Raw genomic sequence first — 72,089 nt, forward strand, 5'->3', positions numbered from 1 at the left:
GACATAAAGAAACTGTGAAGTTGTACGTAGTAATTAAACGAGGACATGGACCCAAAATACAGCTAACTCCTTTGAAAATCCGAAGAACAAGGGACTTACGGACGTACCCTTAACCATATCATAGAGAACTAAGGGACCATCTATAAATGTAGTCTTTTCTTTCTACAGTAAAGGGAGGGGGTTTAATTTGCTATCAAATCAATAGCTCATCTAGTTGTCGGGTCGTAATTAAATATTTATATATATATATATATATATAATAAATTTTTAACTAATACAAATACTGAATTTAAACAAAAGCGATAGAGTTCGTTCGAACCCGTAGCCAATGCTCTGATCAAAAGCTCACCTCATTTCCACTAAGCACAATTGTCATCGGCTTAAAGCCTTAAACTATATTATTGGTTGCGTCTCAATATCGAACAAGTGGGAATTTATGTATATACAATACGATCCGTTCATTGTAATATGTCCTTGAAGACAAATTAGTTATCCCTACTAAGGATGTGCATATTATTAAGAATAATTTGCTTTAACTGTTAATTTAAAATTTAAGATTAGTCACATCCGATTAATCGTTGCCATTGGTACGAAAAGTATTAGCGAAGACTTTAGGGGATGAAGCACCGGACATTTGATCTTACGTTGCAAAGAAACAAGAAGGGACATGGCCTAAACAAAAGGGGTCCAAAGCCAGCTGGGATTGACACATTATGCCTCATTTTTGTTTTCGTCATTTATTCAAAAATAACAAGACAACTAGCATCCCCGTGAAAAAGCCACCAAATTAGTTGATCTAAAAGTTTATTTTGCAGATGGTTAATGAACGTGTCCATTAAAATAGTAAAATTATAAAATTAATTTTTCTCATATTAAATAACTGAAATAATCCACTGTAACAATAAAATCACTCAAACTTTAGTCATTTTAACATTAAAGTTACAAAACTATGTTTCGTCACATTATCTAATATAATGTTAGACTAAAACAATCCAATGATACACTCTTAACATGGTATGATATTGTCCACTTTGGATCAAGCCCACACATCATTTTTTCAAAAGGTCTCACACCATTAAGAGATGCATATAACTTATATGTAGGCTCTCAATCTTTTCAGCTATCAATATGAGACTTTGTTCGCACATCCAACAATCTCCCCCTCGAACTAAGTTTCACGTGGCTCACTGCCACGATTCACGGGTCTATTTTCGAGAATCACTGTGTGTCACCCACATTGTTATAGTATTATGGCAACATACGCCCGCAACTAGCTTCTTGTGTGCGCCGGCCACTTTGCCATCTCCATACTCGTCCCGCCGTACTTGGGCTCTAATACCAGTTATTGGATTAAAACAACCCCATAATATACTCTTAACATGGTGAGATATTGTCCGTTTTAGGCCAAGCCCGCACGGTTTTTTCCAAAGGGCTTCACACCATTAAGAGATGCATACACCTTATATGTAGGCTCTCAATCTTTTCCACTAATGTGGGACTTTGTTCTCACACCCAACAATCTCCCCTAAAACTAAGTTCCATGTGCCTCACTACCACGATTCACGGGTCTAATTTCGAGAATCATTGTGTGTCACCCATATTGTTAGAGTATTATGGCAACAGACACCCGCAACTACCTTCTTCTTGTGTATGCGCCGGCCACTTTGCCATCTCCATACTCGTCCCGGCGTACCTGGGTTCTAATACTAGTTATTGAACTAAAACAGCCCAATAATACACTTTTAACATGGTGTGATATTGTCCGTTTTAGGCCAAGCCTGCACGATTTTTTTCCAAAGGGCTTCACACCCTTAAGAGATGCATACACCTTATATGTAGGCTCCCAATCTTTTCAACTACTAATGTGGGACTTTGTTCTCACATCCAACAGTCTCCCCCTCAAACAAGTTCCACGTGGCTCGCGACCATAATTCGCGGGTCTATTTTCGAGAATCATTGTGTAACATCCACATTGTTAGAGTATTATGGCAACAGACACCCACAACTAGCTTTTTCTTGTGTGTGCGCCGGCCACTTTGCCATCTCCATACTCGTCCCGCCCTACCTGAGCTCTAATACCAATTGTTGGACTATAAATAGCTCAATGATACACTCTTAACATGGTATGATATTGTCTACTTTGGGCCAAGCCCGCATGTTTTTTCAAAAGGTCTCACACCATTAAGAGATGTATACACCTTATATGTAGGCTCCCAATCTTTTCATCTACCAATGTGGGACTTTGTTCGTATACCGAACAATCTTTCCCTCGAACTATGTTCCACGTGGCTCACTATCACGATTCATGACTCTATTTTCGAGAATCACTGTATGACACCCACATTGTTAGAGTATTATGGAAACCGAAGCCCGCAACTAGCTTCTTCTTATGTGTTCACCGACCACTTTTCCATCTACATACTTGTCCCGCCGAACTTGGGCTCTGATACCAGTTGTTTGGACTAAATCAGCCCAATGATACACTTTTAACATGGTGTGATATTATCCGCTTAGTCTAAGCCCGCACGTTTTTTTCAAAAGACTCACACCATTAAGAGATACATACACTTTATATATAGGCTCCCAATCTTTTCAACTACCAATGTGGGACTTTGTTCGCACTCCCAACAATCTCCTTCTCGAACTAAGTTCCATGTGGCTCTCTACCACGATTCACGCATCTATTTTCGAGAATCACTGTGTGCCACCCATGCCACCCACATTGTTAGTATATTATGGAAATTGTACCCCTTAACTAGCTTCTTCTTATGTGTGCACCGGCTACTTTGTCATCTCCATACTCGTCCCGCCGAACTTGGGCTCTGATATCAATTATTGTACTAAAATAACCCAATGATACACTCTTAATATGGTGTGATATTGTCAACTTTGGGTCAAGTCTGCACGCTTTTTTTCATAAGGTCTCACATTATTAAGAGATGCATACACCTTATATGTAGGCTCCCAATCTTTTTAGCTACCAATGTGGAACTTTGTTCATACACCCTGTTAGGCCACTAAATTTTACTTATTATAACTATAAGATCTAGCAAGATGATTTTGATACTATAGTGGGTGAAGTTTTGTGACTTTGCTGTTGTAATAGAAAAAACTATGTGACTTTACTATTATGATGGGTAAAATTTAATTAATTTAATATAAAAAATAGGTTTATAGCTTTAATGTCATAGTTAGTAAAGTTCAGCCTTTTGATGTAACAAAAAAAATAGTTTTAGCAATTTATTTTGATTAAAGGAGAAAGTTCAGTTCCCGACTTATTGCCTTAGAAGGAAAATAAGTGTAGTATTTTCATTCCACATATAATAGCTAGAAATTCAAAATAGTCAGATTTACAAGTGGTCATTCAAAAATAGCCACAATTTCAAAAGTAATCGAAACTTAGCCACTTTTCATGTAAAGATAAATCCGAATGAAAATACTGTTCAAAATCCATAAATACTCCAGTATAATATACTGGAGTTCCAGTATACTTATGTTGGAACTCTAGTATAATATACCGGTCCAGCATAATATATTGGAACTTTCTGTGTGTTGGAGTTCCAGCATAATATGCTGGAAGTTCATATACAAGTGCACCGATCTCCAGTATATTATACTGAAACTTTCCGTGTTCCAGCAAAATAGTGGCTATTTTTTAATGACTTTGCAAATGCTGGCTATTTTTGAATGACCAGTCCGAAAGCTGGCTAGCCCTACTATTTTTACCATATAATATCACAGCTGGGCCTTTTCGTTTTTAGTTTCGAATCAAAAGAGGGCCCAAAAAAGAAAAGAAAGAAAAGAGAAGATGATTGAACAAAGTAGAAATTGCACTGGCGTCCTATTTGATCGCCCCCATTTAATTTGTATTCATTTTTTAATATTTTTTAATTTGTTTCACTTTTTAAACAAGTTCAAGCCCTCTTTCTTCTTCTTCTTTGGGTGCAATGATTTTATATGGTGTATGTGAACATAGTTTAAGATAGTTTATGATCTTTTACAATGGTGAACTATTGTGGCTCTTTATTTTTTTTACTATTACTTAGGGTTTCTTCTTTTTTTTTCTTAATTGCAAAATGCGTTCGTTAGATTTATTGTTGTTTTGACAAATTGATGATTGAGGTTGTTATTAATGATATTTGGAGGTCATGTTTCAAATTTGAGCTCACTTGGAGTAGATTTAGATATTAAATCGTCTATAGATTGTTAAAATTCGACTAACAAATTTTGTTTCTAGGCAATTTGCACTTCAGGCCTATTTGGCTTTAATTGCATGAAAACATTGGTTGCACTTCAGACCTTTTGGCCTTAAATGTATCTAAAGTGCAATTTTTCACTTCAAGACTTATTAGCCTAAAATGTAGGTAAACTTTTGTTGCACTTCAGACCTTTTATCCTTAAGTGCATCTGAAGTGTAATTTTTTACTTCAGACTTATTGGCCTTAAGTGTATGAAATCATTGGTTGCACATCAGACATATTTGTTGCAATTTTTTCACTTCAAACTTATTGGCCTTATGTGCATGAAACCATGGTTGCACTTCAGACCTATTTGGCATTTCACTGCAGACTTATTGACCTTAAGTGAATGAAACCATTGGTTGCATTTTAGACCTATTTCGTGCAATTTTTCAGTTCAGACTTATTGGTCTTATGTGCATAAAAACATTGGTTGCACTTCAGATCTATTTGGGTTTAAGTGCATCTGAAGTGTAATTTTTTCGCTTCAGACTAATTTTTTTAACTTCAAACCTGATTAGTCAAAAGTTGATCGTAAAGTGGGTAGACTTGCAAACCTTTTTTACAAAATAGATATAAATTCAATTGTAATCCCAAAATCGGGTATAATTACAAAAGCCCCCTGAACAAACTCCAATAAAAATGAAACCACATAATAACTTATTACCCTAAATGTGCATAGTTTGTTAATTACCCGTCCAGTCCATACTTTAACTACAATTTATATACCATTTGACTATTAGGCATTAAAAGGGCAGAATATTCCCTAAAAACGCGTTAAAATTAAGGAGAGAATCTTGGTGTTAATTGATTCTACATTAAATTCAATTTTTAAAAAGGGAAAGGAGATTTCTCATCTGCGTATTTTTCTCCAGAACTACAATTCAAATTCTCGAAAAAAAAGAACGAACAATTCAAATTTTCGAGTTTCAACAACTCAAAGTTGAAAAAATCTGTTCTTCCATATATTTTCCACCATTGATAGCCATTAAAAAGCTTGAAAGCTTTGAATTCAAATTTGGGTTTTCAAAAATCATTATTTGTTTGGATTGGGTATTGTTGTAAATAATTCGAAATATGTTTAGGAGTTTATATCTCAATTTTGAGGGGTTTTGGTGAAGATTAGACTTTGTTTTGACTGAATTTCAGATTGAAACTCGAAGAAGAAGAAGAAGAAGAAGAAGAAGAAGAAGAAGAAGAAGAAGAAGAAGAAGAAGAAGAAGAAGAAGAAGACATATTTCCAGAAATTGTAGATAAATTGTAGATAAATTATAGATTGGAAAGACTAAAACTTCTACAAATCTTCTATAATTATGTCGAAAATGCCAATTATGCTACAATTGAAATGAGAATTGGGATATTAAAATTCAATGTATCCAATTTGTAGATATCTTGTAGATAAAATTTCTACAAATAAACTACAAATCAGTTTAAGTATTGTATAAAGTTTTATTATTTTTAAGGGTATCTACAAAATTACTACAATTAAACTACAATCTTATTTGAAAAAAAATGTTAGTGTAGGTACCCTCTTTTTCTCTTTGGTAGGGTGGGTAGGTGAGGGTGGGGGTGAATAAGCAATGAAAATCACAGGTTAGTGTAATTAGTAGGAGTAATTTCAAAATACTCTTTGATGTTCAAGACACTGTGCAGTGGTTTAATAGGTTTAAATGGATCATACAATTGACATTCTACAAATGTTATTTTGGTTGTCTTATAAGTTCAATCACTCAAACTTTTTTCCAATTTCACGTTTTCTTCAATGGGCTGAACTGAACGGATATGTATTGCAAGTTTAATTATTCTTTTTTTTTTGTCAACCCAACACAGATAATTAGGTTGATATAGCGATCTCACGCCTTTTTCTGATAATAAGGTTGAGTTTTTCTCTTTACTAATTATTATTGAATAGTTTTACTACATATCTTTATGACAATTTGTTTAAAAAATTCTTGTTAATGATTTGGTCGTATGTGCTTCTCTAATAAACTTTTCCAGCTATGCTTTTATATGTTTGAAACGTGGGATTAAGAGGAGAGGGAAATGTAAGATATATAGGAATTAAGGGGAGAGAGAAACTTGGGATATATGGACACCTTTAATTAAGGAGTAAAAAATTGCCAATTAATTATACCTCTAAATTAATTATGGTATATAAATGGTAATTTGGTATACTGAAATGTAATAAATACAAACCTTAAACATTAAGGGTAATAAGATTTCATATATGGTATAGGAAGGTAAAAATCTCATGGTAAAACAAGCAGTTAACCAAGAAACAAAAAGTTGAAACCCGGCCCCAAGAATCTATTTCTTGAGAGTTTAGCTTCTACTTCCACTCAACTAAGAATTAAAAAGAACATTGAAGCTTACACTGGCTTGCAATTGGTTTAGATCATGAAAAAGATTTTACTTTCTCCAAATATACTCTCAACTTTTCATGCTATCTTTCATCAACCGTAGGTCAACTCAATCAGAAGTGGAAGAAGAAAAATACTAGTATTTAGTAATTTTCCATTAGGGCATCTCCAACCTTTACCCCCATTTTGGGGACAACTTACTCCAACTATTCCCCCATTATTTCCCTAAAAGAGAATATTCTTTTTTATATTTTTCTCTCTCTTCTATATTACATTATTATCTTTCATTTCAATTTTATTTTTAAATTTTCATTAAACAAATTCCATCTTTTATTTTCATTAATTTATAATTTCAATTAAAACAATTTCATAAAATTTTAAATAATATAATTTGTAAGCAATTATTATAGATTAACTAATAATTCCAATAAAAGTGAAATCATTGCGATACAAGATTAATTAAATACATATTACATAACGATAAAATTCATTCGAAATACTACATAAATATTCAACTTCAACCTCTAGTATTCTCCCATAAATGATCTACTAATGCATTACAAAGTACAAAATGAGCATCTTTGTCCTTAATTCTTCTATGTCGAGGTAAAAATTCTTGAAATCATTGATTTTCATCTACTGCCATTTCTACTGTTGGAGGTGGATCTTACAAATCATCTTGAATTGGTGCATTAAGATCACGTTCATTCTCGATTATCATGTTGTGCAGTATAATACATGTAGTTATTATATCATGTAGCACTTTTTTTGCCAAAAATGTGAGGGTTCTGTCGTATTCGATTTGGGGAAATGCCTACCTTCAGGAGAAGATTACCGAATGAGTTTCAAACCTGTCCTCTTCACTTCCCAAGATATTTAGGGAAAGTTCGTAGATGCATACAACAATACAAAGGAATATTTTTTGGAGAGTCGCACCAAGAAATCGATGAAACATCGAATGCAATGATTGAGAAGGCAGTAAGAAAATTAAACGGATGTGTACGTCAAGTAGAAAATTTGAGTCCTAGTGGTGCTTCTGAGCATGATATTATGAGTATTTATTTTGTAGTTACTTATATTTTATTTGTATATATATTTGCTTACTATTTTTTATTTTTATATTTAATATTGCAGCTTACACAAGCAAAAGGTTTACTTATGCACGATCCGAACTTCAAATAGGGTTTTAAATTTGATCATGTGTGGGCTATAATGATGTCACGACCTCAAAACCGACCCGGTCGTGATGACACCTATCGTGAAACTAGGTCAGCCGACACAATTCCCAAATCAAACCATTATTCTATAAAAGTCATTTTTAAGCCATTAATTAACAAGAAATCTCCAAACATAAGTCTAAATAACTAGTGCGAAATAAATACACAAGCCCGACATCGGGGTGTCACAAGTCATGAGCATCTACTAAGGTCTGAATACAACGAAGAGTCTGAAATTATACTAAAAACAATCTAAGAAAAATAAGAGGGAGAAGAGCAGGGGCTGCGAACATCAGGCAACTACTTTGCTAACTCCGATGAACCTGCCACTGAGTAATCAACACTCGCTACCGGGTTCAAAAATACCCGAATCTGCACACAATGTGCAGGGAGTAATGTGAGTACGCCAACTCAGTAAATAATAAAAGTAAATAAAGACTGAGCAGTAAGAAAACACATAATCCACGTCATAACGCAACAATGAGTACAGTATGTCTCCAAAATAGTACAGAAATCAATTACCTCGTAAATCAAACTCAATTTTAGTAAAACCTTCTCTTTTTAAAAAGAAAACTTTAAAACGAGTGATAAAATAGTGAGTAAAAATGATAGAAACGTAAACAGCCTCTCAGGCAAAAACATGTACCATAAACTACCTCTCGGGCATAATATCAACAGAACCAGCCCCTCAGGCTACCTCACAATCACTTGCAATCAGCCCCTCGGGCATAACATGAATCAAGAACTGCCCCTCAGGTAAAACATGGATCAAGAACAACCCCTCGGGCAACAACATGAATCAATAGTAGCTCATCGGGCTACATCACATCACTCACACTAGGTACCCACGCTCACTGGGGGTGTACAGACTCCGGAGAGGCTCCTACAGCCCAAGCGCTATAACAAGCCATCTCGTGGCATAATTAATCAGGCCCTCGGCCTCACATAACAACAAGCCACATCGTGGCATAAATCAATCAGGCCCTCGGCCTCATAAAACAATAAGCCACCTCGTGACATAAATCAATCAGGTCCTCAGCCTCACATAATAACAAGCCACCTCATGGCATAAATCAATTAGGCCCTCGGCCTTACAATATTATAAATCTGTAACAACCTGTTGTGGCGAGTAGCCCGATCCCATAATATCATCACAACACAGTCCTTCGGCCTCACTCAGTAAGAAACCTCTCAAGCCACTCGAGCAACAGTAAAACAAGAAACTCGGCTCAAAATATCATTTAAAGTATCAAAATGGAGTAAATACGGCAGAGTTATGAAATCAGCAAAATACAGCATGACTGGGTGTAGATAATAAGTCAAAATAGTGAGGAATAGTAATAAAAGCCCCTAAGGGTCCAAAATAGTTGGCACGAGGCCCAAATATGGCATCCAGCCTAAAACATAGTAATACTTTTCAAAACACAATGATATCAAACAGTTTTCAATCAAATACGCGACTTAATAATCGTACGGGACGGACAAATCATAATCCCCAAAGGTGCAAGACCCCACGCTCGTCATCTAACGTGTGCGTCACCTCAAAGTTGCACAACAATATAAAATCTGGGGTTTTATACCCTCAGGACAACATTTACAATCATTACTTACCTCAAACCTGATAAAACTCTAACCCGCGATGCCCTTGCCTCTCGACTCGGCCTCCAATCACTCTGAATCTATTCATAACCAGAACAATACCATCAACATGCGCTAATGGAATGAATTCCACAAGAAAAACTATCAAATTAAGCACAAATCCCGAAATCCACTCAAACCCGGCCCCCGAGACCGCATCTCGAAATTCGACAAAAGTCACAAAACTAGAAAGCTCATTAACTCACGAGTCTACCCATATTAAATTCATCAAAATCTGACATCAAATGGTCATTCAAATCTCCAAAATCATCTCTCCAATTCTCTTTCATTCCCCCCCCCCCCCCAATTTTCACCCCAAATTCCCAATTTAGATGATAAAAATGAAGATACAATCATGTAATTTAACCAAAAATAAGTGAAGAACACTTACCCCAGTCGTTTCTCTGAAAATCCCTTCAAAAATCGCCTCAATCCGAGTTCCATAGCTCCAAAAATGCAAAAATAGCTGAAACCCTCGAAATGGAGTACTTTATAATTTGCCCAGGCATTTAACCTATGCTATCGCGGACAAACTAATGCGATAGAGAAGCACAAAATTTTCTAGACATTCTTTTACCCTATGCGATCGCGGCCATTTCCACGCGATCGCGTAGAACAAATTTTTCCAACAACCTTCTCCAACTCTTCTGGACAGCCTCTAGTATAATGGTCATAACATTTTGTACAAAACTCTAAATTCCAATTGGTTTACCTTTCTAAAAATTAGACATCAAGGGCTACAACTTTCATTTGTGGATCATCTTTAAATTCCATATAGATTGTGAGATATAAGTTTCCAAAATCAGGTCAGTGCAGCAGAGATTTTACTCTATGCGATCGCGGAAAGACTTACGCAATCGCATAGCACAGCTCCATTTTTCCAAATTATCTCTATGCTAACGCGGCTAGATCTATGCTAATGCATTGTACACCCCTGAAGCCAAAAATCAGCAACTAGAAATGATCCGAAATTACCCCAAAATTCACTCGAGCCCCTCGGGATCCCGCCCGAGCATACCAACAAGTCTCAAAATATATCACGAACTTAGTGGAGGCCTCAAATCACATCAAACAACGCTAAAAACACGAATCATACCTCAATTCAAAATTAATGAACTTTGAAACTTTAACTTCCACAATTGATGGCGAAACCTATCAAATCACGTCCGATCGACCTCAAATTTTGCACACAAGTCACATTTGACATTACAGATCTGCTCCAGCTTCCGGAATCGGAATCCGACTTCGATATCAAAAAGTCCACTCCCGGTCAAACTTCCAAAATTCTCACTTTCGCCATTTCAAGCCAAATTCTACTATGGACCTCCAAATCACAATCCGGATGCGCTCCTAAGTCTAAAATCACCCAACGGAGCTAACCAAATCAAAAAAATTCATATTCGAGATCGAATACTAAAAAGTCAAACCTTTTAAAATTAAAGCTTCAAGTTGAGAATCATTCTTCCATACCTGTTCCGATTAACCTGAAAACCAAAACCGACAATTTACATAAATCATAATACATCATACGGGGCTAGCCATGCCTGAGAACTGGCGAGTGAAGTGCAAATGCTCAAAACGACCGGCCGGGTCGTTACATCCTCCCCCACTTAAACATATGTTCGTCCTCGAAAGTGCCCAGAGTTGTTCCGAAAACCATCAAATCGCTGCATAACCTTACCATGCACATACCCGGGGGTGATCCCACGTCACCCTATCTCATATAGGTCCGATAACGCAATGCAGCTGAAATTTCCCAAACCAACCTAACCCATAACCTTATAACCAAATTTTTGCTTTCGGATTTATCTATAAGATCAGAATTTCACATCTACACACCGAATAAATCTGAACACGCTATAGCAAGACATAACCACAATTCAAGATGTAGTCACATGATATACCACATGACTCAAACACTTATAGCGATAACTCCTAATCACAATAGCTGCTCAAAACAACCCAATACCGGTAAGTAACCTCTTATCAAGCAAAGCCTCGTTCTAACACTTTCATATACTGCCAATGATGAAAGAAATACGCAGAAACTCTTAACCATTCATCTGATCAACCAGTCATGGAGCTCCCCCTTCTTCGACAGGAACTATAGTAGATTTCTAAGTCGACTTTCGATATTATCCTTCCAACCATGATGTAGTCAATTCTGATAGTATTCATTCTAGGTCCAATGGCCTCTTCTCATCCAACATGACCACTCTGATGACATGACACATCAATACAATCCAAAGCCATAACCTATGCAATTTGTGCACCCAATAGCAACTTCCCAAATGTACTCAAATCATAGAAAAGATTCACACAAGGGACTGTCCCGCCAGCTTAACAAGTACCATCACAACACCATGCTAAGAGCTTGGCACACATCGTAGAACCAAAACACACGAATCTAACCCGAAGGATCACACCTCCACATAACTCTGCTACAACGTATGACCCCATCAAAATATTGGTCTGCATTATATACCTCGAGCCACCCTGCTCAAAATCCACAACCATTTGGAATTCAATATCAAGGACCCAGAGTGCATTACCATAACCACAGAGAAGCAAATGACATAACACCACACAAACCTGAAAGAACATAACCAATATGCCATCTACCGAGCAATGCTCAATACTCTTCCCACTTGAATTCCACTATGAGACCCCAATAGAACCGCACCATATGTTCCTATAACCAACAAATCATAACTCCTCGCAACACGGAAAGGTAATTCATAGATCGCCCCAAAACACGAATAAGCTCAATAATAATCGAATCAACACATTCCTAAACAATAGCAACTCGGAGTCAACAAAGTTGACTTGATGCGGAACACGCATTCATATTGGCCTACCAATGAACCCCTTATCAAGGAGTTCCTAAAGCTGCTCCTCCAACTCCTTTGACTCCGCCGGTGCCATACGATACGGTGCCCGGCACCAAATTAATACCGAAATTAATAACCTTGTCCGGCAGCATTCCTGATCGTAGGAACACATCCGGAAAATCCCTCACGAAGGCCATGGGGTCTTCATGAGGTCTTCACGAAGACAACCCTTCCCAACCATCCATGGGGTCTTCAAAAATGAAATCACCTTACCGTGAACATAATCCGTCGAACCTCGCCACTCAATCTGTGGCATCCCCAGCATAGACAACGTCGTCATCTTAGCGCAATAGTCCACAATAGCATGACACGGAGACCACCAATCCGTACCCAATATCACATCAAAATCCACCATAATAAGCAACAAAAGATCCACTCGGGTCTCCAAACCTCCCATAGTCACCACACAAGACCGATATACGCGATCCAGGACTACTACATAACCTTTCTGGAGAACTCTTGGTCTCCAAATCCATAAGGCACACGAATCACTTGGATCGTTATCCCAACTCCACTGCCCGAACATCTAACACACATCTGAAACTCGATCATTCCATGAGGGATACTCCTATAATTCTTCTATACTACCAAGCAAAATTGAATATTAGCAGTCGATCCATCAAGAGAGTGCCGCAATACTAATGAAGTACCCTTAACTCAAACACATTGCCCTTTCTGGAATGTATACCCTCATTAAACCACACCAATTAGTGATATCATTTACCTAGTCATTTGAAACTGCCCGTGCTGCCTAAGAATTTATGCCCCTTTCTTTCAGAACTGAGTCGTGACCTTACACATGCAAATTTCAACCCTATACAACATACTGCTATACCATGACATCCTATGATAAATATGATAACTTCATAATCCCTTCCGAGCCACAAGCAGCTACGTACTCAACTAGCCAAGAACTTTACATTTGATCCCATCTAGAAGAAAATCACTATACAATACATGCTCCTCACGCCCGTAGAAAATATACATCTCTTACCGTGGTAGAAACTATTAAGAACTCTCCGAATTCCATTTGCACAAAACCAAACCGTCAAGACTGAATCCTTCTAACTCAACCAAGCTACGCAGGTCATTAAAACCCAAGAGCATTGCCGTGAAACACCTGTAGAAACTCATTACCTCATAATCACTCCAAGGACTAATCATATCCTTTACCATGCCGATTTGACCTACTACCAAGCTATCTTATCTATTCAAGTTCCTTCTAATTTACCTTCAACGTGATACTTCTTCTCGCTATAACACCACAATCCTCGACCCAGACTCACCACACGAGACCCCAAGCATAAAACCACACCGTCCTAAGGCTCATAAGCCACTGACTACTCTCTCAAATATCCCCAAAAGCACCACATTCGAAATACTTACCTTGAAGAGACTTCCTGCGAATCTAAATCCATTCACCTTCCTAATACTGATGTGTAGAATCCATAATGATATAGAAATGCCACAAGTCTTGACATCCTCCAAATGTAAACCCCCGTTCCTAGCCCAAATATACATCCTGAAGATTTCCATTTACTATATATAAACCTTGAATCCTTCAAAACCATTCTCGGGAGTCATCCACTCTACTCAGGTTTTAATTAGACCAATCAAATTAAATGAACCGAACGACATGTGCCCCATTAAAACAGTAACACCTATGGAAGTAACCCCACCTTAATTTCCTATTTTATGCGTCGTACATCCTTCACCATTAACAGCTCAAGTCATTCCGTGATTCTCATTCGCCCATAAAGCATGACATAACCTTTATTAATATTTCCTTTACTCGAGCCATCTTCGATCTCAACCCTTGCAATCCTTAGCTGATTCACTAATATATCTCAAATTGAAACCAATACAACACATAAACATGCAATCAACTAATCCATAGCGGGCTCCCCCACTTGGCTCAAAGCCATAGGTCAAAATACACAGAACTCACAATGTTCATACTCTACTACTACCATAATACCATGGTGAGGTTAAACTAAATCCTTCATAAGTTTGTGCAACACAAACCCTCTAGTACTTCAAATCATCTGCAAATCTCGTATTCATCCTCGTAACAGACAAGCCCACTCTCAAGCGATCCAAATTCAAATTGCAATACATATATTTCATTGGTAATAGAGATCCCGCTACAAAAAAACATAGGATCACACAACTTCAAAACACTCCGTAGGAGATAACCAACCTGCTTCGCCTCAAACTAACATCCATTTATACCCTTCCACCGTCATAACATCACGCACTCACTTAATCTTCCTGAGTCTGAACTCAAATCGCGACATAAAATCCACCTCACTCCCTAACTAACAACGTGAAAAGATCCTTCAACACACCCTAACGTGGGCTATACATCAATTTACGATGGAAATCAAACACCAAATGGTCCTTTCTATTCTCAAGCAGACCCTTCTCGTCACATTCAAATCATATGAATGCATCTCACAGTCACATCATACTCCTCACCTAGCCATCCGGTCATTACTTACATTAATAGGGACATACCGAACATATAAATCCAGAAGCACGTGCCCACACAATCAACGCCTCAACGCTCAAGCTATAGGCAAAACCCAGCCTCGAGTCCTCCAGACTGGTCCAACATCACCACACAGAAATCACATCTCTCCCCTAGTTTAGGGAATCACAAGTCGTCGATGCACAGCTGATATCGAGCGCTCATGCGCGTATACGAATGCATGGAAGGAATTCCAAGAGTTACATTTCAAGTTGAATCAATGTCGCACGATAAGAATTCAAGAATGTGGGATTTTCTAAAGGTTCTGCAGCCTCTCGAAGATAAGTACAGATGTCTCCATACCGATCCGCAAGACTCTACTAAACCCGCTCATGACTCGTGAGACCTATGTAACCTAGGCTCTGATACCAACTTGTCACGACCCCAAAACCCGGTCGTGATGGCGCCTATCGTGAAACTAGGCTAGTCGACACAATTCCCAAATCAAACCATTATTCTATAAAAGTCATTTTAAGCCATTAATTAACAAGAAATCTCAAAACATAAGTCTAAATAACTAGTGCGGAATAAATACACAAGTCCGATATCAAAGTGTCACAAGTCATGAGCATCTACTAAGGTCTGAATATAACGAAGAGTCTGAAATTATACTAAAAACAATCTAAGGAAGATAAAAGGGAGAAGAGCAGGGGCTGCGAACACCAGGCAGCTACCTTGCTAACTCTAATGAACCTGCTACTGAGTAATCAACACCCGCTACTAGGTTCAAAAATACCTAAATCCACACACAAGGTATAGGGGGTAATGTGAGTATGTCAACTCAGTAAGTAATAAAAGTAAATAAAGACAGAGCAGTAAGAAAATATATAATCCACGTCATAACGCCACAGTGAGTACAGTATGTCTCCAAAACAGTACAGAAATCAATTACCTCGTAAATCAAGCTCAGTTCAGTAAAACCTTCTCTTTTTAAAAAAGAAAACATCTTTCAATAGTTTAAAACAAGTGATAAAATAGTGAGTAAAATGATAGAAACGTAAACAGCCCCTCGGGTAAAAACATATACCATAAACCGCCTCTCGGGCATAATATCAATAGAACTAGCCCATCGGGCTACTTCACAATCATTCGCAATTAGCCCCTCGGGCATAACATGAATCAAAAACTGCCCCTCAGGCAATACATGGATAAGGAACAGCCCCTCGGGCAACAACATGAATCAACAGCAGCCCCTCGGGCTACATTACATCACTCACACTAGGTACCCGCGCTCACTGGGGTGTATAGACTTCGGAGGAGCTCCTATAGCCCAAGCACTATAACAAGCCATCTCGTGGCATAATCAATCAGGCCCTCGCCCTCACATAATAACAAGCAACCTTGTGGCATAAATCAATCAGGCCATCGGCCTCACATAACAACAAGCCACCTCGTGGCATAAATCAATAAGGCCCTTGGCCTCACAATATCATGAATCAGTAACAAAATACTGCGGCGTGCAGCCCGATCCCATAATATCCTCACAACACAGGCCCTCAACCTCACTCAGTCTGAAACCTCTCAAGCCACTCGGGCAACAGTAAAATAGGAAACTCAGCCCAAAATATCATTTAAAGTATCAAAATGGAGTAAATACGGTTGAGTTATGAAATCAGTAAAATACAGCATGACTGAGTACAGATAATAAGTCAAAACAGTGAAGAATAGTAGTAAAAAGCCCCTAAGGGTCCAAAACAGTTGGCACTAGGCCCAAATATGGTGTCCATCCTAAAACATAGTAATACTTTCCAAAACACAATGATATCAAACAATTTTCAATAAATATGTGACTTAATAGTCGTACGGGACGGACCAAGTCACAATCCCCAATGGTGCACGGCCCCACGCTCGTCATCTAACATGTGTGTCACCTCAAAGTAGCATAACGATGTGAAATTCGGGGTTTCATACCCGCAGGACAACATTTACAATCATTACTTACCTCAAATCGAATAAAACTCTAACCCGCGATGCCCTTGCCTCTCGACTCGAGCTCCAATCTCTATGAATCTATTCATAACCAGAACAATACCATCAACATGCGCTAATGGAATGAATTCCACAAGAAAAACTATCAAATTAAGCACAAATCCCTAAATCCACTCAAACCTGGCCCCCGGCCTGCATCTAGGAATCCGAAAAATGTCACAAAACTAGAAATCCCATTCACTCATGAGTCTACCCATACCAAATTCATCAAAATCCTACATCAAATGGCCATTCAAATCTCCAAAATTATCTCTCCAATTCTCTTTCATTTCCCCCCTAATTTTCACCCCAAATTCCCAATTTAGATTATAAAAATCAAGATACAATCATGGAATTTAACCAAAAATAAGTGAAGAACACTTATCCCAATCGTTTCTCTGAAAATCACTTCAAAAATCGCCTCAATCCGAGCTCTATAGCTCCAAAAAGGCAAAAATGGCTGAAACCCTCAAAATAAAGTACTTTATAATCTACCCAGGCATTTACACTATGTTATCGCGGACAAACTAATGCGGTAGCGAAGCACAAAATTTTCCATCCCTTCTTTTACCCTATGCGATCGCGGCCTTTTCCCCGCGATCGTGTAGAACGAATTTTTCCAATAGCCTTCTCCAACTCTTTTGGACAGCCTCTAGTATAATGGTCATAACATTTTGTACAAAACCCCAAATTAAAATTGGTTTAACTTTCTGAAAACTAGACATCAAGAGCTACAACTTTAACTTTTAGATCATTTTCAAATTCCTTATAGACTATGAGATATAAGCTTCCAATATCGGGTCAATGCAGTAGAGAATTTACTCTATGCGATCGCGGGAAGACTTACGCAATCACATAGCACAACTCCATTTTTTCAAATTTTCTCTATGCTAACGCAGCCAGATCTATGCTAACGCACTATACACCCCTAACGCCAAAACCAGCAACTAGAAATGGTCCAAAACCACCCCGAAACTCACCCGAGCCCCTCGGGATCCCGCCCGAACATACAAACAAGTCTCAAAACATATCACGAACTTAGTGGAGGCCTCGAATTACATCAAACAATGCTAAGAACACGAATCATATCTCAATCCAAAATCAATGAACTTTGAAAGTTTAACTTCCACAACCGATGCCAACCCCGATATCAAAAAGTCCACTCCCGATCAAACTTTCCAAAATTCTCACTTTCGCCATTTCAAGCCAAATTCTACTACGGCCCTCCAAATCACAATCCGGACGCGCTCCTAAGTCCAAAATCACCCAATGGACCTAACCAACTCATAAAAATCCAAATCCGTGATCGAATACTAAAAAGTAAGAACTTGGTCAAACCTTTCAAATTTAAAGCTTCAAGCTGAGAATCATTCTTCCATACCTGTTCCGATTAATTCGGAAATCAAAACCGACGATTACATAAATCATAATACATCATACGGGGCTAGCCATGCCCGAGAACTGGCGAGTGAAGTGCAAATGCTCAAAACGACTGGCCAGGTCGTTACAAATGAAGGATTTTGAGAAGTTTTATATTTGCACCACTCATTTTTTGAGAAGATTATATATTTTTTGTACAATTATAACTTATAATAAAATTAACTTACAATTTTACATAAAAATAATAATTGCACGAAAATTAATTTATCAAAATTACATGCCAAAGTTAAGATATAAAATTAATATTATAAAGATATTACATAAACATAATTACGTATATATAAAGAGATAAATTAAAAGAGTTAAATAATAAAATAATAATAAAATATCCATGAATAGTAATGGGAGAGATTAATAGTGTACCCCCATATTTGGGGGAACACTATCCATCCCCCATTTTGGGGGCAAAAATGGGGGAGGGTTGGAGCTTCGTTATGGCAAAAGTTGCCCCCATTATGGGGAAATGGGGGAGGGTTGGAGATGGCCTTAGTATGTAATAGTAATACATCACGGGTTGGAGTCGTAGAAGCAATCACTAATGCATGCATTAGGGTACGTCACACCCCATGTGGTGTGGCCCTTCCCTAGACCCTGCGTGCAGGATGCTTTATCCACCAGACTGCCTTCTTTCTATACCAGATTTCAGAAAGAGAGTTTTACCTATATGTACTACATTAGAAACTTATTTACCCTCACTGTTTAGGTTTTAACTTAATTACAAGTTGATATACAATTTACCAATTATATACAAATTAGTATTAATGAGTATCCCTTTGTATTAGGAATTGAGTAGGGAATTCCCGAATTCCCTCTTCGCTCTTTCTATTTGATCTCTCTCTCTCTCTCTCTCTCTCTCTCTCTCGTTCTCTATTAATATTCTTATATTAATATCTTCATATGGATTAACTGAAGAAATGATACTAATGTTAAGTTGAAAAAAAGAACATTAGTACCTAGCAAAGTTCTTGCTTCGATCCTATGAAAACGAGGAAGTAAATAAGAATGAAATTAACTCTGATGAAGAGAATCATTTTAGTTATCGTTCTTTTAGCTCTTTTTAATCAATAAACAAAATAGAATTAATTAGAAGCGAGTAGATTGAATTGGAAACTATGTTAATCTATTAAAAACTCCATTGACAGCCATTAAAATGCTTCGAAGTTTGAATTCAAAACACAAATTTTACGAAATTATTTTTTGTTTGGATTGGGTGTTGTTGCAAATGATTGGGAATATCTGTTGAAGTTTATATCTCAATTTTGAGGTAATTTGGTGAAGATTCGAGGTGATTTTGGTTGAAATTTCAGATTGAAACTCGAAAAAGAAGACATACACAAATTGTATATATTTTGTATGTTGAATGTAGAAATGGTTTACAAAATATCTACAAGTACATAATTGTATATAAGTTGTATATAAATTGTAGTTTTTGACCAGATTCTGTACAAAAAATGTGTATTTAAGTTGTAGATAAATTGTAGATTTTGACCGAATTTGTGTATATATTGTAAAAAACGTTTGTCAGTTCCTGTAAATATGAAAACTTAGACAAAACCGGATAAATAAGTTTAAAATCTTGTATATATACGAAAAAGTCCCTAATTTGTCTTTGATGAATACCCTCTAATATTATCAACAGCCATCCTAATTGTTCTTGGCTCCTCATGAGATCAACAACATTTTGTGTGATGACCCAAAAGGGTCATATCTTATTTTAGAGGTCAAATCTGTAATTCGAGGCCTTAAAACCCTCCTTTTTATTTTACCTTGATTTATGTGCGCAGTCTGGGGGCAATTCAGGAAAGCTTTTATGTGGAATTTAAGAAAAATAATAAATTTAGCCTTTAAAATTGATTAAGGTTGACTTTGGTCAACATTTTTGATAAACGGATCCGGACCCGTGATTTGGCGGTCTCGTAGGGTCCGTAGTAAGGCGTATGCCCGAAATCGAATTCTGAGTTCCCTAGCCCGAGAAAATTTTTTTTAAAGAAAATATTTTGTTGGGAAATATAAAGACTTTTAGAAATGAAATGGTGTGTGTTTTTGATGGTATCGGGCCAGTATCTTGGTTTCGGAGCTCGGTACAGGTTTAAAATAATAATTAAGTTGAATCTGTGAAATTTGGTGAGAATCGGAATTGATTTGGTATAAATCGGACCTTTAGTTGAGAGAATGGAAAATTTGAACTATCTTATGAATTTCATGAATTTGAGGTTAAATTCGTAGTTGTTAATATTATTTTTATGAATTGATCATATGAGCAAGTCCGTATGATGTTTTTAGACTTGTGTGCATGTTTGGTTTGGAGCTCCGAGGGCTCGGGTGAGTTTTGGAATGGCTACAGAGTGATTTTGAACTTAGGGAGATTGCTGGTATGTTTCAGTTGTTGTAGCAGGCCCCTGATCTCGCAATTGCGAGATCAGGCATCGCAATTGCAATGTAAACAGTGACCGCAAATGCGAGCTTTTGCTTCGCAAATACGAAGAAGGTCAGGGCCAGCTTTTCTCGCAAATGCGAAGTTGTTAAGGTAGGCTAGAGGTCGCAAATGCGAAGGCAGCAGAGATTGCGAAGGTTCGCATTTGCGATGCCCTTCTCGCAATTGCGATCTTCGCAAATGCGAAGCTCCAGTCGCAATTGCGACATCTGCGACCCGTTAAGTGGGATTTTGACGGGATTTCAACTTCATTTTTCAAAATTTCGAACCTTAAGCATCCCTAGGCGATTTTTCAAAGGCTCAAACTTCTTCCAATCATAAGTAAGTGATTTCTAACTCATCCTCTTCAATCCAATTCATATTTTCACATAATTTCATTTCAAAATCTATGGTTTTTCATGGGAAATTGGGTGTTTTTGGGTATAAGTTAGGATTTTCGAATTTTGGGGATTTGGACCTCAATTGAGGTCCAATTTTAAAATTAATTGCATATTTGAGTTCGTGGGTGAATGGGTGATCGGGTTTTGGTTCGAATTTTGAGTTCTGACCAAGCGGGTCGGGGGTCTGTTTTTTTCTTTTTGGGAAAAACATTGTGAAGTCTATATTCATGCATTAAAATTGGTTTATTTAGCTTATATTGATGTTGTTAAGTAATTTATGACTAGATACAAGCGGATTATAGGTGGAATCGAGAGATAAAGCGGTATTTGAGGCTTGATTTTTGACCGTGGAATCGAGGTAAGTGTTTGGCCTGACCTTAGCTTGAGGGAATAGGTGTTGTGGTCTTATATGCTACGTGTTAGTGTTGAGTACGATGTATAGGTATGGTGACGATTATATATACGTTGGTGTCAAGCATACCCGTGAGTCTCATACCATTATCGTTGTGACTCTTATTATGTATTGTCTATGCTTAAATTGATGATTATCCATGTTGAACAACACTTATGATATTTCTTGGTAATTGACCATTGTTAAGTATCGACTCAAGTTGAGACTTATTATGTGAAGTTAATGGTTGAAACGAGATTGGTTATAGCTGATTCCCTTGCCGGGACGTTATTGATTATATTGTTAATTTCCTTGCTGGGATGTTATTGATTATATTGTTGATTCCCTTGCCGAGATGCATTGTTTCTATTGATTGGATGAGGAAGAGTGTAAAGCACGAAGGGTGATGTCGTACATGATATTGTGAGTGAGTGTAAAGCACAAAGGGTGATGTCGTGCATGATATTATGAGTGAGTGTTAATGCACGAAGGGTGATGTCATGCCATGATTTGAGAGTTAATGCACGAAGGGTGATGTCGTGCCGATATTTTGAGAGTTAATGCACAAAGGGTGATGACGTTCTATGATTATGAGAGGTAATGCACGAAGGGTGATGTCGTGTCGTTTCTGTTGATTCCTATGGTGAGGATGAGAGTAAAAGCACGAAGGGTGATGTCGTGCACTTGTTACTGTGTTATCATTTCCGTTGCTTCAAGTTTGATAATTACTTTGACGATTTACTTTATTATTGTCATAACCAGATATCCCCCTCAGCGTGTTTCCCTTTTTTCCATCTTATTCTTTTAAATTCTTGTTATTATTGCTTCTCGTATATGACTTAATTGCATAGGTTTATATGGTTGTCGTGTCCTAGCCTCGTCACTACTTCGCCGAGGTTAGGCTCGACAATTACCAGTACATGGGGTCGGTTGTACTGATACTACACTCTGCACTTTTTGTGTAGATCCCGGTACTGGACCCTACGGACCGTAGTTCGAGGTTGCTGCCTTCAGTCTAGTGGAAACCCGAGGTAGTCATGCAGGCGTCTGCATGCCTTGGCATCCCCTTCTATAATACATCCATTCTGTTTTTATCTATTTCTGAGACAAATGTGTATTTTCAAGCCACTATTTGTAGTATTCGTATACAGTCCGTGAGATTGTGACACCAGTTCTAGGTGGAGTTTTATTGTTCGTATTTGTATTAATTTAAATTGATAAATTCGGTTCTTCCGCATTTTTTCCGTTGTTGTTCATATGTTAACTTGTAAATTGTTAAAAGATAAAGTGAGGAGGTAAAATAACCAATAACGTTTGCTTGCCTAGTAGGTTCAATGTTAGGCTACATCACGGTCCCGACGGTGGAAAATTCGGATCGTGACAAGTTGGTATCAGAGCTCTAGGTTGCTTAGGTCTCACAATTCACAAACAATCTAGGTAGAGTTTGAGGGATCGAGTACGGAGACGTCTGTGCTTTCCCCCAGAGGCTACAGAGTTTAAGAATGACTTCACATCTATTCTTCTCTGTCATGCGATTTTACTTCTCAATGCTAATTTAACTTCTACTCTATTCTTTCGCAAATGGCGAGAACACATACTTCTTCATCCGCTGATCAGCAGCATGAGCCCTAAGTGGCAGCTCCTACGAGGGGCATAGGACGAGGCCAAGGCCGTGCAAGAGGCCGAGGTAATGGCAGGGCTCAGCCTAGAGCAACAGCACTAACGGCGGAACCTCAGGTAGAGTTTGAGGAGGAGGCTCCAGCCCAGACCGTTCCAGCAAGGCCAATTCAGGTTCCAGAGAGGTTCATCGCTACCCTAGTACTCCGGGATGCTCTAGTCCTTCTAGTGGGCTTTATGGAGAGTGTCACCCAGGCATGCTTACTTCTTGTAGCACCAGCCGTCTCTCAGGCTGGGGGAGGAGCACAAACTCCCGCTACTCTCACTCCGGAGCAGATGGCTCCTCAGTTTCAGACTTCAGCAGCACAGCCAGTTGGGGTAGTTCAACTGGGTGTTGTAGCTTAAACCGGTGATAGAGCAGCTATGTCTGCTGATGCTTTGTGGATGTTGGACAGGTTCACCAAGATTTTCACTACTACCTATGGTGGTATATCTTCAGAGGACCCCTAGGACTACTTGGACAACTGTTATGAGGTTCTACGGGACATGGGGATAGTGGTGACCAATGGGGTCGACTTTGCTGCTTTTCGTCTATTAGGTTCTGCCAACACTTGGTGGAGGGACTATTGTTTGGCCAGACCAGTTGGGTCACCGGCTTTGACTTGGACCAGTTCTCTCAGCTATTTCTGGAGAAGTTTCTTCCTATCACTCAGAGGGAGGACTATCAGAGGCAGCTTGAGTATCTCCAGCCGGGTTCTATGACTATCACTCAGTACGAGACCTGATTTATTTCCTTGGCCCATCATGCTCTTATTATACTTCCCACCGAGAGATAGAGAGAGGATAAGGAGGTTTATTGAGGGACTAGCTCAGCCTATCAGATTGTAGATGTCTAAGGAGACAGGGAGTGAGATTTCTTTCCAGGATGCGGCTAATGTGGCCAGGCGAGTTGAGATGGTTCTATTACAGGGGAGTGGTCAGGGGTCTGACAAGAGGCCTCGTCATTCGGGTAGGTTCAGTGGTTCCTCGTCTGGAGGCATGGATTCTTTTGGTAGGGGCCATCCTCCCAGGCCGTTTCATTCAGCACTCTAGGCTTCTCATGGTGCTCCAAGTGGCCGTGGTTCTTATATGCAATATTCTGATCAGTTTCCCTATAGTGCACCACCAGCTCCTCTCAGTGCACCTCCACTCCAGAGTTTTCAAGGTGGTTACTCAGGTCGTCAGGGTCGGTTTCAGGGTCAGCAGTCTCAACAGCCGAAGTCTTGTTATACATGTGGTGATCCGAGGCACATTGGTAGGTTTTTCCCTCGAGCCTCGAGCAGTTCTTAGCATTAGGGTTCTCGTTCTATGGTTCCACTACCGAGTGTTCCACCGCCTGCCCAGCTAGCTAGAGGTAGGGGTCGAGGTGTAGGTCAGCCCGTTAGAGGTGGAAGTCAGGCAGGTAGAGGTGGAGGCCAGCCAACAGGAGGCTGTCCTAGGGATGTAGTTCAGAATGGTGGGTCCCAGCCCCAATGTTATGCTATTCCAGCCAGACCTGAGGCTGAGGCCTCCGATGCAATTATCACAGGTACGGTTTCAGTTTGCAGTAGAGATGCTTCAATTCTATTTGATCCAGGGTCCACATATTCTTATATGTCATCTTATTTTGCCCCTTATTTGATTGAGCCTCGTAATTCTTTGAATGCTCCGGTATATGTGTCCACACCGGTGGGTGATTCTATTATCATAGATTGTGTCTATCACTCGTGTGTGGTTATTATTGGGGGTCTTGAGACCCGTATAGATCTCTTACTTCTTGATATGGTTGATTTCGATGTCATTTTGGGGATGGATTGGTTATCCCCTTATCATGCTATATTGGACTATCATGCCAAGACCGTGACCTTAGCCTTACCAGGGTTGCCTCGATTGCAGTGGAGAGGGACTCCTGGTCATTCTACCAGCGGAGTTATTTCTTATATGAAGGCTCGGCGTATGGTCGAGAAGGGGTGTTTGACTTACTTGGCTTATGTTCGTGATTCTAGTGCTGAGGTCCCTTCTATAGATTCTGTGCTCGTTGTTCGTGAGGTTCCAGAGGTATTTCCTACAGACCTCCCAGGTATGCCACCCGACAGGGATATTGACTTTTGCATTGATTTGGCTTTGGACACTCAGCCCATTTCTATTCCGCCATATCGTATGGCCCCGCCAGAGTTGAAATAATTGAAAGAACAGTTGCATGACTTGCTTGATAAAGGCTTTATTAGACCTAGTGTCTCGCCATGGGGTGCGTCATTGTTGTTTGTTAAGAAGAAGGATGGATCAATGAGGATGTGCATAGATTATCGGCAGTTAAACAAAGTCACCATCATGAACAAGTATCTATTGCCGAGGATTGATGATTTGTTTGACCAACTTCAGGGTGCCAAAGTATTTTCGAAGATTGATTTGAGATCTGGCTACCATCAGTTGAGGATTAGGGCATCCGATGTCCCTAAGACAGCTTTTCGCACTTAGTACGGGCATTATGAGTTCTTAGTGATGTCATTCGGTTGACAAATGCCCCAACAGCTTTCATAGATTTGATGAACCGAGTGTTCAAGCCTTATTTGGATTCCTTCGTGATTGTCCACATTGATGATATATTGATCTACTCCCGCAACCGAGAGGAGCACGAGCAGCACCTACGAGTTGTTCTTCAGACTCTGAGAGATAGTCAGTTGTATGCAAAGTTTTCGAAATGTGAGTTTTGGTTGAGTTCAGTAGCATTCCTGGGTCACGTTGTATCATCAGAGGGTATTCAGATGGATCCTAAGAAGATTGCGGCAATCAAGGACTGGCCTAGACTCATATCAGCCACAGAGATCCGGAGTTTCTTGGGTTTGGCGGGCTAAAACTATCGGTTTGTGGAGGGGTTTTCATCTATTACGGCCCCGATAACCAGGTTAACCCAGAAGGGTGCCTAGTTCAGGTGGTCGGACGAGTGTGAGGCGAGCTTTTAGAAGCTCAAGACAGTTTTGACTACAACACCAGTGTTGGTATTACTCACAGGTTCAGGGTCATATACAGTATATCGTGATGCATCTCGTATTGGACTTGGTGCGGTGTTGATACAGAATGGCAAGGTTATTGCATATGCTTCGGGACAGTTGAAGATCCACGAGAAGAATTATCCTGTTCATGATTTAGAGCTAGCAGCCATTGTTCACGCACTGAATATTTGGAGTCATTATTTATATGGCTTGTCGTGTGAGGTGTTCACGGATCACAAGAGTCTATAGTATTTGTTCAAGCAGAAGGAGCTAAATTTGAGGCAGAGGAGGTGGTTGGAGCTTTTGAGAAACTATGATATCATTGTATGGGTCCAAATTTGGAAACTACGACCATTACCGAGTAGGATGAGGAATGAGGTTATCATGATGCACCATCTGATGGACGTCGTGGTGAAAGGTAACGACTGGGGGCGGTCAGTCGATGCATAACGTCCATGATAGCATAAATTTAGTGGGAGACAGAAAGATTATGCTTTTCGAATATTCTTTATGTTGTACTTTTTAGGGTTTTGGGGAGATTATCCCTTATAAATAGGGGGTAAGTAAAGAAGAAGGGAGACGGAAGAAAAAAGGCAAAAGAACACTTTGTAAAAGAGTCATCTGAGATTGAATGCAAAAGCAGTCTTGTTCTTCAGAGAAGATCCTAAGATTCCCTAATCATCTCAAACTTATTCCCCATTATACCGATTGTATATGTGAAGGTTCTATTGTGCATTTAAGTCTTCACACTTATGAGCATTTATTTGATTTGAACTTACTTGTTATATCATTCATCTTGCTTACTCCTTCTATCATTTGATCTAGATTTTATTATGCTTGACTAAGATTGACCTCATCATTATCATTAGTTGTTTTAATCAAAAAGGTTTTGACATCTTTTGGTCAAACAATTTGGCGCCATCTATAGGGACATCTTTAGTTTAGATTTCAGTTTCATCTAGATCATAGAAAACAACAGTCGCCTCTTCCTAGTTTTGCACAAACTAACAATGGCAGGAAAAGGAGAGGCAAGGCTAATAGTATTAGCATGTGTCACAACTAACATCCTGAACACCATTAATGAAGATAGTAGGGAAGATAACGAAGACGGGACACCAAACATCACACCCAGGGGAGATGCTTCACCTCCCCCGCACGAAAGTGTAACCATTTTGCGCGAGAAGGAAGCCTCCACGTCTACAACAGGAGAGGAACCACCGGCAGTAAGAAGACTAATAGAAGAGTGGATAACAAGTACTCTGAACAATATACTTGATAAACCCTCCCAAAAGGATAACAGAGACATTGCACATGTAGATGTCACAGCGGTCATTGACGACGAGATGTCCTCCGCACAGGTAACACTCACATTATTGTTGACGCATGTAATGATACGCTCGCAGGCGTTTTAAAGGAAATGGAGGAGATTGAAAATGAGAATAAGGAACTCCGTGACCAGATGAAGGAGAACCAAGAAAGAGTTGGTAAAATACCAGGCGCCCCAAAATTTTTACCAAAACGAGACATTGGTCGCTTCATCGAGCAACCATATAATGAGGAAGTGGCCCCCTACACCATTCCAAAGACCTTCAAAAGGCCACCATACCTAAAGATATATGATGGTACTACCGATCCAGAAGATCACATCATCCACTACGTCACAGCCGTAAAAGGTAACGATCTTTCGAAAGAACAGGTACCATCGGTGCTATTGAAAAAGTTTGGCAAAACCCTAACAGGGGGAGCCCTGACCTGGTACTCACAACTACCGGCTTGATCGATAGCAACCTTTGAAGAAATAGCGGACAAGTTTGTCACCGCTCATGCAGGAACTAAAAAGGCAGAAGCTAGAGTAAATAACATATTTGTTGTCAGGCAGATGCACGGTGAGGGACTCAGGGACTTCTTAGCTCGGTTTAATAGGGTGAGAATGATCTTGCCAAACGTGTCAGAGGGAATGGCGGTAGCAGCCTTCCAGAATGGGTTAAACAGGAATGGGTTGAGAGCGACCAAAAAATTGTTAAGTAGGCTTATGAAATACCCCCAACCACTTGGGAAGAAATCCATAATGCCTACTGCGCCGAAGTAAGAGCCGATGAGGACGACCTCAACGGTCCGATCCAATGGTTGACATCAGTTCAAATTGAAGCAAGGAAATATCATCGCAACGATGGTCGAAAAGATCGATTGTGGCCCTGTCTTGGTCGAGAAAGGCATCGGCCCTACATCAGGACATCTATCCCACCTCCTCCGCGGCACTCGAATGCTTCTCCTCGACATGCAGCACCACACCGACATGAGAAAGGTATGCCTCCGCTCTTATCTTCTTACAATTTTTGTGACTCTCCTTCAAAAATAGTGTACGTACTAGAGAAACTCGATACGAAAGTACAATGGCCACAAAAGATGAAGTCTGACCCAAGCACTCGGAAGTCGAACGCTCTCTGTGAATTCCACCAGGAAAGGGGTCATAAAATCGAAGATTGCATAGGACTGCGGCATGAGGTAGTAAGAATGTTGAATCAAAGATACCTGAAAGAACTGCTAAGCAATCGAGGACGGGCCAACTTTGCCCGCGGACGCGAACAACCTCAGGGACCTCCAAAACTGCCCTCTCCCGCTCACACCATACAGATGATCATTGGTGGAGGCGATGACACAACAATAAACCATGTAAAGATCACCACCACTCATAAGCTCAAACGGTCGATTACTCATGAACGGTATAATGACGTCGAAGATAGTATCGTCTTTGATAAATCAGATACTGACAGTTTGTCTTTCCCTCACTATGATGCACTTGTTATCACTTTATGTATTGCAGATACTGATGTAAAAAGAATAATGGTAGATGACGGAAGTGGCGCATGTATTATCCATCCTCTAGTGCTCGTACAGATGAGACTAGAAGATAAAATAATACCACGTTGCATAACACTAACGGGTTTTAATAATGCAGTCGAGCGAACTTCTGGAGAGATAGTGCTACCCATCCTAGCCATAGGGGTCACCCTGGAAATGACATTTCATGTCATGGACCAAGATACAGCCTACAACGCTATCATTGGGCACCCGCGGTTACACACCATGCGAGCAGTCCTGTCAAGTCTCTATCAAGTAATAAAGTTCCCTACTCCATGGGGGGTATTCAGCATCCGAGGCGAACAACGCACTGCACAGGAATTCTACCGCATCACCCAGGATTACGCCCACACCCAACAACTAAAAGGGGCCAGTGCGGAAGCATAGCAATCAGCGATGTCGGGAACCAAACTTGACGTACGAACAGACATTATCAAATACCCCGACATCGTCGAAGCATCCGAGTCAACAATAGAGGATCTCGATCCCGTCCTACTATATGACAATGGCAGCACAAAAAAGGCTTATATCGGGCACAATCTCTCAGAACCAGGTAAGTTTCGTAAATTCTTAACTTAGTGTCGACCTGTTTGCCTTCTCCCATGCAGATATGCTAGGCATCCCGAAAGATATCGCCATGCACAAACTGAATGTTAACCCCCTTTACCCGCTAGTGCGGCAAATGAGGCAAAAGTTCAATGCAGCAATCAACAAAGCCATCAGCGAAGAAGTCGATAAGCTACTCGTAAATGGCTCTGTCTAAGAGTCAAAATATCCTAGTGGGTCGCCAATGTGGTCATGGTAAAGAAGAAAATGGAAAGTGGCGGATGTGTGTGGATTTCACAGACTTAAACAAGGCATGCCCAAAATACTCATTTCCATTGCCACACATTGACCAACTCATCGACGCAACAGCAGGACACGAGTTGCTAAGCTTCTTAGATACCTACTCGGGCTACAACCAAATCCTCATAGAGGAAGAAGACCAGGAGAAAACCACTTTCATCACTCACCAGGGAACATACTGCTACAGGGTCATGCCATTCGGACTGAAAAATGCAGGAGCGACGTACCAGAGATTGGTCACCAAGATGTTCAAAGATCAACTCGGCAAAATAATGGAAGTCTACATCGACGACATGTTGGTTAAGTCGAAAAGGAAAGAAGAACACATCGATCATCTGAAGGAAGCCTTCGATATACTAAGGTCGTACGTCATGAAACTAAACCCCAAAAAATGTGCCTTTGGCGTAACCTCAGGCAAATTTCTCGGTTTCCTGGTGTCGCAAAGGCGCATCGAGGTCAATCCAAATCAGATTAAGGCCATCGAGGGAATACTAGAACTATTAACCAGCAAAAAGCATGTGCAAAAATTGACAGGTCGTATAGCCGCACTGTCAAGGTTCATCTCACGATCGTCAGACAAGTACCATAAATTTTTCAGTGTGCTAAAGAAAGACAACGGGCTCCAGTAGAATTCAGAGTGTGTTGATGCCCTGAGAAAATTGAAAAGCTACTTGTCCTCGCCACCGTTGCTCGCCAAGGCAGATCCAAGCAAATGCCTCTTTGTCTACATGGCCATCTCTAAAGTCGCGGTAAGCACGGTTTTGGTCCACGAAAACAAAGGTACACAATTTCCAATTTACTATATCAGCAAAACCTTAGTTGACGCCGAAACGAGGTATCCCCACCTCGAAAAGCTGGTTCTGGCGTTGGTCGTAGCTTCACGTAAGCTTAGACCATATTTTTAGTGTCACCCCATAAAGGTGGTGATAACGTTTCCCCTCAGGAGCATCTTGCACAAACTTGAGCTGTCGGGTAGATTGGCCAAATGGGCCATAGAATTAAGCGAGCACGATATCACATATCAACCGCGAACCGCGATAAAATTGCAAGTACTTGCCGCCTTCATCGCTGAATTCAGTATAGAAATACTGTCTGAGGTCAAGCAAGAAGCACTTCGCGCTTCCCATGGGCGACCCGACCTCAGGGTCCTCTACACCGACGGCGCATCCAACGCGTCGGGATCTGGACTGGGACTCGTAGTTGAAGTCCCAACGGGCGAAGTGATTCGCCAATCCATTCGGTGCCCTGAAATGACTAATAATGAGGCCGAGTATGAGGCCGTAATTGCAGAACTGAAATTGGACCTCAAATATGGTGCACGACGAGTCATCCTACGCTACGACTCTCAACTCATCGTAAACCAAGTAACCGGACCTTTCCAGATCAAGGAGAAGAGGCTACAGAAATACTAGACAAAAATCCATAATCTACTACTAGAATTCGACGAATACTAACTAGACCAAATACCCCGGGCGCAGAACATCGAAGCAGACGGCCTCGCCAAGCTGGTAGCGGCAACTAAGAACATCACCAAGGAAAACGTGGTCACCCTCCTCCAGTCACAAATAGACCAAGTCTAGGTACATTCTATAAATTTAACTTGGGACTGGCACAATCGTATCATATCATATTTGCAGAAGGGAACACTCCCAGAAGATACAAAAGAATCCAAAAATCTTTGAATACAAGCGGCCAGGTACAACCTCATAAACCACGACCTTTACAAAAGGACGTTCGGCGGTCCCTTGGCCAAATGCCTTGGACCGAATCAAACAAGGCGTGTGCTCGAAGAGGTACACGAGGGCCACTGCGATGCCTATATAGGCAACCGAGCCCTGGTCAGATGTCTTATTTGTGCAGGATACTACTGGCCCACTATAAAAAAAAGAGGCCGCGGATTACGTCAAGAAATGTGAGCAATGCCAGAAATACACCCCTATGATACACCACGCGGGCGAACTCCTGCACTCCGTTACTTCTCCATTGCTATTTATAAATTTAGGGATGGATATCGTCGGACCCCTCCCAGCAAGGCGAGGTAAGATACACTTCCTTCTGGTTTTAACTGATTACTTTTCCAAATAGGTGGAAGTAGGAGCGTTTGCTCAAATATGCGAACATGAAGTCATCGCGTTCATCTGCAAAAACATCATATGTCGTTTCGGCATCCCCAAGGAAATTAGTTGTGACAATGGACCTCAGTTCGTCAGGGAAAAGACGATCGAGTTCTTCGAAAAATGGCACATCAAGCGGATACTCTCCACGCTATATCACCCCGCCAGCAACGGTCAAGCAGAATCCTCCAACAAAATAATATTGAATGTATTAAAGAAAGAGCTCGAAGATGCCAAAGGGCTATGGCCGGAACTACTACTAGAGGTGTTATGGGCCTACCGCACCATGCCAAAAACCAGCACCGGTGAGATGTCATATTCACTGGTCTATGGTACCGACGCCGTTATACCCATTGAGGTCGGAGAACCCAGCCTGAGGTAATCCAATGAGAGTGGACCGAGCAACGACGAAAATAGAATACAAGACCTGGACGAGGTAGAAGAACGAAGGGAGATGGCTCACATAACAATGATAGCCCAAAAACAACAATCAGAAAGGTACTACAACAAGAAGGCCAAAGTATGACCACTGAGAATCGGGGACTACGTCCTCAAGGCCAAAACACAAGCAACAAAAGACCCAAATGAAGGAAAATTGGGAACAAACTGGGACGGGTCATATAAAATCATAGCAGTAACAAGCAAAGGAGCATTCCAATTAGAAATAATGGAAGTAAAACTACTACAAAACAATTGGAATGTCGCTCACCTCAAATATTTCCACTTTTGAGAAATGATGCCACCTAAGTCATACTCTTTTTCCCTCACTCGGGTTTTGTCCCAATCGGGTTTTCTCGGGGAGGTTTTTAATGAGGCGACGAGGGGGATGTCTCGATGTTCAAGGTATAATTTATTGCTAAGCCTGACGATAGCATCTCTAGGCCGAGCAATGAAGGGAGTAGGTATAAGGATATTACTCCGTTAAATGTACAAAATCGACATGTATCTCCAATGCATGAATGAAATTACTCCGTTGAATGTACAAAATCGACATGTATCTCCAACGCAAGAATGAAATTACTCCAATGTATGAATGAAACAGGCATACGTGACACTCCAGCGAATAAAATAAGGCATGTTACCCTCCACCGTCCTTCGTCAAACACGACGGGTTAACATTTCGACATTAAGTCGAAATAACACCCTACAGCTAAGGCCATCTCCATAGAAGAGTTCGACACCACTCGAACCACGGCGGGTTAATATTTCGACATTAAGTCGAAATAACACCCCACGGCTAAGGCCATTGCCATAGAAGAGTTCGACACCACTCGAACCACGACGGGTTAATATTTCGACACAAAGTCGAAATAACACCCCACGGCTAAGGCCATCGCCACAGAATAGTTCGACACCACTCGAACCACGACGGGTTAATATTTCAACACTAAGTTGAAATAACACCCCACGGCTAAGGCCATCGCCATAGAAAATGAGTTTGATACCATTCAAACCACGACGGGTTAACATTTCGACGTTAAGTCGAAATAAACCCCACGGCTAAGGCTATTGCCATAAGAAAGAGTTCGACATCGCTCAAAACACAACGGGATAACACTTCGACATTAGCTCGAAAGCAACATCCCTATGGATAAGGCCGTTACTAAAGGAAAAAGTTTGACATAAGAGCAATATCGCTCGAAATGCAATAGGTAACATTTCGACAACTCAAAATAAGCACGACTATGACAAAGGACATCGCCAAATGAACAAACACAACAAGAAAACAACTAAGAGGTACACAATAAAAAGTAATTGCTCCATTACAGCTGTTATATTACAAAACTTTTTTACAAAGGGCTCAAGAGCTCCCCCACAAAAATGACAAAGCAAAATAAATACAGCCAAGTCCTATTCCACATCACCCCCATGGCATACTCCTCATTGTACCAAAAATCGGAGGCGAGTTTGTCCGCATCAGCGAAATAAACATCGTCTCTACCAGGCGTGTCGGGGTCGTAACCACATCCTTTCGAGCGACACACGCTTTAATACACACCTCTCAGAGTTCCGCCTCAGATATTTTCCCATCAGCGCGAAGAGACTTATATACGTCAAGCTGAGCTTTGGCATGAACCCATAGCTCATATAAATCTCGAGGCACGACAGGGTTGGCCGAAGCATGGGAAGTAGTAAGTTGTGACTGTCGCCGTACGTCCTTCGCCTTCAAAGCAGTAACTTGTTCATTTAATACGGACAATTTCACCTTCAAATCTCGAATACGCCCCCCAAATCTCGCCACCTTAAGCGCATATGCCTCCACTTCCTTGTCCCGTTCTGATCTGCAAACACGGAGGGCATCCTCTAGAGTTGTTACCTCAGAGATGGCAGTTGCCCTATCCCTTTCAGCACAAGCCAATCCACCAGCATTCACACTCAGCTCGCCTTTAAGGCCGATGACCTCTACCACCTTCCCGTCAAGCTCAGCAACTAAGTTGCCACCTTCGCTTGGAGGTCGGCATTCTTGGCTATCACCCCCTTATTCATCTCGAGTTCATCTTCCTTGGCCCTAAGAGCCGCCTCAAGTTCACTACAACGGGTAATGGCCTTCATCAGGTCCTCATCTCGCTCCCTCAACTCTTCGACCTTATTGATTCTCCTTTTGCTTAAGCCCGTCACGGAACAGCTGAAAGTCATTGTCCTGAGTAAAGAGATCGGCCAACGCACGATGCTTGGAGCGGTATTCCTAATATTTGGTGGTCATCCTCCCATAAATGGCTATCCTCCGTCTATCTCTACATTCCCGCTCAATCTCCATGATGAGGGTCTAATATGAAAAGCAAAATCAAAATAAAGAATAGGCTAAGGATACAAAACAAAACAAAAAAAAGGAGAAGAACGAAATGTTTACCCGTAGAGCCACGCCAGAGATGCTCCATGACAACTCCGCGTCGCTCATCGCCTGAAGTGTCACACTCTCAGGAGCAGCGCATAAGGGAGCAAACACTAACTCCGCCTGCTCACTGTTCGGCAGCAAGTCATAGTCTCTAGGAACGACAATATGTCGATCAGAGCCCTCCGTCCTCACTTCTACATGAGTATGATGGTCTAAGAACTCTCGTACATCCTCAAGGTCGACGTCTAAGCCCGAACCATCGCCCTAGGCATGTATGCCTCCTCCAACGGTAGATGATGCTCTGCCTTCGGCGGAGCGCGCAGACCCCCCTCCTTGGTATATTCCTTCGTTCCAGGGAGACCTTCCTGCCAAAATGGCATCCGCCATAAAAACAGGCACCGGTGTCGTCTCCGACGCACCAGTTTTGCTCTTTCCAGCATCAGAGGCAACTTTCTTACCAAGTTCTACCCTCCTCCTTTTTCTCGACAAAGATTCATCCCCATTGGAAGGCTCGTCCACAAGGTTATAGACCGATCGGGAGGAGTCTCTAGCCTGTACGGGCTGAGCACGGCCCCCTCGGATGGACTCAGCCAAGAAAAATTACATCCCGCTGATGCGACAGCCTAGCAAAATACAGGGACTGGGGCCTTTTTCCTGGAAGCCCTACGATCTATCATCTCAGGGAGTCAGGTCAATAAACGGCGGCAAACAGCTAAAGGTCAAAACAGATAAACACTTACCAGATAGAACCTTCGGCCCAAAGTGTTTCACGAAAGCGGGCCAATCTTGAGTTTCCATCGTGTGAGGTAATAAGCGGGCTACCCAGTCCTTGATATCGGCAATGGGACAAGGTGTATACCTTACATTTGCATTGGAAAGTTACAAATAAGTACAAAGTTGGAATAAACAAAAGTAAACTACAAGTACCAACACCTATGGTTATGATTCCACCGTTCTGGGAATCCAGCGGGGTCCGACATCAGGTGCTCGATTCTAACAAAGAAGTATTTATGCCAAAATTTACGGCTTGCCCAGTCGTCCGTTCCGACCACCAGTCCCTAGGACCCACGGTGCCTCAAATGTATCATAGTTCCCCTGTGAAAACTAGGGGGAAACAAATGTAGAAGGTGGTGGAGGACAACGTCGCACCCCGCCAACTTCGCGTACTTCGTCAATACGAAAAATATCTTGTACGTGTACAGAGAAAGTTGCGCCGGGCAGACCTCATAAAACCGACAAAATTCCTCCAGTAACATAAGAAGAGGGAAAGTGTGGCCAATCACAAAGGGGTATATGTAAAAGGCACAATATCTCGGTCTATGGACATCTACGAAGTCCCTCCCGGCCAGAACCATCTCAATATGGGAGGGAATGTTATACGTAGATTGAAGGTAATCTATATGAGCCTGCTTAGTCTCACAAATCACTGGAGCAGGAGAAGGAACAGGCTCTTTAAGGAAATCATTCCGAGACATTTCTCGGTAGTATCTCCTCCACGGTGGGAAGGTTGTCCCCTTCCTCTATCGCCACATCCTCACCACCAGGGGGAGGTGCTATGGAAAGGGGGTGGCATCAGAAATCTCTTTTTGGGAACGATGTGTTATAGGCATCTCGATGGCAGAGGGTACATTGATAAAACAAAGAACGATGAATGGAAGAAGGTGAAGAGAAAAATCACGAAAGTAGAGCTAAAGATACGAGAAGAGATGGCCAAAGGAGATAACACATACACAAGAAAGGAAATGATCGAAAGTTCTAGAAAGAACCAAACCTTCATCTATTTATAAGGTATAGATAGAACCAGAATCGAAGCGAAAGGCTGCCAGTGGCACCAAAATCAAAGTGACAAACCAATTGGTCTCTACTTTAGGAAGACGTGCAATGATGACGCACGTGAGAGTGACGTCATTTCCCGATATGCTATGCTATTCGGAATACCGTAGATTGTTTCGCGCTTTCATTATTGATCAAACCGTTACGATCTAACCGCCAAATTTCTCCATGGGTATGGGCGACGTCCGCTTATTAAGGATGCACAGGGCCGTGACCTTGACAAGCGGAGGGACTAACTATATAGGTCCAAATTTGGCAACAACAACCATTACCGAGTAGGATGAGGAATGAGGTTATAATGATGCACGATCTAATGGACGTCGTGGTGAAAGGTAACGACTGAGGGCGGTCAGTCGATGCATAACATCCACGACAGTGTAAATTTAGTGGGAGACAGTAAGAATATTCTTTTCGAATATTCTCTATGTTGTACTTTTTAGGGTTTTTGGGAGATTGTCTCTTATAAATAGGGGTAAGTAAAGAAGAAGGGGGACGGGAGAAAAAAGACAAAAGAACACTTGTAAAAGAATCATCTGAGATTGAATGCAAAAGCAGTCTTGTTCTTTAGAGAAGATCCTAAGATTCCCTAATCATCTCAAACTTATTCCCTATTATACCAATTGTATCTGTGAAGGTTCTATTGCGCATTTAAGTCTTCACACTTATGAGCATTTATTTGATTTGAACTTACTTGTTATATCATTCATCTTGCTTACCCCTTATATCATTTGATCTAGATTTTATTGTGCATGACTAAGATTGACCTCATCATTATCATTAGTTGTTTTAATAAAAAAGGTTTTGACATCTTTTTGTCAAATAATCACCATCTTGTATCATCCGAGGAAGGCCAATGTAGTGGCCGATGCTTTGAGTGTGAAGTCAGCCAGTATGGGTAGCCTTGCGTATATTCCGATCGGTGAGAGACCGCTTGCTTTGGACATTCAGGCTTTAGCCAATCAGTTCATGAGGTTGGATGTTTCTAAGCCCAGACGTGTTCTAGCTTGCACAATCGCTCGTTCTGCATTATTTGAGCATATTAGAGATCGGCAGTATGATGATCCTCGTTTGCTTGTCCTTAGGGACATGGTGCGGCACGGAGATGCCAAGCAGGTTACAATTGGAGATGATGGAGTTCTGAGGATGCATGGTCGTATTTGTGTGCCTAATGTGGATGGACTTCGCGAGTTGATTCAAGAGGAGGCCCATAGTTCCCGGTACTCTATTTATCTGGGAACCGCCAAGATGTATCAGGACTTGCGGCAGCATTATTAGTGGAGGAGGATGAAGAAGGATATTGTGGCATATGTAGCTCGGTGTTTGAATTGTCAGCAAGTAAAGTACGAGCATCAGAGACCTGGTGGTTTGCTTCAGAAGATTGAGATTCTGAGTGGAAGTAGGAGCGTATCATTATGGATTTCATTGTTGGACTCCCATGGACTCAGAGGAAGTTCGATGCAATATGGGTTATTGTGGATAGGCTGACCAAGTCAGTGCATTTCATTTCTATGGCAGCCTCCTATTCTTCAGAGAGGTTAGTTGAGATCTATATTCAGGAAATTGTTCGTCTTCATGGTGTGCCCGTGTCTATCATTTCTGACCGAGGTACATAGTTTACCTCGCATTTATGGAGATTCTTGGGATCAGTTCTTGCCATTAGCACAACATTTCATCCTCAGACGGACAGACAGTCCAAGCATACTATTCAGATTTTGGAGGATATGCTCCGAGAATGTGTTATTGACTTTAGAGATTCTTGGGATCAGTTCTTGCATTAGCAGAGTTTGCCTACAATAACAGTTATCAGTCGAGCATTTAGATGGCTCATTATGAGGCACTATATGGTAGGCGGTGTCAGTCACCGGTTGGATGGTTTGAGCCGGGAGAGGCTCGGTTGTTGGGTACAGACTTAGTACAAGATGCCTTGGATAAGGTTAAGATTATTCAAGATAGACTTCGTACAGCTCAGTCCAGGCAAAAGGGTTATGCCAACCGTAAGGTTTGCGATGTGGCATTCATGGGCGGAGAGCGAGTGTTGCTTCGGGTGTCGCCCATGAAGGGCGTGATGAGATTTGGGAAGAAGGGAAAGTTAAGCCTTAGGTTCATTGGGCCTTTTGAGATTTTTTGGAGAGTGGGAGAGGTGGCTTACGAGCTTGCGTTGCCGCCGAGTTTATCAGCAGTGCATCCAGTGTTTCATGTGTCCATACTTCAGAAGTATCACGGCAATTCATCCCACGTGTTGGACTTCAGGACTGTCCAGTTGGACAAGGACTTGACCTATGAGGAGGGAGCCAGTGGCTATTATAGACCGGCAGGTTCGTCAGTTGAGATCGAAGAATTTCCCTTTAGTTTGTGTGCAGTGGAGAGGTCAGTCTGTTGAGGTAGCGACCTGGGAGTCCGAGTCTGATATGCGGAGCCGATATCCCCATCTTTTCACCGACTCAGGTACTTTTGTATGTCTGTTTGAGGACGAACGGTTGTTTTAGAGGTGGAGAATGTGATGACCCAAAAGGGTCATCTTTTGTTTAGAGGTCAAATCTGTGTTTCGGGGCCTTAAAACCCTTCTTTTGTTTCACCTCGATTTGCATGCGCTTTTCCGGAAAGTTTTTATGTGGAATTTAAGAAAAATAATGAATTTAGCCTTTAAAATTGATTAAGGTTGACTTTGGTCAACATTTTTGGTAAACGGACCCGGACCTATGATTTGGCGGTCCTGTAGGGTCCGCAGTAAAATATGGGACTTAGGCGTATGCCCGGAATCGAATTCCGAGGTCCCTAGCCCGAGAAAAGAATTTTTAAAGAAAATTATTTAGTGGAAAATATAAAGAATTTTGAAAATAAAATGGTGTGTTTTTTTATGGTATCGGGCCCGTATCTTGGTTCTGGAGCTTGGTACATGTTTAAAATAATAATTAAGTCTAATCTGTGAAATTTGGTAAGAATCCGAGTTCATTTGGTATAAATCGGACCTTTAGTTAAGAAAATGGAAAATTTGAACTATCTTATGAATTTCATGAATTTGAGGTTAAATTCGTAGTTGTTAATGTTATTTTTATGAATTGATCACACGAGCAAGTCCGTATGATGTTTTTAGACTTGTGTGCATGTTTGGTTTGGAGTTCCGAGGGCTTGGGTGAGTTTTGGATAAGCTACAGAGTGATTTTGGACTTAGGGAGATTGCTGGTATGTTTCAGTTGTTGTAGCAGGAACCTGATCTCGCAATTGCGAGATCAGGCATCGCAATTGTGATGTAAGCAGTGACCGCAAATGCGAAGAAGGTCAGGGCCAGCTTTTCTCGCAAATGCGAAGTTGTCAAGGTAGGCTAGATGTCGCAAATGCGAAGGCAACAGAGATTGCGAAGGTTCACATTTGCGATGCCCTTCTCGCAATTGCGAGCTTCGCAAATGCGAAGCACAGTCGCAGTTCTGATATCTGCGACCTGTTAAGTGGAATTTTGGTGGGATTTCAACTTTATTTTTCAAAATTTCGAACCCGAAGCATCCCTAGGTGATTTTTCAAAGGCTCAAACTTCTCCCAATCATAAGTAAGTGATTTCTAACTCTTCTTCTTCAATCTAATTCATCTTTTCACATAATTTCACTTCAAAATCTAGGATTTTTCATGAGAAATTGGGTGTTTTGGGGTAGAAGTTAGGATTTTCGAATTTTGGGGATTTGGACCTCAAATTGAGGTCCCATTTCAAAACTAATTGCATATTTGAGTTCGTGGGTGAATGGGTGATCGGGTTTTGGTTCGAATTTTGAGTTCTGACCAAGCGGGTCGGGGGTCTGTTTTTTTCTTTTTGGGAAAAACATTGTGAAGTCTATATTCATGCATTAAAATTGGTTTATTTAGCTTATATTGATATTGTTAAGTAATTTATGACTAGATACAAGCGGATTATAGGTGGAATCGAGAGATAAAGCGGTATTTGAGGCTTGATTTTTGACCGTGGAATCGAGGTAAGTGTTTGGCCTGACCTTAGCTTGAGGGAATAGGTGTTGTGGTCTTATATGCTACGTGTTAGTGTTGAGTACGACGTATAGGTATGGTGACGATTATCTATACGTTGGTGTCAAGCATACCCGTGAGTCTCATACCATTATCGTTGTGACTCTTATTATGTATTGTTCATGCTTAAATTGATAATTATCCATGTTGAACAACACTTATGATATTTCTTGGTAATTAACCATTGTTGAGTATTGACTCAAGTTGAGACTTATTATGTGAAGTTAACGGTTGAAACGAGATTGACTATAGCTGATTCCCTTGCCGGGACGTTATTGATTATATTGTTGATTCCCTTGCCGGGATGTTATTGTTTATATTGTTGATTCCCTTGTCGGGATGCATTGTTTCTATTGATTGGGTGAGGAAGAGTGTAAAGCACGAAGTGTGATGTTGTGCATGATATTGTGAGTGAGTGTAAAGCACGAAGGGTGATGTCGTGTATGATATTGTGAGTGAGTGTTAATGCACGAAGGGTAATATCGTGCCATGATTTGAGAGTTAATGCATGAAGAGTGATGTCGTGCTGATATTTTGAGAATTAATGCACGAAGGGTGATGACGTGCCATGATTATGAGAGGTAATGCGCGAAGGGTGATGCCGTGCAGTTTCTGTTGATTCTTATGGTGAGGATGAGAGTAAAAGCACGAAGGGTGATGTCGTGCACTTGTTACTGTGTTATCATTTCCGTTGCTTCAAGTTTGATATTTATTTTGTCGCTTTACTTTATTATTGTCATAACCAGCCTCAGCGTGTTTCCCTTTTTTCCGTCTTATTCTGTTAAATTCTTGTTATTATTGCTTCTCGTATATGATTTAATTGCACAGGTTTATATGGTTGTTGTGTCCTAGCCTCGTCACTACTTCGCCGAGGTTAGGCTCGACACTTACCAGTACATGGGATTGGTTGTACTGATACTACACTCTGCACATTTTGTGCAGATCCCGGTACTGGATCCTACGACCGTAGTTCGAGGTTGCTGCCTTTAGTCCAGTAGAGACCCGAGGTAGTCCTGCAGGCGTCCGCAGGCCTTGGCGTCCCCTTCTATCATACTTCCATTATGTTTTTATCTATTTCTGAGACATATATGTATTTTCCTTGTTCAAACCACTATTTGTAGTATTCGTAGACAGTTCGTGAGATTGTGACACCAGTTCTGGGTGGAGTTTTATTGTGGATTCGTACTTGTATTAAGTTAAATTGTTAAATTTTGTTCTTCCGCATTTTTTTCCGCTATTGTTCTTATGTTAACTTGTAAATTGTTAAAAGATAAAGTAAGGAAGTAAAATAATCAATAACGTTGGCTTGCCTAGCGGGTTCAATATTAGGCGCCATCACGATTCCGACAGTGGGAAATTCGGATCGTGATATTTTGAAACTCAATGGATTGTCAGCTTAGTAGCCACTTGCAATGGAGAAGCAAGAAACAGCAAAAAATATTTCCAACTTAGAGACTTTCAGATGTTAATTAATTGGTCTGGCTCTATGTTCTCGAAATTCAGGATTTGGCTTTACATTTTTCCTGAAGAAAAGAAGTTAAAAGACTGGCATAGAACAGTTAAAAGACTACTTTTTTAGAATGAATGATCAGTACTTCTAACAAAAAATATAACAAATCAATTCCAAATAGCAGAGAAATACCAGCAGAAGACAATTGATAGCCTCAACTGGATTGTCCAGACTAAAGAACATGAGACACCATCAATTATCTCTCGTTTCAAATTTTCAAATTAACTTTGTTCTTTAAGAATTATCCGCAAGACCTAAAGACAACTCGAATTTCTTGTACTCTAAAAGTAATATCACCGGGCAGAAAGAACAGCAGAGTTTTGTACGCCGTCCTCAGCCTGCAAGCTCTCATAGTATTTGACCAAGACTTGCCATCCCCCGGGACACATAAAACCATCTGGAGGATTCTCACCAGTTCTTGCATAAGTTCGCATCTGCATAAGAGGTCATCAATTGAAAGTAAACATCATAGTCAGTGAAAAAACATGCAGAGAATGGAAAAACGTACTAAGCATAACACTCAAACTGATGCACACTCTACCAACCAAATGAAGAATGTAGCATGCAAAATGGGAGGATAGGCAAAAATCTCAATTTTAATTATCATATGTCAACATTTTATGCCTTAACTATCAGTTAATCTTCCTTCTTTCCCTCAATAAAACTTCTGACACTCATCATTAGAGAACTGTTTTCATGGCCTTAAGCGTTTATAATCTCAGTATTGTGCACCAACAGTAATACAAACAGCTTTTTACCCGATGGAGAAGGCCCAAGCCCGAGTTTGTATTTTCACATGCAGATCAGATGCCATTTCACAAGTGTGACTCTTAAGAATATCAATATGTTAAAGCAGTTTAATAAGAAAGAACAAGATAATTAGTGTTGGGTTCTTCTTTTCCTGACATCTTTTTCTCTCTCAGTCGCAAAGAACTAGAAAAATATTGTCTAAACCAACTTCTAGGTAGAGCTTGTCTTTTACCCCATGGAAGATCCCAAACCCGACTTTGTATTTTCATATGCAGAACAGATATCATCTCACAATTTTAACTCATAAGAAAATTAAAATTCTGAAGGATTTTCATAGCATTAACTAGCAAACTAGTGTCTAAACTAACTTCTATGTGAGTTTCATCGAAATACAAGAACCACCAAAATAACATAGCACCATAATCCCGTCCTCACCTTGGTACCAGAAATAAAGAGAAACTCTTTAGCACGTGAAGGGTCGAAAAATGCCATCTTCTTATCGACTGTATCATATGCTGCCACCTGCAAAAGATGCACAGAAATTTGAAAGTTTAGAAGATACTCTGGGCCTTTACATTTATAGAAATCGAGATGAGTTCAGGAAAAGCTGAAGCTAATTACAATGACAAACAGTAGAGGAGAAAGATGGTTTGAACTTAAGAAGAAACATCAATAGAATCTGTCTTGACTTCACAATATGAATTGGGGCACTCGTATGCGGGTAATATATGAGCACTGCTAATACTAATTACTCCCTACGTCCCAATTTATGTGACACACTTTCCTTTTTAGTATGTCCTAAAAAGAATGTCACATTTTCATATTTAGAAACAGTTTAACTTTAAAATTCTCATTTTGCACTTAATGAGATGATTTAAAGCCACACAAATGTTTAATATTTGTTTTAAACTACAAGTGTCAAAAGTCTTCTTTTTTTCCTTAAACTATGTTCCCAGACAAACGGTGCCACATAAATTGGGACAGAGGGAGTACCAGATATGCTAGCAGAATATACTCAAGTGATCTTTGAGAAAAACTATAAAGGTTAATGCAATAAGGGAGGTTGGAAACCTACCCTGAAGGGCAGAATGTTCAATTTCTCAAGACCAGGGGCCATGCTTAGAACTTTCTTTCCATGATCTGGATCATACAAGTCCCTCTTCTCTGTTGGGTGGCTCATACCAGCAGGATCGCGACCTACAATGTAGAAATTTGCACCCGCATTTATCCGTGCCTTTGCATGCCACTGTACTTCAGTAGGTCCAGCATAATGCATTGGTGAGGGAAATATGGCCACAATAGTAGTCTCAGGATCGAGAACTCCATCTTCTAGGACCTATATAGGTGTAATTCTCATTAAGTAACAGCACTTCAAACCATAGAGGTCGAGCAAAAGGATTAAAGATAAAGGAAATGGAGAAAGTTAACCTTGCTATGTTGTTCCATGCGGACATCTAGTGGCACATCATCAGCCTTAGTGAAACCGCCTAAAGGATGGAGCAGAAGAATTGGATTCTTGTAACCCATTTCCAAAAGTCTCCTCCGTGTATCATTCATAAGCAAAGCATGGCCATTATGGACAGGATTTCTCAACTGAAAAGCAAATACTGCATCTGCCTCACGTCGATCAAATTCATCTCGGAGTTGTTGGGGAGAGAGCCTGTAGTGATCAAGACCATCATTATATTTGCTAGGCTTTATGACTTCCAGATCTCCACCAATGAGCCAATTTCCAGCAGGAGTAATTACCTCCTCAACATAAGGTAATCCTGGGGCTGTAGTTCCCCATGTTCTTGCAATTCTTTCTTCTTTGTTATGCTTGTAGATCTCAATACTGCCAAAAGAAAAGATATTTAATCAAGAGAAGTTCTTCTACGAACAGAAATAGATTATAACAACCAAGTATAAAGTAGACATTCTCGCTAAAATTACGAATGGGCAGATACTTTTATACCTGCATGTAAGAAATATGAGTTCACTAGAAAAATTCATGGCTTACTGGCAGAGAATTGGAGGCAATTTCTTTACATTAGGCCACTCAGATGGGGCGACGAGCTGCTAGAAAAGTTTCGTGCTTAAATGATGGTACGCTAAGTTGAATACTGCAACAACTGCCCGTGCTGATCCATTCCCACTCCCCAACAAGAAGACCACATAACTACACAGAGAGGAGTTAAAATACTGTGGAGTTTGTACATTCATCAAACGGATTGGGAAGATCCATTCAATATCATAAACATGTTTTTCCTGCTTCTTTCCTGCCATTCATGTTTTATCTCTCTTTTAAAAAGAAGAGTTTCAGCTATTATTCATGTGAATATGATTTCAAGTCTACGTGTTCCTGAAGTCACTCAAGTACAATCAATGTTTAACTTTTTCTTTTTTATTTTGTCATGCCATTTTGATACAAAACCTGGAAGTCCATTTTGAGACTCCGCCAGTCAGATTGTTAATGCAATCTAAAACGACAAAACTAGACCAAAGATGTGAAACTTAATGATACAATTATAATACGACTAGATTGTTGAAGCCTCTCACTTTATTACAGAGAAGCAACCAAATTAGCTTGACATTTTAAGAATAGCTATTCAGTGTCTAGCACTAAAGGGTATATCTTAGCCGTCAATAAATTTGGAGTGGGCCATGTGAAACCAGGATTCGGGTCTAGTAGAGGCACAAAAAGTCAAGTGATTTCTTTTCATCTTTATTCATCTTTGTCTAAATTTTGGTGGATTGAGTTACACAGTACCTGTGCTAGTGAGAAGTCAGCAGGTACCTAGTGGATTAGTCAAAATGCACATAATATGACCCGAATACTACAGCAATAAGAAAATTAGTTATTCATGTCTATCACAACTTGCTAGAACTTAATGAAAGAAGTTGTGTTTCTCTTTTGTGAAACAAAGTATATGCAACCCAGAACCTTATTGCAATGATGAAGTAACACAAGACCTTTATATAACCCTTTTTGAAAACTCTTACACAACATATGCAAAGTAATTTTGTAACTCAACACCCTCCTCACCTCAACTTACATAAAGGTTGGCTCTAACACCATGTGAGAGAATTTGAACATTTAGGGGTCGTTAGGTTGGGAAACAAGTTATCCCATGATTAATTATCCGGGATTAGTTATCTCGGGATTGTAATCCCACCCTCCCATAGGGATAAAAATAACACTACAATCCTGGGAGAACTAATCTCGGGATTAGTTATACCGCGATTTTATCCCAACCAAACATGGGACAAACTCATCTCAAATTTAATCTGAGGATTAATTATCCCTTATCGGTCATACCAAGATTTCTATAAACACTTCTGGAAGCCCTTACACCACATAGCTAAAGCAATTGTATAAAAAACATGTTTTTATCAGGGCAGGAAAAGGCACATAAAGATGTCATCTTGCAGTAATTGAACTATAAAATCCGAACATGAAGTAACAATTGTAGCATTATTGTCTTTCCGCAGGAAAATTTTCAATCTTTAGCAAATGCAAAACAAACAGATATGTCAGGCATCATGAAAGGGGGAAATGGAGAATAAAATTAGAACATCTCTTTAAACCCCCCCAAAAAAACAATCTTTTTTCCACAAATGTAATAGAGTCCTCACCTTCTAAGAATGCCAACTAAATCATCATTTGGTCCAACTAAAGCAACATCACAGGAGGCACCAATCTTCTCTTTATCTTCATCATCAATTGCCAAAACAATAGGAAGTGACATATTAACAATAGACCCATCTTTCATTCTAAGGGAATTGAAATGTAAGCTCTGCAAATACTCATCCTCTCTCATAAACCCTCTAAGAGGACTAGCCCAACCTTCACTAATCACATGAACCCATTCAAGATCAATCTTTGTCAGCTTCACTTTTGCCATAGTTTCTGCCTCTGCAATTTTTGCAACCCTTTGATTCTCAGGCACCACAAGATCCACTAAAGAACCCCCATCTGGTTCAATCAAAGAACTCTTCACTGTCAACCCACAAGACCCTCTTGAAGAAGTTAAAGAACTCATCTTTTTTCTGTGGGAAAACACAAGGTGAGATAATTTGTCAAAATGGTAAATGGGGTTGGCTTTAAATTTGGTGCAATTGTGACTAAAGGGGTTTTTCTTGCTAGTGTTATTACAATAGTGGAAAATGGTAGTACTAGTAACGTGTAGTCTAATAGCTAGAGACATTTTGAAAATGGGGAGTTGTTGGGTTCTTGGAAAAATGGTAAGTTGGCGTTTGTTGTTAGAGGAAAATGCAAATGGTGTTAGAGATCCAAGAGAATTGCAAGGGTTGTGGTTATGATTAAAGATTCAGTGGACATGATTTTTACAGGGGGGGATTGGGAATTGGAATATAGAGATGGTATGCACTTTTTGGACAATGCCTACGGACCACAACTTTGCTTTAGCTTTGGTGAGGCCTTCAAAATGCTTATTCTTTGCGTTATTCTTTTTTTTTTTTGTAATTTTCTTCTTTCTTTAAATCTTTGGATTGATGTGGACTGATGAAAGAAAGAGGTTGAAAGGGTAACGAGCTAGCCAGTTTTCGGATTGGTAATCGAAAAATAGTCTGCATTTTCAAAGTTATTGAAAAATAATCATTGTTTTGCTTAAACACGAAAAGTTCCAGTGTAATATGCGGGATTATGGAGCTCTTGCGTATAAACTTCCAGCATATGTTGGAACTTCAACACACAAAAAGTTTCAGCATACTGGATTATGAAATTCCTGCATATAAACTTCTCGCATATTATGTTGGAACTCCAGCACATTATGAAATTCTAGCACATTATGCTGGAGGCTCACATGTAAAAAATTCTAACTCCGGCATATTATGCTGGAATATTTCCGGATGTTTAAGGGTGTCTTTGTTCAGATTTTATCTTTACATGAAAAAGTGGCTAAATTTTATTTACTTTTAAAGCTGTGGCTATTTTTCAATTATCAGTTGTAAATTTGATTATTTTTATTTTTATTTTTTTCCCGTTGAAAAGAGGACGTTGGTCACTTGGTGGAATTAAATAGTAAATGTTTCGTGTCATTTATTTTCTTTGCTTTATTGGTATCTAATTTAATTTTTTGGAACATTAATACGTTGGGATGCACATATTTAGGTGGCACACCCCAACATATCTTATATGTATTGTTAACTCATCAACTACGCACTCAATGTTGATTTACTAACTTATTAATGTTGTCTGTCAGTTTTATCACAATCTTTTTATTTATCCAGACTTATGAATAATCCGAGGATACAAATTGAAATGTCAGAGAATGTTATTATTAGATTTAATTTAAATTTTATTCCGACCTTTTCTGTCCTTATACTATTCCGTGGACTGACTTAGCTGAAGGCATAATCACTGCCGCCTTTTAAATTGAAATAAGAAGTGCATGTAATGAGTGGACGGTCTGCTTGATGCTTGATGGGGTCCCCCAAAATTTTGCACCATATCGCTGTGAATTCATTTACATATATTTTTGGGAAAATGCCTAGGTACCCTGACCTATGTCCGGATTTTCAATTACATACTTTTTTTGTGAAAATTCTATTATCCCCTAAATTTATTTTAAATGAAATTATTTGTTCCCTTAATGCTGACGTGGCAGAATGTGTGTATTTCACTCTCCTTGGGACAGTGAGAAGCAAGAAAAAATAATTTTCAGATTATTTTTTATTCTTTTGTACCATTTTTTCTTACTTTTTTTTCTTTTTCCTTTTCCTTTTTCTTTGTCTTTTTTCTTTTACTTTTTTTTTCGCTTCTTCTCTAGTCCCGGGCGGATAGTCATTCACCGGCGACTTTATTTAACCGTTTTTCTTCCATTTTTTCTTTTCCCCCACAAATTAAAACCCATCCATACTCATTTGTTATTACTCTACACATCTTCTCATCTTCATATACACCAAACTAAGAGTCATCAAATTTGCTATTAGAAAATAATTAATTTTTTTGAATTTTTGACAATTTCTTGTGCCAATTTAAGGCATTTTACCTTGTGGGGTTTTAAATTTTTACTTGAATTTACTTTCTTTACCAATTTCCAAGAGCTTTTATCAAGGGCTAAGTGGGGTTTTGGCTAGAATATAAAGTTCTGAACTTTTTGTCAGAGAAGATGATTTTCTTGCTCCAGGGGAGCATTTTATCAAAATTTATCACAATTCTTGAATTCAGTGTAGCTAAAAGTTTTTATTTTTGGATCTTTTTGATTTTCAATAGGTATAGAGGCACTTAGTTGTAATTGAACGGCTATTGGAAACAGCCTCTCTAGCTTAACAAGGTAGGGGTAAGGTTTACCTACATTATAGAGGTAGGTATAGAGGCACTTAGTTACCTACATTATATCTTCCCAGATCCCACACTTCTACCTCCCCCAGACCCCAGTGGGGATTACACTGGTCTGTTGTTGTAGTACAGAGGCACTTAGTTTTGGATATTTTCTTGATTTGGAACTTGAGAAGTTACTTAAATGGGATGAACATCGCTGCCTCCAGGATTTCGATTTCATCCAACTGATGAAGAATTGATTGGATATTACCTGAAAAGGAAAACTGATGGACTTGAAATTGAATTGGAAGTTATTCCAGTAATAGACTTGTACAAGTTTGATCCTTGGGAACTTCCAGGTATACATTCTTGATAAACATTTATTCTTATTGATTCGCGTCGAATAATAAAAATATTAACTGAATATTGAAAAAAATAATTGTTGAACTATTGCAGAACATACATTTTGTAATCTCAATTATATTTGCCAATGATTTCCCCTGAAAAGCTACTCCCTCCGTCCAAAAAGAATGATACACTTTTGATTTAGAGAGTCAAACGCGACTTTTTCATATGCCTTATAGATTTTTTGAATCGTTTATTATTGTGACTTATACTTTTTATGTAGTTTTTAAATATGTAACTTTTATTACAAAAAAACTGAAAGATTCTATGTCCAAATTCGTCGTCAAAATTAAGAAGTTTGACTCTCGAAACTCAAGCTGTATCGTTCTGTTTTTGGGATGGAGGGAGTAATATTAGTGCATTTCCAGCTTCATGATACTTTTGAACTGAAATTAAACTGGAAAGTTGTTGCTTTATGACTTATATGTTTGTTCCTTTATTATTGTCTAAATCAAAAAGATGGAGTGTTCTGTGGGGCATCTCTTTTTTTTTCATATTTGAAAGCTAAATTATCAGTATCTAATTTCAAACCCTGACCACATATTACAAGATGAAAAGCATATATAAAGCAATAGAAGTTTCTCATTATAATTGGTTCATGATTTGCTTACCTAAAATGGAAACTTTAGGATTCTGACATCTTGTAAAGGCGGATTTAGGATGGGTTCAGAATTTAATATTTGTTAACATTTTTAGTAGTCTTAGTGTTTTTTCACATTTGTGTTTGTGTTCTGTGTCGAAAATACTGTGTTCAATTGAACCAACAGAACATAGGCTTTATCAGCCTCTGACATCTTGTCCTAAAAAATGCAGAGAAATCGTTCCTGCCAAAGCGCGACATGGAATGGTTCTTCTTCTGTCCTCGGGATAAGAAGTACCTGAATGGCTCATGAACCAATCGAGCCACTAAGTCGGGGTACTGGAAAGCGACAGGGAAAGACAGGAAAGTTGTCTGTCATCAGCCTGAAGTTGTTGGATATCGCAAGACATTAGTCTTCTATAGTGGAAGAGCTCCTCTTGGCGGTAGAACGGAATGGGTAATGCACGAGTATCGTCTCTGTGATGATGTTTCTCAAGGCACTCCAAATTTCCAGGTCGATTCAACAAGCTCAGTGTATGTTTCCTTGATTTAGCAAAATCCAAGAATTCAATAAGTTGATCATATTTTGCTATGTTGAATATGTTTAGGGCCTTTCGCTCTTTGTCGTATCATCAAAAGAAACGACGCATCACTGAAAACAAGCGACACTTCAGTAGCAGTCTCAAATGAACTGGTTGTTCTTACTACTGAGACGCCTACTCAAACGACGTATATGTCCAACGATAGCAACTATTCGACTCCTGTGACTTCTCCTTATGAGGGGACTAATGCGACAAACTTTTGGATGTCACATGATATGATCTTGATTCTTCAAAGGTATTGAGATTGTCTTATTTCCTATTGGAAACTATCCGAACTATGACCTCCAAACCACGACATTAACACAACCAAGTGATCGATTTGAGTTCACCTCGAGTTCATCTTTCCCGAGTTTTAGAGGGGAAGTTGAACTTTCTGGCGATCTCAGTAGCTACGGCTGTGTATCTCCTTACTCGGTTCATGGAAACTACACTGGATTCTATGGCAACGACGATATGTCCTATGAAGGTTATTATTATGACCAAGCCAACTCATTCGTAAAATCCAAATCTTTTTCTAACAAATGAAACGGAAAAACTAATTTAGTCTTTTCTGTCTTTACTGCAGGATATGAAGGTTGGAATCAAGCTAATATGGGAGATTTTAATGGTCTATGGTCGCACGAAGATAATTTTCAGTAATTTGATGAAAACATCTATAAGAAAGAGCTCAATGTAACTTGGTTTACTTTGACAAACTCTATTGTTATCTGAGACAGCAGATTTTTATGTTTGTCTCAGAGTCATTCGATTACAGCACGTCGAGTTTAGTTCCCAAGTTCAATCCTAGTAGCTAGTATGTTTTAGTACATTGTTGTCATTTTAAGTATGATATAACTAGTGTTGATCCTTTTTAATGATCACATTAGGAAATGGTCTTAGTTTGTAGCTGATTTCTGTGTTCTGGATTGTATCACCCTTCTGTTTCTGATCATTTCTATGTATGAATTACCAAGTATAAAATGTAACCAAAATGTCAGTAAACTATACGATGAACAAATAGTTTTACCAACTTTAAATGGTTCAAAATATCATATTGATTCTCGCATAAATGTCAGAGCAACTTTACAATATGGGTGTTAATCGGGCCGGGCTGACCCGTTTTCAGCCCGCTTCAACCCGGGTCAGCCCGCTACTGTTCGCGTTGGGACGGGGGTCGGGTTGTGTACGTTCACATTTAGACTAACGGTGCCCCGAACCCGTTAAACCCGAATTTCCTTAACGGGCTGAACACCCGTTAGCAGCCCGGTTTCCGTTTGAATTTTTTTTTTTAATTAAATTGGACCGTTTCCAACGGTCAAATTCAGAAATGACCGTTGGGGAATGGCCAGAAATTGCAGAAATGGCCAATTTCGGCCCCCCCATTAATAATATAGCCCTTCCACCCCAAAATCTATAAATAGCCCCTCTTCTTCTTCATTTTTTCTCACAAATTCACTCTCTTACTACTCTAATTCTCTCTCAAGTATCAAACTCTCAATTCTCTCTTGATATTATAGTTCTTAAATTCTCAAATCTCAAATTCTCAATTATTTATTATTTCAAGTTTCACCAATTATTTAGTTTAGCCATTACAAAATTATTATTATCAAATATCAATTATTCAAGTGAAGTGTGGTATCAATTATCAAGTATTCAAGTATTATCAACTATCAAGTTTCGGTCTATCAATTGAAGTTTGAATTTTGATATCAAAAATTCAAAATTAGTGCGGCATAAGGAATCCCAGTACACTCGTTCCATCTCTTTCTCTTATTTGGTGTACACTTATTTTATTAATTAGTTTCTTAATTTAATTTCTTACTTGAATTTTTAATTTAATTTCTTAATTTAATTTCTTACTTTAATTTCTTACTTTAATTTATATAATGGATTTACTTAGAGCGGCCAAAAAAGCGTGCACTAGAGGTGGTAGTAAGAAAACTTCAAAAAAAACAAGAGGTGGTGTTGGTTCTTCTAGTAGCTTTACACATATTTCTGAAAGTTCACCTGAAAATTTAAATGTAGATTATGAGCGAATGCAAGAAAATTATGGTGTAGATGATGATTTAGATGCTTTGTTAGATGATATTCAATCACCCGATAATCTTGACACACCACCACCTACACCTGGTAATGCTAGTCAAACTCAAAATATTAGGGGTGCAGGTGCAACAAGTAGGCCCCCTCTCCCTATTAAGAAGAATCGGCGATTAAGAAGTAAGTGTTGGATGTTTTTTGAAAGACTAGAAGATCAAAAAAAATATGTAAAATGTAAAATTTGTAGTGAACCTTATAAACATGAGCCTGGTAAAGGAGGGGGAACGCGTCAACTTTGTAGGCATATGGGAGAGAAACACCCTCTTGAATGGGAAGTAGATGAGTTATCTAGGCAACAAAGACTTAACCCGAGTACTGGTGGGTTATTTGGGAAATACGATATTAAGAAAGATCGAGAAGAATTAGCTAAAATAATTATTTTAGGTTGTTTACCTTTTAGTTTTGCTTCTTCACCGTATCTTGTTACTTATATTCAAAGAATTTATAACCCTATGTTTAAAGGTATTCCTAGAAGTACTTGTAGAGTTGATATCTTTAGGCTTTTTGGACAATATCAGACATATATACGTTATTTGTTCGCAAGTCTTCCTTGTAAAGTTTCTCTTACTTCTGATATTGGTCGTGCTGTGAATGGAAATGATTATTTGACTGTTACATGCCATTGGATAGATGATAATTTTTGTATGCAAAAACGTATTATTGCTTTTAAATATGATGAAAATCAAAGTCATATTGGTGCATTTATAAGTAATACTATACATGAAGTTGCTATATTTTATAATCTTGCAGAAAAAGTTTTGTGTATGTCATTTGATAATACTTCTAACAACATTGCTGCTATTACAATATTAAAATTGCATCTACACCCACCAATTCCTGAAATATTTCATGTTAGATGTGCATGTCATATTTATAACTTGATTGTGAAGAGTGGCCTTGAATTATTTAGAGATGAAATTACTTTAATTAGGAGAGCTGTTGGTGTAATTCAAGGAAATAATAGAAGTGCTAGATTAAATGCATTTAAGGAAAAATGTGTACACTATGGACTAAAACCAAGACTCATGCCTGAAGAAATAGTTACTAGGTGGAATTATACTTATTTGTTCTTAAGATGTTGTTATAAATATAGAATGCCTATAACTGAAGTTGTTAATTCTCATTGTACCGATCCTAACCGTTTGTTAACATCTAGAACTTGGGAAGTCATTCATGATGTTATACAATTTTTACAAAAAATTTATGTGGCTACACTTGAGTTTTTTGGAGCTTATTATCCTACCATTTCAAATGGTTTAGTTCATATTGCTGAAATTTCTCTTTTACTACATAATTTGAAGCAGAAAGAAGGATATGCTACTGTTGTTGAATCTATGCTAGATAAGCTTAAAAAGTATTTCTACCCAATTCCCTATATTTACCTAATTGGTGCTATTTTAAACCCTACTGTCAAAATGATAAAGTGTCGCCAATTAATTAGAGCTTTATATACTTATATGGATATTGGCCCAACTGAAACTCCTGATATTGACACTTGTATTTCTGAGCTACACACACATTTACAAACTTTATATAATTATTATGCTAACATTGTTGATGCTTCTTCGGTTGTAGATGCAAATATTCCTTCAACTAATCCTTCAACATCTGGAACAACTATGGATGATGATGATTGTGTTCAAGATTATCAGATTTGGTCTACACTAGGAGAGCATCAACAAACCAGTAGCAGGAATATTGATGAACTACAATTCTACTTGCAAAAGTCACTAGAGCCCCTCACAAAGGATTTTCTACCGCTGAGTTGGTGGAGGAGCAACTCAAATCAATTTTCTGTTCTTTCAGCCATGGCTCGGGACGTGCTAAATGTGCCGATTTCAACAGTCGCATCAGAGAGCGCATTTAGCCAAGCAAGGCAGCAGCTAGGAGATACCCGTCATTCTTTGGGCAGCAACGCTTTGGAAATTCTAGTGTGCTTCAGAGATTGGATAAGATCAGAACGACGAAATCAAGGGCGTGACGAGGTAGACGAAGAGGAGGACCAAGAAATTGGAGATATAATGGTTTATGGTTCCGATTCAACCAATCCCGGAAACCAAAAACCTCATGTTGACATGGAAGAACTTACAAAAATAATGCAAAGCATGTGATGTACTATTTCTTATTTTTTATAATTATTGTAAACTTTTAAGTTTTAATTTGCAAGTTCAAAAATTAAAAAAAAATCAAAAAAGAACTTGCAAATTAATTTGAAATATTAAAAATATAAATGAAAGCCTTCGGAGTTTGTTCCTTACATTTGCCTATTGGTCTTATACTCTTATTAAATAATTTTTTGTATCCACTTACTTTCCAATTTCAATTTTATCATTATAAAATACAAATTTCAAATTTAAAACTTTAAACTTTAAACTTTAAACTTCAAAGTTTAATTCTAACCCTTAAAAGTTTGCAAATACTTAACTATCAATAACATTGAATAAGAAAAATAAAATTTAAATTAAAAAGAAAAAAGAAAAAAATTTGAGCCCGGCCCGCCCGAGCCCGTGTGAGCCCTAACCCGTACGGCCCCACGAAAACCCGAAAAATCCCAGCCCTATAACAGCCCGTTATCCCCAGCCCGCTAATAGCCCGCCCGCTAACCGAACGGGTTGGGGTTTTTTCCGTTCAGCCCGTCCCAGCCCGCACGATAAACACCCTTACTTTGCATGCTTGAAATGAACATGTTATAATATTGCAGTACTTGGTTTATAACTTCTATGATTCATCAGTGAAGCTTCCTCATTAGCAACTATTATCGGAAGAATTAAGATGGGCTTGACTCTGATATCATGTTAAGAAAATGAATCTTGGACATAACTTAACGCTAAAAGTTAGCTTATGAGATGATAATTACTTAAAATTACACCAGCAGACAATACATCATCTCTTCAATCAATGTGGGATACTTGACACCTCTCTGCATGGCCAAGACTTGACATTTGGAGAGTATACATCATAACATGGAGCCAGTATAAGCGCCAACATGAATTTGATTCTTTTTACAAACTTGATGTCAATAAATCTACGAATCTTTTAAGGAAGTTCTTGAACTGTTTCTTTTAAGAACCATTATATATGCCAAAATAATAGATGCGACGAAGAAAAAATGTCCTGAGACATGTAAACCAAGAATTAATATGAGTTTACTTCTGATACCATATTAAGAAAATGAATTTCGGGTCTAACCCAACTTTAAAAGCTAGTTTGTGAGATGATAAGACATCCAAATGGCCACTGGTAGTAATTGGGACAATTTTATTGGCCTTTAACCGAAACTAACCATTCTCAACCCCTGTATTTTAGGGTGTTTTTCATTAATCGCTAATCATACTACCAATTTGCAGCCTATCTGACCTCTTTTTTTACAAGAATCAAAGACTGTTCTTCAGTTCTTGTGCTAGTAATTATTCCAAGTAATTATGATTAAAAAAAACACATAAGGGTGTAGTCGAACGCTTAATAAAGTGCGTGAAAACCATGAAATATCAATATTCAAATAACAATAGTGTAATCTTCCTACGAAAGAGTGCCAATTGACTCCATTTGGATAAAGGTGACTCCACCTCAGGGTGGGAGGTGATGAATAGTGAATACCCGAAGGCATAGCTACGGTGCATGCAAATTAGCCTGAATACTACTCCCTCCGTCCCAATTTTTGTGGCAGATTTTGGATTTCGAGAGTCAGACAAGTTTTTTATAGTATTTTCTACGTAGTTTCCAAATATATAAATTTTGTTTTAAAAAACTCAAAGATACTATGTAAAAATTTACGGCCAAAATTAAAAAGTATGACTCTCGAAATTTGAGCTCCGCCACATAAAGAATATATAGCATATGTTGTCAAAGATTTTCTACTACCCGGAGAAAACAAAGCCTAAAGTAACTCACAAGCAAAGCCTAAAGAATAAGGGCAACCCGGTGCACTAAGCTCTCGCTATGCGCGGGGTCCGGAGAAGGGCCGGACCACAAGGGTATGTTGTATTCAGCCTTACCCTGTATTTCTGCAAGAGGCTGTTTTCACGGATCGAACCCGTTGTTTAACCAAAAATATGGATCTTTGGTCAAAGCTAAAGACAAATAAAAATTTGGGCTACTGATAATGAGGAGACGAAAAAGAAATAATAGACTTTTTGAGAATGACAAATAAGCAGTAAATAGGTTTGTATTCCAATATAATGTTGATGATATCCTCTGTCCTTACAAATGATGAGACCTCCTCCTTTTATAGTTGATTTTAAGTAAAGGAGTAATACCTTAGTCTTAATGAGACAATTATAAGCAATAAGTGACATTAAATAAGACGTTACACAATCATTCCTATTTAATACCAATTCTCTAACGTATTGGGTATTTAATATTGAATTTGGACTCCTTTTCGTCATCATATCCATGTCTTCAATGCCTTCTGATCTCTTGGCTTTAAATGACCTAAATAGGTACGAAGCTTGTATTATTCGAATTGCCTCTCGTGCCTATTTAGTTTTCTTTTTTCCGTATCTGTTGTCACTCGTGCCTCTTAACTGATCATCATGTTTTGACCATTTGACCAGTCCTCGTATCATGCCACGTCACCTTCAATGTAAATTCAGTTTCTTCCCAATACAGATAGTCCCCCCACTTTCTATTTATTTATCAGTTAAATATCTGGGAAGTGGATCTTCATAAAAAGGGAAATTTTTGCCGTAATTAATACTATGACAGTACTGACGCTTCAATTGTCCCTTCTAATTAATGTTTTGCATACGTGTCACCTTTTATTTAATGTTCTACACACGTGTCACTTTCTGATTGGTTCTGCAATTCTGCGCCCTTTTTTCAAGGCTTCTTCATTCCCACTATTCGCGAAGTGATAGTTGCCTTTATTATAGGCTTTCCATCATTACACTTCTAAGTTTGACGGTTGTCATTATAAACATATTTAACCCTCTTTCTTTTGTCTTATTCTTCATAGATCTTCAACAAGCAATTTATTATTCACTTTTTTTTTTCTCCCCTTTAGTTCATCCTTCTTCAACAATGTCATCTCCAAACCCTAACCCTAAAAAAGTTCCAATTCTAGATCACTTCCCCAATGCTACCGTAAGACATAGGAGAGGCAGAGGAGGTAGGCTTCGGAGCTTGAGCCTAGGATCCACTCGTTGTGGTTCATCTGGTTCTACTTCTTCTTCTTCTGGTATTAGGAGTTCTATCCCAAAGACCCCCTCTTCTAAAGGTAAAGAACTTTCTAAACCTACTCAGGAACCTTTAGTTGAAGAAATCGTACCCAATGATTTATCTTTTGGGAATGATAGAAGATCTCTCCAAGAACAAGTTAAAAATTTAGAAAAAGCTGACACATATCCTTCTTTAATAAATGAATTTATGATTCCCACTGTTAGGAAAGATTGTAATTGGAGAGATAATCTTCGTATGATGATTCCTGCCCCAAACCAGAGAATTTCTTCTTTCAGAATTGGATTCTCTTTCGTATATACTTATCCCTTTACTTTGGGATTTAATCCTGCCATTGACCCAGTTATACTTGAATTTTGCCGCTTTTTCAAAATTTGCTTAGCACAAGTAGGTCCTCTTGTTTAGAGAGTTGTGGCTTGCTTAAGGTATTTGTCTACCAAAGCCAATGTTAATTTTACCTTTTCCCATCTTGTTCACCTATACCACCCCAAATTATTCCGCCATGGAGTTTTTACCTTGACTGCAAGAAGAAAGAAGGTTTTGGTAAACCCCGAAGATGACAAGGATCGAGGGTGGTATTGTCGTTACGTTGTTGTACGTACGGTGGATTTGTTGGGTGAAACAAACATTCCCTTCCCTGAGAAGTAGAATTTTGCACGCAAGTTTTTCTTTTTCTTACCGTATCTATTTTTTAAGAATTTTGATTTCTTTTCTAATCTCGTCTCTTTTTGGCTTTTCGTACCAACCATGGGAGATGTGGAACACGTTCCTAACTTTCGTGGTTGGGTAGATTCAATTTTGAAGATTGCGCCTATGGAGGCGAGAACTTGGAAATCAATTTCTCTTTTGAATGGTTGGAAAGTGAAGACTCATGGTATGTATTTCCTTATGCTTTGTCGTATATTGAATTCTTTCTTATTTTAATTCTTTATCCCTCTTTTTATCAGGATTTGGTATCAGGGGGATGACAACCGAGGTAGCCGTTGCCATTCGAGTGTCTTCAACTGCTTCACTTGATTTGGAAAAGACTCGGGCCACGCTACCAAAAAGAAAAGTTGTAGAAGAAAGTTCTGAGAATGAGGAAGAAGAGAATACCTCTTTGATAGCTAGGCCAAGATCCAGGAGACGCGTCATTGATGGGGATCAAATTGAAGATACTCCTGCTTGAACCTTTATCTCCGAGCCTGTTCAAATCCTTTCTGATGAGGATACCACTCCAAGAGGCTCTAATGAATCAATTCGACGTCTCTTTGTTAGTGGTTTTGAGAGTGGAGAGTTTGGACCAGTTCTTGATGAAACTCCCATCTCTTCTTCTATTCCCATTTCTTCTATTATTTCTATTCCTTTGACAACCACGAGTATTTCTTTGTCTATTTTATCGACTCTTGTTTCCTTACCTGTTTTGGCTCCCATATCTGCTCCTATTGTCCCTGCTTTGACTCCCACAACTCCCATTGTTTTTACCTCTTCTACTGCTCCTCCTTCCATTGTTCCCCCTTCCTCTGTTCAGCATACAGAGGCGGGTTCTAGCAGCAGAGGCATGGCTATGAGAAGTGTTACTCTTGAAGTTCCTGCCAATCATAGCCTTTTGAGAAAGACTGGTGGAGCTGATGTTTGGCCCGAGCCTCTAATCGGAGATATTGAGAAGAAGAAGATGGAGAGCCTCAGTTGCTTGACTCTGATGAATGACATAGTTCATTCTACCTTGAAGGTACTTCTCTTTTAACTTACAAGTTTTTTTTTATATCTCTCTATATTCTCACATTTGATGCCTTTCCCTTGTAGGCTAATCTTATTGGTACTGAGTTAATGGGAAGAATCTCCACTCTAGAGAAGAAGGATTGAGAGTCTGCGAAGGCTATCTCTGAGGCTAGGAGAATAGCCAAGGAAACCCAGCTTGAGGCAGCAAACTAGAAGGAGCAGTTTGAGAATGCTCAGGGGACCATAGAGGAGTTGCAAGAAAGTAGAAATCACCTGGAGCAGCAAAAGCATGGTTTGACTTCTGAGCTAGCAATTGCCAAGGCTTCTTCAAGCCAATTTGAAAAAGATAAGGAGCTTTTGGAGTGCTCATTTTCAGAACAATTATCAAAGGCCAGTGAAGAAATCAGAGAGCTTAAGGCACTTGTGGAGAAGAAAGAAGAATATGCAGGGGAGTTAGTGCAAAGCTTGACTCAAGCTCAGGCTGACTTAAGGATCTCCTCTGACGAGATACGTGCTTTGAAGAGTTCTCATGCCTCCCTTGAAGCTTCCCTTGACTCCCACTTAGCTGAACACCAGATATTGAAGAACGATCTTGCTATGTGGGAAAGGGAGTATGGACTTCTTGAGGAGAACTTCAACATAGAGGTAAGTTGGGCTTTTCTAAAATCTCGCTGTGATGCTTTGATGGAAGCTACTCAAGAAAACTTTGAATTGCAATCTGAATTAGCCAAAGTCTTAGACACTATTGAAAAAAGCCAACAACCAGTTGATACTCCTTCTCCTGCACTTGGAACTCCTGGGGCAGAAGAGCTTTTAAATGAAGAAGTGGCTACTGCGGCAATTGGAGTTGCAATTCCGGCTCCCGTGGGTGAAACTTCTATGACACATTCCATGGAAGCTGAAGCTCCCGTGACTCTTGCTTCCCTCGGTGATTTTAACACTCCAGGCCCAGTTGAAACAGCTCTTATTGCTTCTCCCTCAGAAGTTGTTACCGTGCCTGTGACTTCCCCTGAAAATGAGATTGCAACTTCTGATGTTCCAACCCCTTCAGTGACTAGTTGAATGTATTTCAAACTTTACTGTTTTTTTTTATTAATTGGTGGTGTTATCCCTTGGCAACTTTAAGGGATCTTTTGATGAAGTCCCCAGTTATCATAATGGGACATTTGTAAAAAACAAATATTTTGCTGACTAAGTTTGTACTTAGTCTTTTATATTAAGAAGTTTTATCGGTACTTTTGTATATTCTATTCTTGCCTATTTACCTAGGACTTATAGAATAGCTTAGCATTTTTATCCTTTGAAAATGCTTTATGATTCTTCTCATGGATTATCAACATGAGGCTTATAAAAAAGGGCCCTTTTATTTTATCGACACTTAATGAAGAAGACGTCTCAACTTCATAATGGTGTTATAATACGATGAAAGAAATATGAATACACATGTTTTGTATGAAACAACTTTGACAAGTTTTTATTCATGAACTTTAACAAGTTTTTTGACTATTACATGTATTAAAATACATCTATAACTTTCTCGTAACTGTTTTTCTTGTAACAGATTTTTACATAATATAAAATAAACAAGGTTTTTCTTCATAACCTATTTCAGTACATAGTCATGACCCTATCTTTATATATTAGGAAGGGTTTGAGAGGTGACTTCGTTTATGAATTTGAGAGATGACTCTGTTGTTCTCATGGGAAAAACATTATGATGAATGTCTTGTGTTTGTTGAACACGATGATGAATGCTGAAGACTTCGTAACTTTTTCTCAACACTTGTCTCTTTATGGTCGACTTTTGTTCGATATTCATATCTATTTTTCTACACATATCTGTGTATAATATGTAGTCCCCCAAGTGTTTGAGCGGTGAAGTATGAAGCCTCGAGCACTTGTTTATTTCTTTCAATTTGGTCCTTTTCCTGAAACAGAAAAATATACGGGACTCGGAGGTGCGATTATAGATGAAGACTGCCTAACTCGTGTGTATTTCCATCAGATTAATTGTAACTATGGGCTGGGAATTTTAGAATACTCCATGTTGCCTTGCAGGCCGTGACTCATCATTTGGCACGAGTTAGGGTTTTTGCCTAGCATCTAAAATCGTTAGTAAAACTTTAATAATTCAAAAGAAAAATTTTAACATGGCGATACCTGACCGTGGATACTTTCTCAGAAGTAATATCTCTTTAAATGGACGGCATTCCAATGTGAGGGTAAAACTTTGTCGTCCATTGTCTCCAACTCGTATGCTCCTTTTCCCGCAATGTCACGAACTCTGTATGGTCCTTTCCACGTTGGACTTAGTTTTCCTAAATTAGCAGCCTTTTCAGATTGGAACACATTTTTAAGCACGAAGTCCCCAATTTTGAAAAATCTGAGGCATGATTTCCTATTGTAATATCGTTCAATTACTTGCTTTTGTGCTGCCATTCTTATCAATGCAGCTTCTCTTCTTCCTTCAAGCAAATCAAGGTTGACTCGCATCTCTTCATCATTAGATTCCTCCGTTGCCTGAACGTACCGTGTGCTCGATTCACCTATTTCAACTGGAATTAAGGCTTTCGTACCATAAACCATTGAAAATGGTATTTCTCCACTGCTTGTTTTTGTCGTTGTACGATAAGCCCATAGTACTCCAGGTAATATCTCAGGCCAATTACCTTTTGAATCCTGTAACCTCTTCTTCAAGTTGTTGATAATGACTTTGTTTGTGGATTCCGCTTGTCCATTACCCACTGGATGGTATGGCGTAGATGTTATCCTTTTAATCTGCCAACTTTGAAGAAATTCTGTGATTTGAGCTCCTATGAATTGTGGTCCATTGTCACACACGATCTCCTTTGGTGCTCCAAAGCGGCATATTATATTTCGCCATATGAAGTCTTTAACTTCCTTCTCTCGTACCTGTTTAAATGTTCCTGCTTCTACCCATTTAGTGAAATAATCTGTGAGTACAAGTAGAAACTTTACCTGGCCCTTTGCTTGTGGTAGTGGACCTACGATATCCATTCCCCATTTCATAAAGTGCCACGGGGCTATAACAGGGTGTAATAACTCAGCTGGTCTGTGCATATTATTGTCGTATCTTTGACATTTATCACATTTGGACACGAAACTGTTTGCCACTTCTTCCATCTTAGGCCAATAATATCCTGCTCGAATCAATGTTCTTACCAGTGACCTTCCCCCTGCGTGATTTCCACAATGTCCTTCGTGCACTTCCCTCATCACATATTCTGTTTGAGAGGGTCCGAGACACCTTGCTAGTGGTCCACCGAACATCTTTCGATAAAGATTTCCTTGATATAAACAATATCGAGCGGCTTTTTTGCGAAGCGCGTGAGCCTTCCCTTTGTCATTAGGCACGGTTCCGTGCTGTAAAAAAGCAATAATTTCGTTTCTCCAATCCCATGTTAAATGATTAAAATTTACCTCATTCTTATCAGGTTCGAGAACGGAATGAAATAAATGTATGACTGAAGCATTTGCGTCATTTGCTACGTCAGCTGCAGATACGAGATTAGCTAAAGTATCTGCCTCCACATTCTCATCTCTTGGGATCTGCATTACCTTCCAAGTTTGGAATTGCTTTATTAGTTCCCGTACCTTTTCGAGATATTCTTGCATTCGAGTTTCCCTGGATGTATAAGTCCCCATCATTTGATTGACCACGAGTTGAGAATCACTCTTGATTATAATTTGTGTTATGCCGAGTTCTCTTGCCAATTCTAAACCTGCAATTACAGCCTCATACTCTACTTTATTGTTAGTTATAGAATGACATTTTATAGCTTGCCTAATAGTTTCACTCGTAGGTGGTATGAGAACTATACTCAGAACTGCTCCTTTTACATTAGATGAACCATCAGTGAATAAAATCCAAGTCCCCGGGTTTGCACCATTAAAAACTTGTAATTCTTTTTCTGCTTCTAAATGCATCCCCTGGCTAAAATCAACTACGAAATCGGCTAATACTTGAGATTTTATAGCAGTCCTAGGTTGATAAATGATTTCGTATTCACTTGATTCTATAGCCCATTTTGCTAACCTCCCTGACAATTCATGTTTATGCAAAATGTTTCGTAATGGAAAAGCAGTAACTACAACAATGGGATGACATTGAAAATAAGGTCTTAATTTTCTAGATGCCATGATCAAAGCTAATGCTAATTTTTCTAGTTGTGGATATCGTGTTTCAGCATCTAATAAAGACTTGCTTACATAATAGATAGGAGATTGTTTACCTTGGTCCTCACGGACTAAAACAACACTTACCGCAACTTCTGACACGGCCAAATAGATGAGTAGATTTTCTCCTTCTTTTGGTTTTGCCAATAATGGTGGATTTGACAAGTAAGCTTTTAAATTTCTAAGGGTTTGTTGGCAATCTTCGTTCCATTCAAAATGATCTTGCTTTTTGAGTGCGGAGAAAAATTTAAAGCATTTTTCTGAAGATTTGGGAATAAATCTCCCCAAGGCTGCAATTCTTCCCATTAGCCTTTGGACTTCTTTTTTACTTGTAAGGATATCAGGGATCTCCTCTATTGCTTTGATCTGAGAAAGATTTACCTCAATACCACGGTTAGAAACGAGAAAGCCCAAAAATTTGCCTGAGGCAACCCCAAATGCACATTTTTCTGGATTGAGTTTCATATTAAATTTTCGTAAAATTTCAAATGTAACAGATAAATGAGAAATATGATCACGAGAATGCTGGGTTTTGACGAGCGTATCGTCTATATATACCTCCATGGTTTTTCCTAAATGTTCTTGGAACATTTTTGTGACCAACCTTTGATAGGTTGCTCCAACATTTTTGAGACCAAAGGGCATTACTTTATAACAGTAAGTCCCCCTGTCTGTGATGAAAGAAGTTTTTTCTTCATCACTATGGTCCATTTTAATTTGGTTGTACCCCGAATATGCATCTAAAAACTCAAAAGTTCATGTCCTGCAGTTGCATCAATTAATTGATCTATATGCAGTAAAGGGAAAGAATCTTTTGGGCGGGCTTTGTTAAGATCTGTATAATCCACGCAAACCCGCCACTTACCATTTTTCTTAGGTACAACAACTGTGTTTGCTAAGCAATTAAGATACTTTACCTTGCGTATTGACCCAATTTTTAATAGCTTTTGGACCTCATCTTGAATCACGTGATTTTTGAAAGCTCCTTGCTTTCTTTTCTTTTGCTTTATTGGTGTAAAGGATGGGTCTTCGTTTAATTTGTGAGTCATCACATCCGGTGGTATCCCTGTTATGTCAGCATGGGACCAAGCAAAACAGTCCACGTTAGATTTTAGAAATTCAATTAACATACCTCGCATGTTTGAGTTTAAATTAGCTCCAACATAAACTTTCCGTTCAGGCCACTGCTCAAATAATATCATAGCCTCGAGTTCTTCGATGGTTGTTTTGATATTTTCATTCTCCTCAGGTTCTTGAATTGTATCAGGTCTCGAGTCTAAATCTGTTTTCTCTCGTTCAGTTGAGGTTTGATTGCTGACACCTTCAACTATTTCCTGTAATTGCTATTTTTCTTTGTTTACGGTGCTTGTATCTGTTACAGCGTTGATACTCCTGGCTGTTTACTGATCCCCTCGAATTTGACAAATCCCCCACGGTGATGGAAATTTAATAATTTGATGTAGAGTTGATGGAACAACATCCATATCATGGATCCAAGGCCTCCCCATGATCATATTGTAGGCCATTTCCATATCAACTACCTGAAATTTAGTTTCTTTAACAACACCTCCAGCAAAAGTTGTTAGAATTACCTCTCCTTTTGTTACCACACTTGAATTGTTGAAGCCTGACAAGGTATGCGCCTTGGGTATCATTTTGTCTTCAGCTTGCATTTCACGTAATACCCTTAGTAGTATAATATTTACGGAACTCCCTGGATCAATCAAAACTCGTTTTACATTAGTATCATGTACAAGTAAAGATATTACCAGTGCGTCATTATGTGGGGTTATCACTCCTTCGGTATCTGCATCATCGAATGAAATACTTTCATTTTCTAAAACCTGCCGTACCCGTTTCCCGTGTGTAATTGTTACTTTAGAAACCTTGTTGGAAGCTGTGTAGGTTATGCCGTGAATATATTCTCCCCCACTTATCACATTCACTGTTCTCTTGGGTGAAGGAGGCTTTGGTGGCTCTTGTCTATTTTTCATATAGGCTTGTTTACCTTTTTCACTAAATAACTCAGTGAGGTACCCTTGCTTCAATAGATGATCGACTTCACTCTGCAAGAATCTACATTCTGAAGTTTTGTGCCCGTGATCATTGTGGAATAAAGCACCAATGATCTGGACTGCGTCTACTTGGATTTGACCGCATTTCTTTTGGCCATCGTACCTTATCTCCCATGCTTCTCAAAACAGCCACGAGCTCGGAGGTAGTGACATTAAATTTATATTCGCCGAACCTGGCCTTTAAACTTCTGTCATCATCTCGTGACTCTTGTCTGTTCCGATCATTTCTGAATCTTGATGAAGAACCAGATTCCCTGTTCCTCGATTTTTGATCATATTGTTGGCTATCTTGTTTTGACCGTGAGTTTTTTCCTGCAGGTCCCATATATGGATCGTACCTATTTTTACCTGATCTTTTTTCGGTTTCTGATCTTCTGGAACCGCCCCTTTCTTCATGATGAAACTTAGGTACGGTATCTTCTTCAATTCGCAGCTTCGTACTGTACCTGTTGTAAACATCATTCCACGTGGTTGCAGGGAATTCTCGAAGGCTTTCTTTGAGTCTTCTCATGGCTTTAGAACTTTTGTCATTTAAATTACTTGCAAAAGCTATTGCACCCCAGTTGTCAGGTACACGGGGTAGAGTCATTCTTTCACGCTGGAATCTATCAACAAAGTCTCTGAGCATCTCTGAATCCCCTTGTTTGATTTTGAAAATATCTTCCATTCTTTTCTCAACCTTTTGAGCTCCCGAGTGTGCTTTAATAAAAGAATCTGCAAGCTCAACAAAAGAATTTATAGAATTTTCAGATAAAAGAGAATACCAGGTTAATGCACCCTTGGTGAGTGTTTCTCCAAATTTCTTGACCAGTACTGATTCAATTTCTTGTTTGGTCAAGTCGTTGCCTTTCACGCCTGTTGTAAATGCAGTCACGTGGTCACGTGGGTCTGTAGTACCATCATATTTCAGGATGTCAGGCATTTTGAACTTTTTCGGAATTGGAAGGGGAGCAGCACTTGGCTTCCAAGGTTGTTGTGAGTATTTGTCCATGTCTACTCCTTTTATTACAGGCGGAACTCCAGGGATTTGCTCAATACGCTCATTTTGTTCCTTAATCTGTTTCTGCAAGGTTAGTACTAAATTTTGCAAATAGGAATTATTTGAATTACCTGGTCCCCCTTCCTGTGGTTCACTGGTGGTTCCTCTATTTCCAGAATTAACAAGACCAGAACGAGGATTCTCCAATGTATTATTATTAGGAGTTGGTGTGGGTGGTGCAGCAGGCAATCGACTAACTACAGCCTGAAGAGCTTTGCCGACCTGTGCATCAATTAGCTTTTGTAAAGCTTCATTTGCACCTCCTTCAAAATGTTCAGATTGTTCTTGTTGATCAGCACGGGATTCAGGAGCAGGAGTGCCTTCACGAGATTGACGTGGTGAATCTGGAGGGGAGGGAACCACGTCAATGTTCGGTAGGTCTCCTTGATTTTGATGGATTTGATTTTCATGGTTTCCCAATGTGTTATCACTGTTATTGTTATTGTTGTTGTTGTTTGACATGTTGATAAAGACGAATAAAACGTAGCTTCAAAGAAAAGATTATCAGTTTTTCGGTAGCGGAACCAATTTGTTTAACCAAAAATATGATTCTTTGGTCAAAGCTAAAGACAAATAAAAATTCGGGCTACTGATAATCAGGAGACAAAAAAGAAATAATAGACTTTTTGAGAATGACAAATAAGCAGTAAATAGGTTTGTATTCCAATGTAATGTTTATGATATCTTCTGTCCTTACAAATGACGAGACCTCCTCCTTTTATAGTTGATTCTAAGTAAAGGAGTAATACCTTAGTCTTAATGAGACAATTATGAGCAATAAGTGACATTAAATAAGACGTTACACAATCATTCCTATTTAATACCAATTCTCTAACGTATTGGGTATTTAATATTGAATTTGGACTCCTTTTCGTCATCATATCCATGTCTTCAATGCCTTCTGATATCTTGGCTTTAAATGACCTAAATAGGTACGAAACTTGTATTATTCGAATTGCCTCTCGTGCCTATTTAGCTTTCCTTTCCCCGTATCTGTTGTCACCCGTGCCTCTTAACTAATCATCATGTTTTGACCATTTGACCAGTCCTCGTGTCATGCCACGTCACCTTCAATGTAAATTCAGTTTTTTCCCAATACACCTGTGACCTCCTGGCCACATGACAACAATTTTATCTTTTACGACAAGGCTCCCTACAGAGCCTAAAGAATATGCACCAATAATCTCAAATGTACAGCTCTCAATCAGCCTCTGCCTTTAACACATCAAATGCTGCAGTAATATTTTTCTTGCCTGTAACACATCAGAATTCTTTGGATGGAATCAAAGTAACTTAACACACTGAGTAATTCAACGTAACAATCAAGAAACATGCAAAAACAATGTAAAAGAATTATTCTCTGACCCTTTTTCTGAGAGAATCAACAGTTGCTGTTCTATTTGAACACAATGTCAACAAAATGTTCTCCTAACTTTTTGTTCCTTCGGTGAGAAAATGACTAAAGAAGTGACACTAACATAAGCTTTACAAAAGTGTAACTAAAAGCTCAAAATCCATCACCTCTAAAAGAGAAAGAGATAGAGAATAAATACTGCATTTTTAACTGATTGTTTTCTGCAAATATTCCTTCGAGTTTAACAATGTAAAAGAATTTTTACACGATTAGACCACCTAAATGATAACTACAGGTAAATATCTATCCACAAAAAGTAGGGCTTGTAGCCTAGAAAAAAGATAGATTATTTGTTACAACAAGTTAAATATACTAATGTGTAAAAACATTTATATTGTAGGTATATATAAATTCATTCCATATTCCTCCCTCCCACCATCTATTATTAGTTCAGCAGATAACTACAGGTAAATATCTATCCACAAAAAGTAGGGCTTGTAGCCTAGAAAAAAGATAGATTATTTGTTACAACAAGTTAAATATACTAATGTGTAAAAACATTTATATTGTAGGTATATATAAATTCATTCCATATTCCTCCCTCCCACCATCTATTATTAGTTCATTCTATGGGTTCAACATTTAAAGTTTTTAGCATTGAACCCATTATATTTTAAAGTTATGGGTTCATATCAACTATTTATTGTAAATCTAGTGATTTTTTACAGTCTCTTTTCGTCTTCTTGAGCCGAGGGTCTTTCAGAAACAGTCTCTCTACTCCCTCGGGGTAGGGGTAAGGTTTGCGAACACACTACCCTCCTCAGACCCCACTAGTGGGATTTTACTGGGTCATTGTTGTTGTTATTAGTGATTTTTATATTTATGCTCCGCGTCGAAAGTACTGGGTTCAGTTGAACCCAGTAGTAGGACTACCTTGGGTCTCCTAGATGAAATGTCTGCAACCAACCTCTTGATCAGCCACTACCAGCTTTAAAATCTACATAGGAAATGTAGAGTACAGTATCAGTACAACCGACCTCATGTACTGATAAGTGTCGAGCCTAACCTCGACGAGGTAGTAATGAGGCTACGACGGGGCATTTACAATATAACCTGCATACAGTATATAATAAAGCATAAGGAAGTTCGAGACAAAATGAAACAGGAACTAGTATCAAAATTGATACGGAACTCAAATGTCTTATTAGTACAAATCTATAACCAATCCTTAAGAGAGTTACAAAACTACAGAATAAACTCACAGCAGAGGAAGAATACATGAACAACAAAATGATGCGGCGCACATCCCGATCCCACTATATAATTAGTAACAATATGAACATTCACCCTTATTACTCTGTATCAATCCACCCTTATTACTCCTGTTGCAGCGCGTACACAACCAAAAGCTGACATCTGGAGGAAGTCTAGAATAGAGGGTCCTTGCCCCATCCTATATGAGAGCCTCGATCGAACACACTTCAAAGTGGAATCTTCATGTCCTTATCAGTTAAATTCCTCCTCTTGGCCCGACTACTATCTTCTTCCTCTGCGTATCCTATATATAACATACACCGACGAACCTTGATTGACGGACTCCCAAGACTGTGGACTATCTGGAATCTCAGAAGAGCTAGTGTCCGCAAATACCTTGACATAGTTTTGAGTCTGAGGGAATCCCGGCTGTGCCAATCCATGCACTACTCCACTCATACCCTGATCAACGGGCTGTGATAACGAAACTAAGGGCCTTGGCGAGGTCGGAACCTCTCTCACCCTATCTGCTGCCCGAGTGGTCAAAACAGCTCAAACGGATAACTCATATGGATCCTCGGATGGATCCTCCTCAATAGAACCCATGATCTCCGATAGGTCTGACTCCATAGTATAACTTATATCTCTTTTTAACACCTTCGTAGTCTTCTGACCCGTGCTAGCGGCTGTAGTCTTCGGAGGCATCGCTAAAAACTTAATACATCGTTAGGAAAACGAATGCTCATATTGCACGATCTAAGATAAGAATAGAGGATAACATCCTATATGTCCTGTAGCCTCCTATCTATAAGTGTGATGCACAACACACCCATAAACAAGACTCTACTAGACACGGTCTGTAGACAACCCTAGGACAGAACTGCTCTGATACCACTTTTGTCACGACCCAAACCGATAGGCCGCGACGGGTGCCTGAGTCCTACCTGTCAAACACCCCTAAGCATGCATCTAAGATATGAACCTGAATAACATCTGCTCAATTACGAAAATAACATACAAGAAGGAAACATGACTTCAAGGCATATGTACATATACATGCAGAATACAGTGGGCGAGTCGGCAAGGCTGCTATAGACAACTATACATCCAAAACTGAAAGCCGTCAAGGCCACATACAACCCAACTAGACATATTGTCTACAAATCTCTAATAGAAACATAGTTGTATAAAGACGGGACTGAGCCACGTCATACCCACACATCATACCCATATATATATATATACAAACGTATCGTACCAAAATCAAAGCAGCTCCGGATCAAGTGGAGCACGCCAACTCTCGCTGATCAGGGATCCTAAGAAGGGGGACCATCAGCTTGCCTACCTGCACCTGCGAGCATGAAACGCATGCCTCGTGAAATAGGGCGTCAGTACGAAAAATGTACTGAGTATGTAAGACATGAAAATTAGTACGTAATCGACATAGATGAAACATGGAATATAGAAACATGTATTTAAATCTGAATAACTTTGTAAATTCTAAAACGTTTATAACGTCATGCACATGCGTATAAATTTCGTGTCATGCATAGGTATGGGTGTACATAATATCATCAAGCCACTGAGGGCATCCCATCATATCGTCTCGGCCACTGTGGGCAAATCATCAACATATACCAACTGATCAAGTGGTGGTGCGTATATAACACCTTAACCTTTTCCATATCCCATATACATATATTTACATATATGCGCGTATATAACGTCATCTGGTCACGGTTCAATGCAGATGTATAAATGAGTGAAATGCATGGAACCTTCAAGCTTTTAGAAAAGCACTTTGCTAATTTCTTCTGGGGTTCCAATGGTGACACTAGGAAATATCATTGGAGTTCATGGAAGAATTTGTGTTATCCGACAGAGGAAGGGGAATAGGTATAAGAAGAATGGGAGACATCAGTGAAACTCTTGCAATTAAGAGATGGTGGAGGTTTAGGGCCAAACCCTCTCTACTGGAAACATTCTTGAAGCAAAAATATTGTGTTAGGGCTCACCCAGCTACTAAGAAATGGGCATCGGGAGATTCTCATCTTTGGAAGAGTATGACTCAGGCTAGACAAAAGGCTGAAATTCATATGATCTGGCAAGTTAACTCAGGAAGTAGCAGTTTCTTGTGGGATAACTGGACAGTAAAAGGCGCTTTAGCTACTGAATTTCCAGAAGCATCAAAGAGTACAAGAACTTTGGTGAACTCTTTTATAGCTAATGAAAAATGGAATATATAAGCTTAGAGAAGTCATCCCTACTCATATGGTTCAACACATATTAACTATAGAGATAGGGAGACATAACATCAATGACAATCTTGTCTGGGACTTAACAGAAAATGGAAAATATACAAACAAGTCCACCTGGAATATGATTAGAAGTTGTAAAGTCAAAGAGCAGCAACTGAGCAAAGTTTGGCAGTCTAGCATCCCTTTCAATGTTTCTTTCCTTATTTGGAGATTATGGAAATTTAAACTACC

The 72,089-nt window shown here is 39.3% G+C and overlaps 2 protein-coding genes and 1 pseudogene across 2 annotated transcripts; 2 read left to right on the top strand and 1 right to left on the bottom strand.

The window, feature by feature from the left end:
- The first annotated feature begins 28,749 nt into the window (after positions 1-28,749).
- Positions 28,750-29,364, top strand: LOC107777974 (uncharacterized). Its single transcript, XM_075218787.1, has one exon. The coding sequence runs from the start codon at positions 28,750-28,752 to the stop codon at positions 29,362-29,364; it is 615 nt and encodes a 204-aa protein (XP_075074888.1).
- A 12,808-nt stretch (positions 29,365-42,172) lies between these two features.
- LOC107777973 (ATP sulfurylase 2) lies at positions 42,173-47,317 on the bottom strand. The gene is made up of 5 exons (XM_016598148.2): positions 46,493-47,317; positions 44,306-44,711; positions 43,953-44,213; positions 43,313-43,399; positions 42,173-42,561 (listed from the first exon to the last, which is right to left on the bottom strand). Exons 1-5 carry the CDS (start codon positions 47,062-47,064, stop codon positions 42,421-42,423), a joined length of 1,467 nt encoding a protein of 488 aa, XP_016453634.2. The 5' UTR covers positions 47,065-47,317; the 3' UTR covers positions 42,173-42,420.
- A 2,027-nt stretch (positions 47,318-49,344) lies between these two features.
- LOC107777971 (NAC domain-containing protein 71-like) lies at positions 49,345-51,694 on the top strand (annotated as a pseudogene).
- Positions 51,695-72,089: the final 20,395 nt, after the last annotated feature.

This window comes from Nicotiana tabacum, chromosome 1 (genome assembly GCF_000715075.1).
Source record: "Nicotiana tabacum cultivar K326 chromosome 1, ASM71507v2, whole genome shotgun sequence".
Lineage (NCBI taxonomy): Eukaryota > Viridiplantae > Streptophyta > Magnoliopsida > Solanales > Solanaceae > Nicotiana > Nicotiana tabacum.

Excerpts from the sequence above, each read along its gene's own strand:
- LOC107777974 (XM_075218787.1), top strand. The coding sequence starts at position 28,750 with ATGATCATTGGTGGAGGCGATGACACAACAATAAACCATGTAAAGATC.
- LOC107777973 (XM_016598148.2), bottom strand. The coding sequence starts at position 47,064 with ATGTCTCTAGCTATTAGACTACACGTTACTAGTACTACCATTTTCCAC. Across the intron at positions 43,400-43,952 it reads TGAACATTCTGCCCTTCAGG|GTGGCAGCATATGATACAGT; the intron begins GTAGGTTTCCAA and ends CATCTTTTGCAG. Across the intron at positions 42,562-43,312 it reads TCTTTATTTCTGGTACCAAG|ATGCGAACTTATGCAAGAAC; the intron begins GTGAGGACGGGA and ends CCTCTTATGCAG.